The sequence below is a fragment of the Salvelinus fontinalis genome, chromosome 30 (assembly GCF_029448725.1).
Source record: "Salvelinus fontinalis isolate EN_2023a chromosome 30, ASM2944872v1, whole genome shotgun sequence".
NCBI lineage: Eukaryota > Metazoa > Chordata > Actinopteri > Salmoniformes > Salmonidae > Salvelinus > Salvelinus fontinalis.
Window position 1 is genome coordinate 6,644,468 of NC_074694.1, and position 60,948 is coordinate 6,705,415.

The 60,948-nt window shown below is 43.5% G+C and overlaps 2 protein-coding genes across 4 annotated transcripts; both read left to right on the forward strand.

Annotated features, from left to right (window-relative positions):
• Positions 1-12,335: 12,335 nt before the first annotated feature.
• LOC129828579 (probable vesicular acetylcholine transporter-B) lies at positions 12,336-15,404 on the forward strand. Its single transcript, XM_055889624.1, has one exon. It carries the CDS (start codon positions 12,977-12,979, stop codon positions 14,567-14,569), a length of 1,593 nt encoding a protein of 530 aa, XP_055745599.1. The 5' UTR covers positions 12,336-12,976; the 3' UTR covers positions 14,570-15,404.
• Positions 15,405-16,796: 1,392 nt separating this feature from the next.
• On the forward strand, positions 16,797-49,442 carry LOC129828580 (choline O-acetyltransferase-like). 3 transcript variants are annotated; one of them, XM_055889626.1, is made up of 15 exons: positions 16,797-17,407; positions 17,766-17,859; positions 19,773-19,964; positions 23,115-23,233; positions 27,963-28,016; positions 28,375-28,552; positions 32,146-32,323; positions 32,503-32,672; positions 32,878-32,978; positions 34,701-34,829; positions 35,007-35,129; positions 35,357-35,498; positions 44,278-44,340; positions 44,484-44,621; positions 45,067-49,442. In XM_055889626.1, the coding sequence occupies exons 2-15, from the start codon at positions 17,812-17,814 to the stop codon at positions 45,364-45,366; spliced, it is 1,935 nt and encodes a 644-aa protein (XP_055745601.1). In that variant the 5' UTR covers positions 16,797-17,407; positions 17,766-17,811; the 3' UTR covers positions 45,367-49,442. The 3 variants fall into 3 exon arrangements, with proteins under 3 accessions (XP_055745601.1, XP_055745604.1, XP_055745600.1); XM_055889629.1 differs by having other exon boundaries at positions 17,799-17,859; XM_055889625.1 differs by having other exon boundaries at positions 16,798-17,407; positions 17,742-17,859.
• The last annotated feature ends 11,506 nt before the right edge of the window (positions 49,443-60,948 follow it).

Below are 60,948 nucleotides of genomic sequence, written 5' to 3' on the forward strand. Positions count from 1 at the left end.
TAAGATGTCTCTAGGATGTGTCTCTAGGATGTGTCTCTAGGATGTGTCTCTCAGATGTCTCTAGGATGTGTCTCTAGGATGTGTCTCTAGGATGTGTCTCTAGGATGTGTCTCTCAGATGTGTCTCTCAGATGTCTCTAGGATGTGTCTCTAGGATGTTTCTAGGATGTGTCTCTAGGATGTGTCTCTAGGATGTGTCTAGGATGTGTCTCTAGGATGTGTCTCTAAGATGTGTCTAGGATGTGTCTCTAGGATGTGTCTCTAGGATGTGTCTCTAGGATGTCTCTAGGATGTGTCTCTAGGATGTGTCTCTAGTATGTGTCTCTAGTATGTGTCTAGGATGTGTCTCTAGGATGTGTCTCTAGGATGTGTTTAGAATGTGTGTTTAGAATGTGTCTCTAGGATGTGTCTCTAGGATGTGTCTCTAGGATGTGTCTCTAGGATGTGTCTATAGGATGTGTCTAGGATGTGTCTCTAGGATGTGTCTCTAGGATGTGTCTCTAGGATGTGTCTCTAGGATGTGTCTCTAGGATGTGTCTCTAGGATGTGTCTAGGATGTGTCTAGGATGTGTCTCTAGGATGTTTCTAGGATGTGTCTCTAGGATGTCTCTAGGATGTGTCTCTAGGATGTGTTTAGAATGTGTCTCTAGGATGTGTCTCTAGGATGTGTCTCTAGGATGTGTCTAGGATGTGTCTCTAGGATGTGTCTCTAGGATGTGTCTCTAGGATGTGTCTATAGGATGTCTCTAGGATGTGTCTCTAGGATGTGTCTCTAGGATGTGTCTCTAAGATGTGTCTATAGGATGTGTCTAGGATGTGTCTCTAGGATGTGTCTCTAGGATGTGTCTCTAGGATGTCTCTAGGATGTGTCTCTAGGATGTGTCTCTAGTATGTGTCTAGGATGTGTCTCTAGGATATGTCTCTAGGATGTGTTTAGAATGTGTCTCTAGGATGTGTCTCTAGGATGTGTCTCTAGGATGTGTCTCTAGGATGTGTCTATAGGATGTGTCTAGGATGTGTCTCTAGGATGTGTCTCTAGGGTGTCTCTAGGATGTGTCTCTAGGATATGTCTAGGATGTGTCTCTAGGATGTCTCTAGGATGTCTCTAGGATGTGTTTATGATGTGTCTCTAGGATGTGTCTCTAGGATGTGTCTCTAGGATGTGTTTAGGATGTGTCTCTAGGATGTGTCTAGGATGTGTCTCTAGGATGTGTCTCTAGGATGTGTCTCTATGATGTGTCTAGGATGTGTGTCTAGGATGTCTCTAGGATGTGTCTCTAGGATGTTTCTCTAGGATGTGTCTCTAGGATGTGTCTAGGATGTGTCTCTAGGATGTGTCTCTAGGATGTGTCTCTAGGATGTGGCTAGGGTGTGGCTAGGACGTGTCTCTAGGATGTGTCTCTAGGATGTGTCTCTAGGACGTGTCTCTAGGATGTGTCTCTAGGATGTGTCTCTAGGATGTGTCTAGGATGTGGCTAGGACGTGTCTCTAGGATGTGTCTCTAGGATGTGTCTCTAGGACGTGTCTCTAGGATGATGTGTCTAGGATGTGTCTCTAGGATGTGTCTCTAGGATGTGTCTCTAGGATGTGTCTCTGGATGTGTCTCTGGATGTGTCTCTAGGATGTGTCTCTAGGATGTGTCTAGGATGTGTTTAGGATGTGTCTAGGATGTGTCTCTGGATGTGTCTCTAGGATGTGTCTCTAGGATGTGTCTCTAGGATGTGTCTCTAGGACGTGTCTCTAGGATGTGTCTCTGGATGTGTCTCTAGGATGTGTCTAGGATGTGTCTCTAGGATGTGTCTCTAGGATGTGTCTCTTGGATGTGTCTAGGATGTGTCTCTAGGATGTGGCTAGGATGTGTCTAGGATGTCTCTAGGATGTGTCTCTAGGATGTGTCTCTAGGACGTGTCTCTAGGATGTGTCTCTGGATGTGTCTCTAGGATGTGTCTCTAGGATGTGTCTCTAGGATGTGTCTCTAGGATGTGGCTAGGATGTGTCTAGGATGTCTCTAGGATGTGTCTCTAGGATGTGTCTCTAGGATGTGTCTCTAAGATGTGTCTCTAGGATGTGTCTCTAGGATGTGTCTCTAAGATGTGTCTCTAGGATGTGTCTCTAGGATGTGTCTCTAAGATGTCTCTAGGACGTGTCTCTAGGATGTGTCTCTAGGATGTGTCTCTAAGATGTCTCTAGGACGTGTCTCTAGGATGTGTCTCTAGGATGTGTCTCTAGGATGTGTCTCTAGGATGTCTCTAAGATGTGTCTCTAGGACGTGTCTCTAGGATGTGTGTCTAAGATGTGTCTCTAGGATGTGTCTCTAGGATGTGTCTCTAAGATGTGTCTCTAGGATGTGTCTCTAGGATGTGTCTCTAAGATGTGTCTCTAGGATGTGTCTCTAGGATGTGTCTCTAAGATGTCTCTAGGACGTGTCTCTAGGATGTGTCTCTAGGATGTGTGTCTAAGATGTGTCTCTAGGATGTGTCTCTAGGATGTGTCTCTAAGATGTGTCTCTAGGATGTGTCTCTAGGATGTGTCTCTAGGATGTGTCTCTAGGATGTGTCTCTAGGATTTGTCTCTAGGATGTTTGTCTAGGATGTGTCTCTAGGATATGTCTCTAGGATGTGTCGAGGATTGGTTAAGGATGTCTCTAGGATTTGTCTCTAGGATGTGTTTAGGATGTGTCTCTAAGATGTGTCTCTAAGATGTGTCTCTAAGATGTGTCTCTAGGATGTTTCTCTAGGATGTGGCTAGGATCGGTTTAGGATGTCTCTAGGATGTTTGTCTAGGATGTGTCTCCCGCAGGACCAACGACGCTGCTTATCATCCAAGGACAAAGATCAACCTTAATCCACCTTTAAACATCCCGGTGCTGAGTTTCAACTGGGTTCAGAGTGACAGGAGACGGATTGCTGAATGACATCTAGTACAGTAGTGTTGTAGTAGGGGTGTGTCCCAAATGGCACCTTAGTGCACTGACTAGTGAATGGTGAGTCAGGAATAGGCCTACAGGAGATGTACCATTTGAATTACGGCCTGATCCACACAGAGAGAACGGCCGTGTCCCGTACTGATGTTCTGAATAATAATCATTTTTGGATATGCGAAATAATAAAGCTTTATAGTATGTGAAATTTTGAATGTTTAGTATTCTTTAAAATGCTAGGTTGTCATACTAATTTTTGGCTTTAAATCTAGTAGAACTCTCTGCACACTATTGAGAAAGACAATTATATTTGGAGATTCACGTGTATCTGAAAACAGCTGATTTTAATGGTTTGATTGAAGTCCACCCTGTGGTAGGCTACACTGCATTAACACAGTATTGTGCATCAGTTTATAATATAACTAACTTTAAACCTCTTAGGGCTAGGGGGCAGTGTTCGGAAGTTCGAACAAATGACGTGCACAAAGTAAACTGCCTGCTACTCAGGCCCAGAAGCTAAGATATGCATATACTTGATAGCATTGGATAGAAAACACTCTGAAGTTTCTAAAACTGTTAAAATATTGTTTGTGAGTTTAACAGAACTGATATTGCAGGTGAAAAACAGTATTGTACATGAGTTTATATTATAACTAACTTTAACATGGAATCATACAGCAGGATATACACAAACAAAACCTTTGTTGAAGAAGCGGCGACTACTCAATACCTTTTTAAGAAATATTTATTTTTTGCAGATTAACCTGTTATGGCTGCACGCTGAATATTGAAAAAACTGGAAAATGTGTGCACATTTTCAAACGGCCTCCTAAGAAACTTTTTATTTTCCAATATGCATATATTTACTACTGTTGGATAGATAACAGTCTGTAGTTTCTAAAAAGGTTTGAATTGTTTCTCTAAGTCGAACAGAAATATTTTTACAGCCATTTTCCCAGCCGAATTGAGTTTCCCAAAATGCGATGTGTCTCTTTAAGACCTTCTCTATAAAAGGCCATTTGACTTGGGACCATATAAACACGTCAGAGGCGTTCTTCAGACTGTAATGCGGAAGTGAGAATTGAAAGGGGTCGAATATCTCGTCCCTGGACTGAATAACAGAACTTCTTGTGAGACCTGCGCAGTTAAAATAAAAATCCGGGCGCGAAGGATAATTTGATCTCGGCTTCTGGAACAAGGTAGATAACGTTGAATATGATGCCTGACTACGATATTATTTGCTACATGTCACAAAATCATCCTAAAGTATGTTTTTTCAATATACTTTAATTATATTATTGCAATTTATTCTGGACTTTAGATGTGAAACGACGGAAGAATTTTTTGAAGAAACGCTTTCTGGCGCAGCAATGCTACCGTGCTAGCTAACCAAAGAGGGAAATCATTCGTTCTGGAACCCAACTAAAGACTCTACTGGACATTGGACCCCGTTACAACATTCTGATGGAGTACCAAGAAAGATAAGACCCAATTTGGGATGCTTTTTCATATATATGTCGAACTGTTGAATGCTAACTCTGCTAACTATGCTAGGCTAGCGCTTGACTAGAATCAATGCTGCCTTATGCTAGCTTATGATGTTAGCTAATATAACGATATATTGTGTTTTCGCTGTAAAACACTTCAAAAATCGGAAATGTTGTCTGTATTCACAAGATATCTGTCTTTCATTAGTTATCCACCATATGTTTTTCTGAAATGTTTTATGAGGTGTAATTAGTAGCCGACGTTGGTGTATGTATTTTCTCTGGCTACTCCCGGCTGGATTCAGACTGTAGCTATGTATTAGCATTTTTGGGTAGCATCAATGTAAAACTGATTTATAGCTAAAATATGCACTTTTTATGAACAAAACATAGATTTATTGTGTAACATGTTATATGACTGTCATCTGAGGTCATTTTTTCTGGGCTCTTTAGGTTGGTTTTAGTTTATTTCGGTTGGTTGTGCATGCTACTTCAATCATAATTCATACTTCATAATCATAATTCATACGTGTCTGTCCACTTTTGTATTTGGTGGTGAGCTAACATAAATATATGTGGTTTTCTCTGTAAAACATTTAAAAAATCGGACATGTTGGCTGGATTGACAAGATGTTTATCTTTCAAATGCTGTATTGGACTTGTTAATGTGTAAAAGTTAAATATTTTTAAAAAATAGATTTTGAATTTCGCGCTCTGCAGGGGTGTCATTTTCGGTCCGAGGTCGGGCTTGCACCCCAAACAGGTTTTAAGGCTGGAATATAATCTGGATTAGGTCATATTTGCGTCACTAGGATTTTAGAGAGTCTCCTGCTCTAATTCATTAAACCACTCTCTCTCTCTCTCTCTCTCTCTCTCTCTCTCTCTCAAACACACACACACACACACACAAACAAAGCACGCACACACACACACACACACACACACACAAACAAAGCACGCACACACACAAACAAAGCACGCACACACGCACACACATACACGCGCACACACACGCACACGCACACGCACACGCGCACACACACGCACGCGCACACACGCACGCGCGCACACACACACACACACACACACACACACATACACACACACACACACACACACACACACGCGCACACACACAATCTCTAATTCACTCACTCCCTCTTTTCTTTTCTTCAGATAGAGAGAGAAGATGACGGTGGGGTCAAGTACACAAGGATGTTGCATCAAAGGACAATAGGCCGGATTCCAACCTATGCCAACACAGTCTGCATGTGTGCCAAAGGCTGTGGCATTGCTACGGGGCGGTAGGTAACCTAGCGGTTAGAGAGAAGAGCCACCAACCTGAGTCTGACGGGAGAAATCTGTCAGGAAGTGAGCTGGTAACTGTTGAGTTGCTGGTATCAAATCGTAGATGTCATTGCCTGCCGTTGTGCCCTTGAGCAAGGCACTTAACCACCCACAACAACTCACCCAGTGTGGCAGTCCCCTCCTCCAACCTCTCCAGCTTTTTCCCCCTCAGGAGACTGAAAAGATTTGGCATGGGTCTCCAGATCCTCAAAAAGTTCTACAGCTGCACCATTGAGAGCATCCTGACTGGTTGCATCACCACCTGGTATGGCAACTGCTCGGCATCTGACCATAAGGCGCTACAGAGGGTAGTGCGTACGGCCCAGTACATCACTGGGGCCGAGCTTCCTGCCATCCAGGACCTCTATACCAGGTGGTGTCAGAGGAAGGCCCAAAAAATTATCAAAGACTCCAGTCACCCAAGTCATAGACTGTTCTCTCTGCACGGCAAGCGGTACCAAAGCGCCAAGTCTAGGTCCAAAAGGCTAATTAACAGCTTCTACCCCCAAGCCATAAGACTGCTGAACAATTAATCAAATGGCCACCTGGACTATTTGCAATGACACCGCCCCTCTCCTCGCCTTTGTTTTTACACTGCTGATACTCTCTGTTTATTATCTATGCATAAGGCATAGTCACTTTACCCCTACCTACATGTACAAATGACCTCGACTAACCTGTACCCCCGCACATTGACTCGGTACCCCCTGTATACAGCCCCGTTGTTGTAATTTTATAAACATTTTTTTGTATTTTTTGTTTTATTTTATTTTGTAAATAACTCTATTTTCTTAAAAATGTATTGTTGGTTAAGGGCTTGTAAGTAAGCATTTCCCGGTAAGTTCTACATCTGTTGTATTCAGCATTTCCCGGTAAGTTCTACACCTGTTGCATTCAGCATTTCCCGGTAAGTTCTACACCTGTTGTATTCGGCATTTCCCGGTAAGTTCTACACCTGTTGTATTCAGCATTTCCCGGTAAGTTCTATACCTGTTGTATTCGGCCTTTCCCGGTAAATTCTACACCTGTTGTATTCGGCATTTCCCGGTAAGTTCTACACCTGTTGTATTCGGCATTTCCCGGTAAGTTCTACACCTGTTGTATTCAGCATTTCCCGGTAAGTTCTACACCTTTTGTATTCAGCATTTCTCGGTAAATTCTACACCTGTTGTATTCAGCATTTCCCGGTAAGTTCTACACCTGTTGTATTCAGCATTTCCCGGTAAGTTCTACACCTGTTGTATTCGGCATTTCCCGGTAAGTTCTACACTTGTTGTATTCAGCATTTCCCGGTAAGTTCTACACCTGTTGTATTCGGCATTTCCCGGTAATTTCTACACTTGTTCTATTCGGCGCATTGTGTGATATGTATGTGTGTCGTTCGGAGGGATTGGGATGAAGCAGAAGTCAAAGTTTAGTGATCCTCATCTTAATCCTACACCAGCCAGGCCACTGTCACTCAGTCACCACATCTCAGCCCTGAGAACACATGTAACACTGAGGATTACCCTGACCGACTCAGTGTGTTCTCACTGGGGATTACCCTGACCGACTCAGTGTGTTCTCACTGGGGATTACCCTGACTGACTCAGTGTGTTCTCACTGAGGATTACCCTGACTGACTCAGTGTGTTCTCACTGAGGATTACCCTGACTGACTCAGTGTGTTCTCACTGAGGATTACCCTGACTGACTCAGTGTGTTCTCACTGAGGATTACCCTGACTGACTCAGTGTGTTCTCACTGGGGATTACCCTGACTGACTCAGTGTGTTCTCACTGAGGATTACCCTGACTGACTCAGTGTGTTCTCACTGAGGATTACCCTGACTGACTCAGTGTGTTCTCACTGAGGATTACCCTGACTGACTCAGTGTGTTCTCACTGGGGATTACCCTGACTGACTCAGTGTGTTCTCACTGGGGATTACCCTGACTGACTCAGTGTGTTCTCACTGAGGATTACCCTGACTGACTCAGTGTGTTCTCACTGGGGATTACCCTGACTGACTCTGTGTGTCCTGTCTAACACTGAGGATTACCCTGACTGACTCAGTGTGTTCTCACTGAGGATTACCCTGACTGACTCAGTGTGTTCTCACTGATGATTACCCTGACTGACTCAGTGTGTTCTCACTGATGATTACCCTGACTGACTCAGTGTGTTCTCACTGAGGATTACCCTGACTGACTCAGTGTGTCCTCGTCTAACACTGGGGATTACCCTGACTGACTCAGTGTGTCCTCGTCTAACACTGGGGATTACCCTGACTGACTCAGTGTGTTCTCATCTAACACTGGGGATTACCCTGACTGACTCAGTGTGTCCTCGTGTAACACTGAGGATTACCCTGACTGACTCAGTGTGTCCTCGTCTAACACTAGGGATTACCCAGACTGACTCAGTGTGTTCTCACTAAGGATTACCCTGACTGATTCAGTGTGTCCTCGTCTAACACTAGGGATTACCCAGACTGACTCAGTGTGTCCTCGTCTAACACTAGGGATTACCCAGACTGACTCAGTGTGTCCTCGTCTAACACTGGGGATTACCCTGACTGACTCAGTGTGTCCTCGCAGAATGCTCTCCCTCCAGGAGACGATAGTACAGCCTACAGTAGCACCCTTTTCACAAATAAGGGTATTAGTGGCACCCTAGAAAAACGTAATTTTTCCTTAACCGGAGTGGCTGGCTCGGGGTCAGGGGCCGTGCACTTGCTAAATGAATAAGGAGGACAGTTTTCGCATGTTCACTCTTGGCAACTTAACCATATGGGTCTGAGTCTCAAATAGCACTCTATCCCTATGTAGTAGACTCCTTTATTCCCTACATAGTGCACTACGTTGATCAGGGTCCATAGGGGTGCCCATAGGGCTCTGGTCAAAAGTAGTGCTTTGTATAGTGAATAGGGGGCCATTTGGGACTCAACCCTCAGAAAGGTGTGGCATGGTGTCTGTCATCCTGAGCCCTGTGGGTCCTGGTCATAAGTAGTGCACTATGTAGGGATAGTGTGCCATTTGAGACGCAGCCCAGATATTTGAGTGCAGTTAAGTTGCCAAGAGTGAACATGTGAAAACAATCCTCTTGATTAATTTAGCAAGTGCACGGCCCCTGACCCCTAGCCAGCTACTCCCGTTGATGAAAAATTCGTTTTTTCTAGGGTGCCAATAATACCCTTATTTGTTGACAGGTAATTTAGTCACAAGGATTACGCAGAATAAATCATATCTATCTATTCAGTTTTATTTTAGATCAGCCAACAGCGTAATATATTATTCTGTTTTCTTTACAGTATGTTGGGTTGCAAAACTCTGGAACTTTCACTAAAATTCCCAGGTTTTCTAGAAATTTTGGTTGAAAGATTCTTGGAATCAGAAGGGAAATCTAGAAACCTCTATCCAGGATTTTTGGAGATTTTGCAAATTTGACGAATTTTTGTTTTTGTTTTTATGATTCATGGCCCAAATATTTATGTTAACAAAAGTGAGAGGTTTTGAATTGATTAATAATAGTCATGTTAAAACGAATATTGATAGCATGGTAATATCCTTGATTTTGCATCCTATCAATCAGGCCTGGGTACTATCACCACGTGTGTAGCGCCATCTAGTGGACACGGATGATAGGACTACGCCACATGCAAACTAGGGACAGTTGAGACTGCTATAATACGGCTGCATGACTCCGTTGATTTTCAACAAAAACAAATCCCAGGTTTTCCAGAAATCGTTGGTTGTTCGATTCCTGGAATCAGGATGGAAAAAGCATGAAAATACCGAATTCTCCATCAAGGAATATTCTGGAAAGTTTGGGAAAGTTACTGAAAAAAAGACGACTGTCAATAACAAATGCATTTTTAAAGATCTCTAAATGATGTTTGATCAAAGGGGCTAACTGCGGAGCATCTAACCCGCCTGTCTGAAATATTACCGGGAGCTGTCCACTCCGTTCTGGTGCTGAAACCCGAGTCCATTTCCAATGGCTGAATCATGACACATCGTGTACGAGTGTCAAAGAGTGTGCTACAATCACATCAAGGCCTACATCCTGTACATTAGACATAATACAACTGCAGTCTTTTTAGTGACCACTAGACTGCACCATTGTCTTGTATATGTGTATAGTAACTAAGCACCTACTCATGAAGCCTGCTCTCTTTAGTTACTATGCAATCTCAATGCTCCATGGCAGAGAAAAATGCTCGCTTCGTGTGCACGAATGACGTAACACGCTGGGATTTCCTGACCTGTCGTGGGATCATAAATCGTTTAACCTGAGAATTCAAACACTTCCAGAAATGTTTGAAATAACTGTCTGTTGGTGTAGGTTAAGTCATTTAATTCGGGTGCGTTTTAAATTATACTTAATATTAAATCTGTCGAGAATTTGACGCTGTGTAGAGAAATATGCTACTGATTTGATCATGTTACAGGGCCAAATGCGTAGCCGGTCTGGCTGCTCACTGGAAGGACGCTGTTCACTCCGCCGTGGTGCTGAAACGTTTGGGACGCCGCTCATCCGGGCACCACAGCCACTATAATCCCAGAGCAAGCGCAAGATAAGTGGCGTGGAGGGTAACGATGAGACAGCGCTTAATTTTTATTAAATGACAATATACAAAGCCATTTCTCTGTAACTCAACCTGGTCTCAGAGCATTACATATTATTATGTACGTAAATCCGTGAACACTTCATATGTTATGTTCCTTATGGTATGTATACATTTGTGGATGTCCATCACCCATTCCGTATGATATGTTACCAATTACAATTTGTATTATATGTTACGAATTTGGCAAAACATACAATATGTTACGAATTTGCAAAATGTACAATGGTTAGGGGTTTGGGGTTAAGGTTATGTCACGATCGTCTTCGGGTGAAAGAGAGGACCAAGGCGCAGCGTGATATAAATACATTCTTCTCTTTATTAGAAGAAGACAAACGAAACGAACACTATACAAACTAAAACAAAAACAACAAACCGACGACCGTGACGCTATACAAAACAAATAAGTGCAGACACTGGCAACTAACACATAGACAAACAGTGAAAACGGTCAACCTTAATATGGTCCCCAATCAGAGACAATGACAAACACCTGCCCCTGATTGAGAACCATATTAGGCCAAACAATGAACCCGACATAGAAACACATAACATAGAATGCCCACCCAGCTCACGTCCTGACCAACTAAACAATACAGAACAAAGGAAATAAGGTCAGGAACGTGACAGGTTAGGGTTAAATTTATGAGTTAGGTTAAAGGGTTAAGGTTAGGGTTAAGGTCAGGGTTATGGGTAGGGTTAGCTAACATGCTAAGTAGTTTAGTTGCAAAGTAGCTAAAATGTAGTAAGTAGTTGAAAAGTTGCTAATTAGCTAAAGTTGTCCATGATGAGATTTGAACTCCCAACCTTCGGGTTGCTAGACATTCTTATTCTACGCCTACCCATACACCCCGAAAAAAACACCCTCCTTTCGTTTTTGCCTTATTAAGTAACCATCTGTCTTATGTAACCATACCAAACATAATCATGTTAAATGGAGTGTCTCGGCTTTACATACAGAATAATAGGAAATGCTCTGAGACCAGGTTGTGTAACTAGTAGGACCTACATCTGCAACTACGTAACAAACATTCCAAACACAAGAAAGAACCGGTGAAGCTGCGTGGTATTTTCCCTGCATTCGGAAAGTATTCAGACCCCTTCCCTTTTTCCACATTTTGTTACGTTACAGCCTTATTCTAAAAATGGATTACAAATATATGTTTTTTTCCTCATCAATCTACTACACACAATAACCCATAATGACAAAGTGAAAACAGTTTTTAGGATATTTTTTCACATTTATTAAAAATAAAAAAACAGAAATACCTTATTTACATAAGTATTCACACCTGTATTCTGGGAGCTTCTCCCATTGTTCTTTGCAGATCATTTCAAGCTCTGTCAGGTTGGATGGGGAGCGCCGCTGCACAGCTATTTTCAAGCCCCCCCCCCCGTATTATATTATTCATGTTTAATATATGGCAATATTATATATTATTATATTATGATAATATAAGCAGACAATAGGCTATGATTCCCTGTATGGGACATAAAGTATATACTCCGTCAGGCAGTAAATATTTTACATAAAAAAAAATGTCTGCAGGTATCGATATTTAATCAGGATGTTTTAGGTTATATTGGAAAGATTGCTGAGACTGGATAAATGCGTACTTTTTCAACAAAGCCAAATCCACAAACTAAGGATAGCCTTCTCGATTTGAAAAGAACGACACACATAGACCTAATTGGACGTATATTAGTTATTTTCTAGCTACTCTATATTGTCAGTATATTAATCTATGGTGATTAAGGAATTGTAAAGAAACAGTGACACAGTCAATCGTCCATATTAGGCTTTCGATATAGGCCTATACATCTGGAATGTTACAGAATATACGTTTATGCACTTCAGGAAAGTCAAGGGTTTAAGCAGTGTGCACTGCTGGGAGGGTTTTCCTGCGCTCGTGTATGGAGGAGTCGTGATGACGCTCACTAATGCAATTTTCTGAATTAGCATAAAGGACGGCAACTGGCAAAGGATCCACTTGGGGGCAAGTTGCTGATGCGTCATAGCCCTTGGTGAAATTGAGAGAGAGAGAGGAGAGAAAAAAATAAACAAAACAAATATCGACAGACCTGCGAGTCAATGCGTAAGTACCAATGGCAACGAAGCCCTTCGTGATCTCAGAACGGAACCCACACGTGCTACAGGTGATACAGTAGGAGATATGAGCATTGGAATCGGACATGTAGGGTCCCAAGTTCCATAAACAACTTCTAAAAACACGTTTCCATAGAAACTTGACATGGACTACTAGAGGTTGAAGTCTTTACACCGTGTAGAGAAGAGCAGAAATATATTTCACTACTCCGGACCATGAATCAGCGCCTAATGTGAGCGCGAGGGGGGTGAAACAAGACCAACCACGGATGAAGCCCGCAGCATCTCGCGCGCTGTCAGAAAAACACACGGGAGGAAAGTTCCAAGTCTGCTGCCCCTTTGTCTTTCGCACCGCGTAAGTGAACCAAGAAACAGCTGCGTAAATATTCAAGGATAGTATTAACTGTGGTGCTGAGATATCTGTGTAAGAGAGCAGAGACGAGAGAGGAGAAGACAACAACACTGCCGTTTTGTATTGACAACAACAACAACAACAATAGCAGATCATCATGGATACAGACGGGTCCTCCGGGCTGGCCAAATCAGCCGCTGTAAAACTGTCCGAGATGGGAGAAAAAACCAAACAGTTTGGCAACAAAATGAAAGCCCCCGACCACCAAAGACGGATTATTTTAGTCATTGTCTGCGTGGCTCTCCTTCTAGACAATATGCTCTATATGGTTATAGTCCCGATTATTCCCGATTACCTCGCTGATTTAGAGCTTGAGCAAGCAGAGCACGTCCACATAGATATACATCAGAATTATTCAATCAACACCACAATGAGCTCAGCCCAAGCTAAAATCAACAGGGACAATTTAGACGTTCAAATAGGAGTACTTTTTGCATCGAAGGCTATCCTGCAGCTTTTGGTGAACCCGTTGTCGGGAACTTTCATAGATCGTGTTGGATACGACATCCCCCTCCTAATCGGACTAACCGTCATGTTCTTCTCTACATGTATATTTGCTTTCGCTGAGAACTACGCGACGCTGTTTTTCGCCCGTAGTTTACAAGGTCTGGGCTCAGCTTTCGCCGACACCTCAGGAATTGCCATGATAGCAGATAAATACACCGAAGAATCGGAGAGAAGTAAAGCTCTCGGTATCGCCCTGGCGTTCATCTCTTTCGGGAGCCTGGTAGCGCCACCCTTTGGGGGTATCCTGTACGAGTTTGCCGGTAAAAGAGTACCGTTTATCGTTCTCGCCGTGGTTTGCCTTATAGACGGGATTCTGCTCTTGACCGTGATCAAGCCGTTCTCGAACAGGAATAGAGACAATATGCCGGTGGGCACCCCCATCTACAAACTCATGATTGATCCTTACATAGCTGTTGTAGCAGGTGCCCTGACAGTGTGTAACATCCCCTTGGCCTTTCTGGAGCCCACCATAGCCAACTGGATGGAGAGCACCATGCATTCAACGAAGTGGGAAATGGGATTATGTTGGCTGCCCGCTTTCTTCCCACATGTTCTGGGTGTCTACATGACCGTCAAACTGGCTGCTAAGTACCCCAACCTGCAGTGGTTCTATGGAGCTTTGGGCATGGTCATTATCGGGGCCAGCTCGTGCACCATTCCAGCATGCAAAACATTCGGCCAGTTAATCGCCCCGTTGTGCGGCATATGTTTCGGCATCGCTCTCGTGGACACCGCCCTGTTGCCAACTCTTGCCTTTCTCGTCGACGTGCGTCACGTGTCCGTGTACGGCAGCGTCTACGCTTTAGCTGATATCTCCTATTCTGTCGCGTATGCCATGGGTCCTATCGTGGCGGGGAATATAGTGCACAACTATGGGTTTGTCCAACTCAACCTGGGCATGGGCCTCGTCAATGTCCTGTACGCACCGGCCCTTCTGCTGCTCCGCAACGTGTGCCAAATGAAACCCTCCTACTCTGAGAGAGATAACCTGTTGGTGGACGATGATGAACCCGAGGGTCTGTATGATACCATGAAAATGGAGGAGCGGAGAGGCAAGAAGAAGGGCTATAGTTCAGCAGGGGACTGCTTGCCTGTGGTGGTGGATGAGAATGGAGGGTTCGACCCGTTTAGAGCACAAACACACGCCTCTGTAGATGAATTCTCTGGTCCAGAGTACAGTTAGAATATTCAGATTACATCTAGAATACTGTAGCAATACTTAGAACGTCCCCGAATCCATTACCGAGAGTTCGAGAATTTGGACACATACCGTTCGGATTTTAGTACCTGCCAAAAGAGTGGGGTATATAGTCACTTCACTCTGTAATGTAGGGCTACTGGTGGACAATATACACATACCAAATCATGATGGTGTGACCCGTTTCCAAAGGTGATTTTATTTTGACTGTAATGTCATGGTCTTTGAACACGTCTTCTATGTATGTAATATGTTCCTTCTGGCCGTCTAATTTGAGTACTATTCTGAAAGGTCTAATACAATTCGCTGTGTGCGCATAACTACTGCAGAGGATTGTACAAAGGTAAATAGATAAATGTATGTAAAATGTTATATTGATATGATAAATACACGACCAACTATCAACGCATCACAAAAATAACTCGCTTTTAGTTTTGTCAACCTATGATTGCGTTTATAATTTCGTTGACATATTGACAATCATTTTAATTTACATTTTTGTAATTGGGGTTTTTTCTTTTCCATATCTAATTTCGAAACGTAATTGTGACATCTGTATTTTTTTATTTAAGTTATGTTTTGTTTTCCTGAAAATGTAGTGTATTATATTGGAATGCGTTTTGTACATATGTGAATATTTACATAGTAAATTATTAAATTGTATGTGTGCCTGTGCATATTTGAGCGTATGCGTGATGTATGCGTGTATTGTCAAAGCATAAGTATCCGTAATAGCTCAAAAACAACTTCCTATATCCTGAGTAGATAGACATATATTAATTTATCGACTATAGTTATAATAAATTGTATTTAAATATAACCGTGTTTTGTGTGTGTCATAATTATTTATAGTGAGATGATTAAACTATATTTTTATCAAAATAATATTATTTTCATAATATTACCAAATAAACAAGTTGATATGAATCCTTATGTAAAACTTGTAATCCCCATGTTGAATAGAAGAGACATTACCCACTGGGTACAGACGTCAGTTCAACGTCTAGTTTTGATTTACATTTGGTTGAGTTGTCCACTAATGTGAATTCAACGTGAAATCAAAAGCAACGTTCACCGTGTCGTTGGATTGAAGGTTAAAAGTTGGGTAAAAAAAGAAAGAAGACGAAATTCCTTTGCATTCAAGAGCTTTTTCAAATCCAGTCAGTTTTCCAAGTTGATTCAACGTCATCACGTTGAATGTTTCTTGTTGAAATGACATGGATACAACGTTGATTCAACCCGTTTTTGACCCATTTGGGACGTTGAAGAGAATATACAATATTTTTTTATCACGACGGATCACGAAGTAATTTAATTAACAATTTTAGTTACAGACATTGGTTAATAATCTCTGCTACAAACATTATTGGCACAATATCTGTGAGTAATTTGGACTTTCGAGTAAACGCTTTGTAGTCAGAGATGTGTGAGAAAATTACAGTTACAAGGGTGGATTGTTATTCAACTCATACTGTAAAGATAATCAACGAATAGTTTTGAAGTACGGGTATTGAATATGATACTTCAACCAACTAATCGTTTCACTGTGGATTTTTATTGATTACATAATTTTTGTTCAGTGCAATTACGCACGAGAGCCAGAGAGCGAGAGTGCGTGTGTTGTGGGTGTGTGAGTGAGAGGGGAGAAAGAGAGCGAAAGAGAGAGAGAGAAACAGAGCGAGAGGGAGAGAGGGGATAAAGAGAGAGGGGAGAAAGAGCGAGAAAGAGAGAGGGGGAAAGAGCGAGAAAGAGAGAGGGGAGAAAGAGAGAGGAGAAAGAGAGAGGGAAGAAACAGAGAGAGGGGAGAAAGAGAGAGGAGAAAGAGAGAGGGGTGAAAGAGCGAGAAAGAGAGAGGAGAAAGAGAGAGGGGAGACAGAGAGAGAAGAAAGAGAGATGGGTGAAAGAGCGAGAAAGAGAGAGGGGAGAAAGAGAGAGAAAGAGAGAGGAGAGAAAGAGAGAGGAGTGAAAGAGAGAGGGGAGAAAGAGCGAGAAAGAGAGAGGGGTGAAAGAGAGAGGGGAGACAGAGAGAGTATGCGAATCATATTCTTATTATTTAGGAATGATGTAGCTCATATATCGTCATGTAAATGTTTACTTGGTTGTGCGTAAAGACATAGCGCAACAAGCTGGCGCTCCGCACTGTCCATTGTTCTGAAAGTTGACATTGTTGTTCTGTGAAAACTCCTCGCAGCAGACGCCCACATGGAGAACGGTTCTAACAATATTGTTCACTCAACAACCAAGTATAAGTAGTCAAGTTATTCTTTGATTTTCAGCTCTCAAACTCGGAAAGCCACCTTATTTCCTAGATCCGACACACTCGATAAAGTCCTACCGGCTAACCCGGCTAGTAGCAACTACTATTTCAAGATCATTTTCCTACTTTGTCAGAGGTGGTCAGGGGGGGATGCAAGGCAAGCTGTCAAATCATATGTTCCACAAATAGATTTCGATGGGAGGAGTTTGCTGCCTGCGGGCGTAAGTACCCACTGGGCATACACTGGTTGAATAAAACGTTGTTTCCACGTCATTTCAATGAAATCACGTTGAACCAACGTGGAATAGACGTTAAATTGACGTCTGTGCCCAGTGGGTAGAGACAAACCCCACCTAGAGCATCTTTACTAAGCAAGTGCTCTCTAAAAGTCAAAGCCTTGCAATGGCTCTGAAGTAGGCGTGGATATCGTGGAGACTGAGACAGAGTGGTGAACGAACATTCCTTCGCGTCAAAGGAGTTCTATGAAAACGGACCCGGAACACTGTCATCTCGTTGCAAACATTTTTGACCTCTTGAGGAGAAAAGGGAAAGCATCCATTGCTCAGGTAAGCGGAAATCGTTTTCCTTCTCCTCATTATTTACTAGTTCAGAAAGTTAGCTGATGTATGACGTGCTTTGTTTGAATGACTTGGAAGGAGACAGCGTCTATTAATACTTGTGGAAAGATTGTGTTGGTGGTTCCCCTGTGTTTATACAATAATGTATTAAGTTTAACAGAGATTCATATTGGTACTAAGGGTTTTAGTTTTTTAAATCTCACTGATAATTACAACTTCACAGTTACTGTTATAAAATCCTCCTATAGCCTAATCAATTTCAGCGTAATCCCCCTTTTTTATTTCTGATGAATGATTTGGATGCACTGGCTTCGTGCAAAAGGTTTAACTTCAACCAACTCTTGAGGGTTTTCAAATGACTTTCACCTGACTGATCCAGACTGGACAACAGCATGCCAATCCTGGAGAGAGAGCCGCCGAAAGGCCGCAGGGAAAGCTATGTAAGGAACGCTATTGTTACATTCCATTTTGTTTCATACTGAGTGTAATGAAGGATTGTCCTTGGTATTTTACCATCAGTTATTTCTTAATAGCCTTTATCTCTGCCGGTATATTAAAATGTAGGCATTATCTGCTTATAAGGTCAGAGAAAAATATGTTATTCAGGTAGTTGCAAAAGCAATAGCTTAATCGATATTAATTTATTGATTTAGAATCCAGCATGTAGAATCACGTTGCTTGCTTTACTTCATTATTTTCATACTGTTGCTGTTTTGTAACATTGTTGTGTGTGACTGGCAACATGCTGAAAGGCTATTTCGGGGAATTCGTTTTGTACAGTAATTATGTATTTATTGTTACACATTTGGCTTGCTCTTGTTTGTTTTTAAAATACATTTAGTGAGAAGGGTTTTTCACAAGTGGATTACAGAACTACTTGTCTAACTAACTGACTTTATCATTGGAAAAAGTATGGAGCAACAACCTTGTAAACCACTGCTAGTGTAACCGATACAGGCGCTATCCGTGGTGCTGAAAAGAGCATGGTTTTGAAACGCGAATATTTCTACTGTGTCCTTGTGCTGACCGCTAGGGGTAAAAAATAGAGAATTGACAGGCTGGAAGTACTACACTTGTATTATCCCAAACGGAAACTATCAAAAAAAGTGACGCAGAATAAAATTAGACTATTTCACACTACCTACCAAAAACAAAGAGTTGGAATCCGTGATAGGCCTACAATGCACTCAAATTATTTTTCAAATTCGAAACCTATTACATATAAAGGTCAATTTATCCAGGCTATTTAGTAGGAACATACCAACTAAATCACCAAAGAAAATGCAGTCCCCGTGCATAATTGCAGCAACAGAGATACGCATTCTGCGAATGTTGAGAAATCCGAGAAGTCAAAAGGTTCTCTTTAACTTTTCCGTTGCCCGAGCAGTTTAGTCTATGCTACCAGAAAGTACACAGCAACATTGGTTTAGGTTATGATGAATATGAACGAAGCACGTGCCCGTGGAGTGAATCTTCAGTTGCCCACTGGGGATCAATTAATAAGTAAGCCTAAAAATCAATTGAATTCAGAACGATACGATTCTAATGTATCTCCCCGAGAGTGGCCATTTTCTTGGAGCAAATTCCGAATTATAATATTACCAACGTATGCGTTCAATCATACCTGTTTCACATGTGATGTAGGTAACCCACTCTCACAAGTTACATTGACCACAATAACAGACCGATTCCAACATATCGGACCAAACGAACAAATAATTAGTCAACACACTACTAACTCGGTAAACATTTCATTTGCGTCTTAATTCAATGTAAAATAACCTTAGCTGTTTCGATCAAAGGCATTATTTTCGTTTCCCACAGGACGCTGTAAAATTAATTCTCGACGTGGCTTCAAGCGGTTTGAATGAATAATTTACTCAGGTTCTAAGAATGCTAAAGATAAACTTCAGGAAGCAAATAAGAGCTGTAATGCTCAGACTAATGAATAAATGCCTACAGACAGGACAACAGCTTCCTCAGAATGATGAATAAATGCCTACAGACAGGACAACAGCTTCCTCAGAATGATGAATAAATGCCTACAGACAGGACAACAGCTTCCTCAGAATGATGAATAAATGCCTACAGACAGGACAACAGCTTCCTCACACTGATGAACACATTTTGTCCTTTTCGGTGCAGCCTCAATGAGTCAATGTTTATCCCAACCATTACAATAACTGCCTACCCTTTGAAATATAGGCTTGGTTAATGTACAGTAACAACCATTTTTGACACTTACTGATGTAAAAAAGGGCTTTATGAATAAATTGGATAGATTGATTAATTGCTTGATAGATGAGAGGAGAGAGAGAGAGAGTGTGTGATTGATTGATCTCCACAACACTAGGTCCTGCCCAAGGTGCCTGTCCCACCCCTGAAGCAAACTCTGGACATGTACCTGACCAGTATTAAACACCTGGTGAAGGAGGAACAGTACCGGCAGACTAAATCCATTGTGGAGAAGTTCGGAGAACCAGGCGGCACTGGAGAGCTGCTGCAGAAGAAGCTACTGGAGAAGAGCGACAACACACACAACTGGGTAAACTCCCTCCCTAGCAACACACACAACTGGGTAAACTCCCTCCCTCACAACACACACAACTGGGTAAACTCCCTCCCTCGCAACACACACAACTGGGTAAACTCCCTCCCTAGCAACACACACAACTGGGTAAACTCCCTCCCTCGCAACACACACAACTGGGTAAACTCCCTCCCTAGCAACACAGACAACTGGGTAAACTCCCTCCCTAGCAACACACACAACTGGGTAAACTCCCTCCCTAGCAACACACACAACTGGGTAAACTCCCTCTCTAGCAACACACACAACTGGGTAAACTCCATTCCTCACAACACACACAACTGGGTAAACTCCCTCCCTAGCAACACACACAACTGGGTAAACTCCATTCCTCACAACACACACAACTGGGTAAACTCCCTCCCTCGCAACACACACAACTGGGTAAACTCCCTCCCTCGCAACACACACAACTGGGTAAACTCCCTCCCTAGCAACACACACAACTGGGTAAACTCCCTCCCTCACAACACACACAACTGGGTAAACTCCCTCCCTCACAACACACACAACTGGGTAAACTCCCTCCCTAGCAACACACACAACTGGGTAAACTCCATTCCTCACAACACACACACCTGGGTAAACTCCCTCCCTACCAACACACACAACTGGGTAAACTCCCTCCCTAGCAACACACACAACTGGGTAAACTCCATTCCTCACAACACACACAACTGGGTAAACTCCCTCCCTAGCAACACACACAACTGGGTAAACTCCCTCCATCGCAACACACACAACTGGGTAAACTCCCTCCCTAGCAACACACACAACTGGGTAAACTCCCTCCCTAGCAACACACACAACTGGGTAAACTCCCTCCATCGCAACACACACAACTGGGTAAACTCCCTCCCTAGCAACACACACAACTGGGTAAACTCCCTCCCTAGCAACACACACAACTGGGTAAACTCCCTCCCTCGCAACACACACAACTGGGTAAACTCCCTCCCTAGCAACACACACAACTGGGTAAACTCCCTCCCTAGCAACACACACAACTGGGTAAACTCCCTCCCTCACAACACACACAACTGGGTAAACTCCCTCCCTCACAACACACACAACTGGGTAAACTCCCTCCCTCACAACACACACAACTGGGTAAACTCCCTCCCTCGCAACACACACAACTGGGTAAACTCCCTCCCTAGCAACACACACAACTGGGTAAACTCCCTCCCTCGCAACACACACAGCTGGGTAAACTCCCTCCTTCGCAACACACACAACTGGGTAAACTCCCTCCCTCAGACAATGTGCATCCTAAAAGGCATCCTATTGCCTAGATAGTGCACTACATTCAACCAGAGTCCATAGGGGTCTGGTCAAAGCTAGTGTGCACTAACGGGAATAGGGTGGTGTTTGGGAGGCAGACAAGACCCTCTAGCAACTCTAAGCATTCAAATCCATGGATATTCTGTTAGCAGTATGGGAGTAATGAGCGATCTATTGTCTCTCCATGCTACGTTTGTACTGTATTGAAAATAGAAGTCAGATCTGGTGTGGGGTGGGAATAGTCAGATCTGGTGTGGAGTGAGATGCACTTTACCCTTTTGCTCCCAGATGCGTAAAGCACGCAAAGGCAGTCTGCAATCCTTCTAGTGTATACTTCAACTGTTACGTGGAGTGGAACAGGGGAACCCAAGAGCAGACTCAGACGAGGAGACTGGGATGAAGTAACTAAGGTATTTATTGAGACACAGGGAGAGATGGAGTGCAGGTCAGGAGAAGCTCGAGCGGGTTGCTGGAAACCAGGTGCGGAGGCTGGAGCGAGAGGGGTTGAGACAGGACAAGCAGGTCTGGAGGGGAATCCAAGGTAGTAGTAGAGTGGGGAATACAGGACAGAGTAGCAGGATGACGAGATGTGGGACTGGAGACAGGGACCAGAGTCAGAGCGGGCAGAACAGTAACGGAGAGGAAAACAGCGTCAGACAAGGAAAACAAGCACAACAGGATCTAAATAGTAACAATCGGCTAGGAACGTAGACTGACTGAGCAGAGATTACGATCTGGCTGTGTGGCAGGACTGAGTATTTGTAGAGGTCTTGATTATGGAACAGGTTGCAGCTGGTGAGGATCTGCTCTAACTCCAGCACACCTGTCCCCGCCCACACAATCACACACAGAGAGGGAGAGGGAGAGAGCACTGGGGGAGTGGCGGCAGGTCAAGGAGACACAGAATGAGCAGTAGAGGGTGTTGCAGGAGCAGATGTGACATCAGCATAACTTAAGGGTGATACATTGTAGACCACAAGTAGAAGTCAACATTAAAGTGATACATCAGGATAACGGAACAGTGTGTCGGTAACAGAAAGATAAACAATGTCCTTTTATAGCCCATAAGAGACCTGTCCATACAGACTGTCCTTTTATAGCCCATAAGAGACCTGTCCATACAGACTGTCCTTTAATAACCCGTTGGAGACCTGTCCATACAGACTGTCATTTAAAACTCATTAGAGACCTGTCCATACAGACTGTCCTTTAATAACCCGTTGGAGACCTGTCCATACAGACTGTCCTTTAATAACTCATTGGAGACCTGTCCATACAGACTGTCCTTTAATAACCCATAAGAGACCTGTCCATACAGACTGTAGAGTCTCCACACTGTGATCAAAAACACAATCAACACCATAAATGGCCCAATAGACTTGGACCATCAATAACAGCTGGCATTGGAAGGAGGAAAGAACTGAAGCTAACAAAAAGGTGGGGAAATAACTAAAACTGTGGCCATAGATCAATCAGACATGCCACTTGGTGTCTGCGAGACCCATCCATCACCAGCCACTCAGATGATCAGTCAGTCCTGAATTAAAGCAGTGAACTGATATCTATCAATCTCCCGCTCCACACTATGATAATCATTGTGAACACTGTATTCTCTCTCTCTCTCTCTCTCTCTCTCTCTCTCTCTCTCTCTCTCTCTCTCTCTCTCTCTCTCTCTCTCTCTCCTCTCTCTCTCTCTCTCTCTCTCTCTCTCTCTCTCTCTCTCTCTCTCTCTCTCTCTCTCTCTCTCTCTCTCTCTCTCTCTCTCTCTCTCTTTCTTTCTTTCTTTCTTTCTTTCTTTCTTTCTTTCTTTCTTTCTTTCAGGTGTATGACTACTGGCTTGACGATATGTATTTGAATCAGAGATTGGCCCTACCAGTCAACTCCAATCCTGCCATGGTCTTCCCAAAACAAGACTTTAGAGATCACAAAGACTCACTCCGGTATGTACAGTACACTTGGTGTCCAAAATACACTTCATAAAATACACTTCATAAAATACATTTCATAAAATCCACAACATAAAATACATTTCATATACTTCAGAAAATACATTTCACATAATACACTGAATAAAATACACTTCATAAACTTCATAAAATAAATTTCATAAATAAATTTCATAAAATAAATTTCATAAAAAACACTTAATAAAATAAATTTAATAAAAAACACTTCATAAAATACATTTCATAAAAAACACTTCATAAAATACACTTCATAAAATACACTTCATAAAATACACTTCATAAATTACGTTTCATAATCACAACAAAGTACTTCCTGAATGTGAAATACACAGTAATGAGGGTGCTTCCTTCAATGAGGGGGATGATGCAGTCATTTTCTCAATCAGATTAGTGCTGGTTGAATGACCACGCATTGAATTACACTTGACAAGAGGGAGTAATGGACATAGTAATCTCTGCACCCAAAAAGAAAACAGCTATTCAATGACTAGAGATGATGTACATGAACTAGGTACTCAGAGGAGAAGATGGATGATTTGAACTATGTACTCATGAGAAAAGGTGACTCTGTACCGGTAACACCCTGTATATAGTCTCCACATTGGCTCTGTACTGGTACCCCCCTGTATATAGCCTCCACATTGACTCTGTACCGGTACCCCCTGTATATAGCCTCCACATTGACTCTGTACTGGTACCCCCCTGTATATAGCCTCCACATTGACTCTGTACTGGTACCCCCCTGTATATAGCCTCCACATTGACTCTGTACTGGTACCCCCTGTATATAGCCTCCACATTGGCTCTGTACTGGTACCCCCCTGTATATAGCCTCCACATTGACTCTGTACTGGTACCCCCCTGTATATAGCCTCCACATTGACTCTGTACCGGTACCCCCTGTATATAGCCTCCACATTGACTCTGTACCGGTACCACCTGTATACAGCCTCCACATTGACTCTGTACCGATACCTCCTGTATATAGCCTCCACATTGTCTCTGTACTGGTACCCCCTGTATCTAGCCTCCACATTGACTCTGCACCGGTACCCCCTGTATATAGCCCCTGTATATAGTTTAATTATTTGTTACTTTTATTTCCTATTTTCAATTTTTTACTTATCTATTGTTTTTTTTACTTAACTTAACTTAACTTAACACTTATTTTAATTGTTGGTTAAGGGCTTGTAAGTAAGCATTTCACTGTAAGGTCTACACTTGTTGTATTCGGCGCATGTGACACATACAATTTGATTTGATCATTTGAACTAGGTACTCACGAGAGAAGGTTTCTTTCCTCCACAGATCAGATCAGTCACTTATTTCCTTCATTTTTTGTATTTTCTAATCTTGAATCCCCGCCACAACTACAAACTGTTCCACTGTATAATGGTAAATACAACATACGGTAATACAACATGGTATTATACTGCCACCTACAATGGTTGCTGGTGCAATGCAATACATGGCTGCTATGCTTTCTACCCCGTACTGTAAAAGTCACACTTGGTTGAGAGATTTACAACAGTGTTTTCAGCAGGCATAAACCAAACCAGATCTCCCTCAGATTTACAGGCTGCAGGACATGGAGGGGATCCTGACTCATCTCTTCTCTGTATCGCTGCCTCTCTTATTAAATGAGCTGCGGTCTGCCAGACAATGCAACACAACACACACACACGCACGCACGCACGCACACACGCGCACGCACGCACGCACGCACGCGCGCACGCACGCACACACACACGCACGCACGCACGCACGCACGCACGCAACGCACAACACGCACACACGCACGCACGCACGCACGCACGCACGCACGCACGCACGCACACACACACACACACACACACATGCGCACTCACACACACGCACGCACGCACACACACACACACACACACACGCACGCATGCGCACTCACACTCACTCACACACACGCATGCGCACGCACACACACACACACACACACACACACACACACACACACACACACACACACACACACACACACATGCCTATCCAGATCCAGACTGTAACTCACCGTCAGGTTTTGTCAGCTCATGGGTGAGGTAAGTGAATTCTTTCAGGACCTTCAGAACAGCCTCCTAATAGACTGACGGAGACTCTAATTAGATTGGTAGTGACAGATCCAAGCAGTCCGCTGAGACTGGTTGACTGTCTAGTTGGCTGCCCTCCTCCTCCCCATCCTCAGCCTCCATATACAGCGGTGTGAGACTGGTAGACTGTCTAGTTGGCTGCCCTCCTCCTCCCCATCCTCAGCCTCCATATAGGGGTGTGAGTCTGGTAGACTGTCTAGTTGGCTGCCCTCCTCCTCCCCATCCTCAGCCTCCATATACAGGGGTGTGAGTCTGGTAGACTGTCTAGTTGGCTGCCCTCCTCCTCCCCCTCCTCAGCCTCCATATAGGGGTGTGAGTCTGGTAGACTGTCTAGTTGGCTGCCCTCCTCCTCCCCATCCTCAGCCTCCATATACAGCGGTGTGAGACTGGTAGACTGTCTAGTTGGCTGCCCTCCTCCCCCTCCTCAGCCTCCATATAGGGGTGTGAGTCTGGTAGACTGTCTAGTTGGCTGCCCTCCTCCTCCTCATCCTCAGCCTCCATATACAGCGGTGTGAGACTGGTAGACTGTCTAGTTGGCTGCCCTCCTCCTCATCCTCAGCCTCCATATACAGGGGTGTGAGTCTGGTAGACTGTCTAGTTGGCTGCCCTCCTCCTCCCCATCCTCAGCCTCCATATAGGGGTGTGAGACTGGTAGACTGTCTAGTTGGCTGCCCTCCTCCTCATCCTCAGCCTCCATATACAGGGGTGTGAGTCTGGTAGACTGTCTAGTTGGCTGCCCTCCTCCTCCCCATCCTCAGCCTCCATATAGGGGTGTGAGTCTGGTAGACTGTCTAGTTGGCTGCTCTCCTCCCCATCCTCAGCCTCCATATACAGCGGTGTGAGACTGGTAGACTGTCTAGTTGGCTGCCCTCCTCCTCCCCCTCCTCAGCCTCCATATAGGGGTGTGAGTCTGGTAGACTGTCTAGTTGGCTGCCCTCCTCCTCCCCATCCTCAGCCTCCATATACAGCGGTGTGAGACTGGTAGACTGTCTAGTTGGCTGCCCTCCTCCTCCCCATCCTCAGCCTCCATATACAGGGGTGTGGTGGTGTACGTGTGTGTGTGGAGGGGGGGTACTAGTGTGTGTGTTGGGGGGGGGGGGTATTAGTGTGTGTGTGTGTGTGTTTGGGGTGGGTATTAGTGTGTTTGTGTGTGTGTTTGGGGGGGGTATTAGTGTGTGTGTATGTGTGTGTGTGTGTGTGTGTGTGTGTTTGGGGGGGGGGGAGTATTAGTGTGTGTGTATGTGTGTGTGTGTGTGTGTGTGTGTGTGTGTGTGTGTGTGTGTGTGTGTGTGTGTGTGTGTTTGGGGGGGGGGGGGAGTATTAGTGTGTATGTGTGTGTGTGTGTGTGTGTGTGTGTGTGTGTGTGTGTTTGGGGGGGGGGAGTATTAGTGTGTGTGTGTGTGTGTATCCCACTCTGTATATTGATCGGGGGTTTGAACACAAAAACACTGAGATAGAAAACACCAGGGCAGATTTACTCCCTTCTGGAGACACACACATACACACACCACCCACTATCCACACACACACACACACACACACACACACACACACACACACACACACACACACACACACACACACACACACACACACACACACACACACACACACACACACACACACACACACACACACACACACACACACAGCGCTGCTCTGTAATCTATCAGAAATGTGATTATAGCTCTCCATTCAGAGATGGGGGAGGGAGTTGTGGTGTGTTTGGTGTATCATGAGTAGATACAGATGGACCAATATACTTTTTACAGTAACAGCCTGTAAATGCTTGTAACTGCCTGTAACAGCCTGTAACATCCTGTAATAGCCTGTAACAGCCTGTAATAGCCTGTAACAGCCTGTAACAGCCTGTGACAGCCTGTAACTGCCTGTAACAGCCTGTAACAGCCTGTAACTGCCTGTAACTGCTTGTAACAGCCTGTAACTGCCTGTAACAGCCTGTAACAGCCTGTCACAGCCTGTAACAGTCTGTAACTGTCTGTAATAGCCTGTAACCGCCTGTAACAGCCTGTAACAGCCTGTAACTGCCTGTAACAGCCTGTAACTGCCTTTAACTGCCTGTAACAGCCTGCAACTGCTTGTAACAGCCGGTAACAGCCTGCAACTGCCTGTAACAGCCTTTAACTGCTTGTAACAGCCTGTAACAGCCTTTAACTGCCTGTAACAGCCTGTAACTGTCTGTAATAGCCTGTAACAGCCTGTAACTGCCTGTAACAGCCTGTAACAGCCTGTAACTGCCTGTAACAGCCCGTAACAGCCTGTAACTGCCTGTAATAGCCTGTAACAGCCTGTAACAGCCTGTAACTGCTTGTAACAGCCTGTAACAGCCTGTAACAGCCTGTAAATAAAATATCCATATAAAGAACAATTATATAGTTACAATTCAGTAACACACACGAGGCAAAGTGTCTGAAGAAGACTATCATTGTATAATACTCTCCGTTGAATAATGGATACCAGTAATGAAATGACTGGACTGTTGCATATCCAGTGTGTCTAGGTCCCTTCTAAATGATGTTCTCTCTGTGTTGACTCAGTTTCTCTATTCTCCATCTTCTCAGATTCGCTGCTCACCTCATCACAGGAGTTCTGGAGTATAAGGAACGTATTGACACGTGAGTTCTCTGAGTCCAGCTTATAATGCTCCTCTCCTCTCCTCTCCTCTCCTCTCCTCTCCTCTCCTCTCCTCTCCTCTCCTCTTCTCTTCTCTTCTCTTCTCTTCTCCTCTCCTCTCCCCTCCTCTCCTCTCCTTTCCTCTCCTCTCCTCTCCTCTCCTCTCCTCTCCTCTTCTCTTCTCCTCTCCTCCATCAGAGTATTGTAGAAGAAAAGTATAAAGATTGTAAAATAATAAAGGGAAAATTAACAGAATATATAATATAAGACTGGATAAAGTGCCCCCTGTAGAGCAGCTGAGGTTGTCCTAGGTGATCTGAGTCTGTGTCTGTGTGTCTCTGGGGCCCTGCCTCTTGACAGGAGGGCGTTGCCCGTGGATTTTTCTCGGGGCCGGCTGGCTGGGACCCCTCTGTGTATGAAGCAGTACTACCGTCTCTTCAACACATACCGTCTGCCCGGCCTCAAGAGGGACACCCTCGTCATCCACGAGGCTGGGTCCACCGAGCAGGAGCACATCATCGTTGCATGCAAGAACCAGGTCAGGAAGAGACTGAGGTTCCGTATCCAGCTGCACCCTACTCCCTATGGGCCCTGGTCTAAAGTAGTGCACCCTACTCCCTATGGGCCCTGGTCTAAAGTAGTGCACCCTATTCCCTATGGGCCCTGGTCTAAAGTAGTGCACCCTATTCCCTATGGGCCCTGGTCAAATGTAGTGCACCCTATTCCCTATGGGCCCTGGTCTAAAGTAGTGCACCCTACTCCCTATGGGCCCTGGTCAAAGTAGTGCACCCTACTCCCTATGGGCCCTGGTCAAAAGTAGTGCACCCTACTCCCTATGGGCCCTGGTCTAAAGTAGTGCACCCTACTCCCTATGGGCCCTGGTCAAAAGTAGTGCACCCTATTCCCTATGGGCCCTGGTCAAAAGTAGTGCACCCTACTCCCTATGGGCCCTGGTCTAAAGCAGTGCACCCTACTCCCTATGGGCCCTGGTCTAAAGTAGTGCACCCTACTCTCTATGGGCCCTGGTCTAAAGTAGTGCACCCTACTCCCTATGGGCCCTGGTCTAAAGTAGTGCACCCTACTCCCTATGGGCCCTGGTCTAAAGTAGTGCACCCTACTCCCTATGGGCCCTGGTCTAAAGTAGTGCACCCTACTCCCTATGGGCCCTGGTCTAAAGTAGTGCACCCTATTCCCTATGGGCCCTGGTCTAAAGTAGTGCACCCTACTCCCTATGGGCCCTGGTCTAAAGTAGTGCACCCTACTCCCTATGGGCACTGGTCTAAAGTAGTGCACCCTACTCCCTATGGGCCCTGGTCTAAAGTAGTGCACCCTACTCCCTATGGGCCCTTGTCTAAAGTAGTGCACCCTACTCCCTATGGGCCCTGGTCTAAAGTAGTGCACCCTACTCCCTATGGGCCCTTGTCTAAAGTAGTGCACCCTACTCCCTATGGGCCCTGGTTAAAAGTAGTGCAGCCTACTCCCTATGGGCCCTGGTCAAAAGTAGTGCACCCTACTCCCTATGGGCCCTGGTCTAAAGTAGTGCACCCTACTCCCTATGGGCCCTGGTCTAAAGTAGTGCACCCTACTCCCTATGGGCCCTGGTCTAAAGTAGTGCACCCTACTCCCTATGGGCCCTTGTCTAAAGTAGTGTACCCTACTCCCTATGGGCCCTGGTTAAAAGTAGTGCAGCCTACTCCCTATGGGCCCTGGTCAAAAGTAGTGCACCCTACTCCCTATGGGCCCTGGTCAAAAGTAGTGCACCCTACTCCCTATGGGCCCTGGTCAAAAGTAGTGTACCCTATTCCCTATGGGCCCTGGTCAAAAGTAGTGTACCCTATTCCCTATGGGCCCTGGTCAAAAGTAGTGTACCCTATTCCCTATGGGCCCTGGTCAAAAGTAGTGCACCCTACTCCCTATGGACCCTGGTCAAATGTTGTGCACCCTACTCCCTATGGGCCCTGGTCAAAAGTAGTGCACCCTACTCCCTATGGGCCCTGGTCAAAAGTAGTGCACCCTATTCCCTATGGGCCCTGGTCAAAAGTAGTGCACCCTACTCCCTATGGGCCCTGGTCAAAAGTAGTGCACCCTACTCCCTATGGGCCCTGGTCAAAAGTAGTGTACCCTATTCCCTATGGGCCCTGGTCAAAGTAGTGTACCCTACTCCCTATGGGCCCTGGTCAAATGTTGTGCACCCTATTCCCCATGGGCCCTGGTCAAAAGTAGTGTACCCTACTCCCTATGGGCCCTGATCAAAAGTAGTGCACCCTACTCCCTATGGGCCCTGGTCAAAAGTAGTGCACCCTATTCCCTATGGGCCCTGGTCTAAAGTAGTGCACCCTACTCCCTATGGGCCCTGGTCTAAAGTAGTGCACCCTACTCCCTATGGGCCCTGGTCAAAAGTAGTGCACCCTACTCCCTATGGGCCCTGGTCAAAAGTAGTGTACCCTATTCCCTATGGGCCCTGGTCAAAAGTAGTGCACCCTATTCCCTATGGGCCCTGGTCAAAAGTAGTGCACCCTACTCCCTATGGGCCCTGGTCTAAAGTAGTGCACCCTACTCCCTATGGGCCCTGGTCAAAAGTAGTGCACCCTACTCCCTATGGGCCCTGGTCAAAAGTAGTGCACCCTACTCCCTATGGGCCCTGGTCAAAAGTAGTGCACCCTACTCCCTATGGGCCCTGGTCAAAAGTAGTGCACCCTATTATTCCTATTCCCTATGGCCCCTGGTCAAAAGTAGTGCACCCTATTCCCTATGGGTCCTGGTCAAAAGTAGTGCACCCTATTCCCTATGGGCCCTGGTCAAAAGTAGTGCACTATATAGGGAATAGGGTGCCATTTAAAAAATAAATCACAGTAATAAATATAATACATTGTATCTCTATGGACGCAATTACACTTACAGTGATCTCAGTTATCACTACTGTACAGCTACAAACATTGTCCACATTTACAAGGCATGTGGTCACCTCAAATATAACAGCTAACGACATTCCAAAACATTGTGTGTCCACATTGATAAGACAAGAGATATTAGTGTAGAAGTATAACTTTATTCGTTGGTTGTGTTTAGTCTCTGTTGGAGGTTTAGGATTCCCAGGAGTCAGTGTTGTAAATAACTTCTACTTCCTGTCGATCCTCTCCAAGGCCGTGTCGTATTTGGTAAAGTTCAAAGGTCATAGGCAGAAAACGGGGGAAACGTTCGACATAAACAACAGACAATGTATAGGTCCCAGACGGAATCGTAAACAAACAACCAGTTGACGGTTAACACCGTGTCCCAGTCTGGAGTTATCTTTTACGATGAATCTCACTTCCCGTCACACGAACGCGTCACCAAATAACCTCACAAAGGCTAAAAGGGAGGACGGGAGGAGGAGGAGGGGAGAGGCCTTCGTACCTGGAGATGATTCCAGGCACTATCAATCAGGCACACATATTAAGGAGCCATCCATGTGGAGAAACAGACTACTAACTAAATTACTGCTGATTGAATTTGTCTGAGAGCCTCCTTGAGTCACAAGGACAATTGATCGCGGCGTAGGGATTCATGTTTTCAAACATGTGTGCCAAATGACACCCTAGTCCCTATGTAGTGCACTAGTTTTGACATAGGGGCTCTTGTTAAAAGTAGTGCACTACATAGGGAATAGGGTGGCATTTTTGGACACGCAGGTTCAAACAGGCGGTGGCGGTACGTCGTTAACCTCTGCCTCTCTTACTTTGCCTTCATTAGTCAGCAGCCTATTGGGGTCTAATGACTGATGTGTTTGCATTGGTAGGTTTTAGTTTTTTAACAGCCTATTGACCCAACGTGTCTGATTGAGTGATACATTGAATTGCTCCTTGGAGAAAAGGCTTTTATAGATTTTGTAATGCCAGTAATCTATTTTGAGGTCTTATGATAAAGCATCTTATCGTCTTTTTTTTTGTTGTTGTTGTTGTTGCTTCCTTAGAAATACATTTTTAATCAGATGTATGTTTTAATCTGTGATATTCTACGTGGAAATACCATCACCTTTTTTCAATGTCCACGACAAAATTTCCCTTTGGGAGCAATAAACCCTCCCCCCAAAAAATCCAATCCTATTTAAAAAAAAATAATAATAATAATTCTTATTTGTCTTCTTCTCAGTTCTTTGTGTTGGACCTAGTGGTAAAGGAGAAAAAACTGAAAGAAATTCACATCTTGACCCAGCTGGAGAAGATAGTAAAGATGGCAGGGAACACAGAGGAGAGACAGCCTTCGTTTGGTCTGCTGACGTCTGATGGAAGAACAGAATGGGCCCAGGCTAGAGACGTACTCATTAAAGGTATCACTTCAACCATCTTATTGTCTACATTAAATATCATAAATATAATACTAACACTAATATCAAATAACAATTTAAATCATAGTAATAATTTGAAATAAACCATGGGAAGACTATGAAAACAAATATATTTGCATAAACTGACCTAGTCTGTCTGTACGCCTCCCTCCCTCCCCTAGATTCAGTTAACAGAGAGTCGTTGGCTGTGATCGAGAAGTGTCTGTGTGTGGTGTGTCTAGACGACCCCAGTGGGGTGGAGGTTGGGGATACCAGCCGAGCCCTGCTGATGCTCCATGGAGGAGGCCATGAGAAGATGGGGGCAAACCGCTGGTATGACAAGCCAATGCAGGTAGGGCGATGCCGACCCTGGACCTTTATTCATATAGTGTCTCGGTGTAGGAGCGCTGATCTAGGATCAGTTTAGCATTTTAGATAATAAAGAATAAGATGATATGGACAAAGTGTGTGTGTGTGGGGGGGGGGGGGGGGCTGATCCTAGATCAGCACAATACAGGTCCTGAGACCATGGAATGGAATATAAATGTTTGTTTCAGTTTGTTGTAGGGGAGGACGGAGTCTGCGGAACGGTGTGCGAGCACTCACCCTTCGAGGGAATAGTTCTGGTGGCGTGTACTGAATACTTGATGAAATTCATGTAAGCGAACTAGCCAAACTAATTGACATGTATGTGTCCATATGGACAGTGTTAAATCTGATTAGGTGGAGTTATATTCTAGGTCCTGGTGTCCCCCAAGGTTCTGTTCCAGGTCCTGGTGTCCCCCAGGGTTCTATTCTAGGTCCTGGTGTCCCCCAGGGTTCTATTCAAGGTCCTGGTGTCCCCCAGGGTTCTATTCTATGTCCTGGTATCCCCCAGGGTTCTATTCTAGGTCCTGGTGTCCCCCAGGGTTCTATTCTAGGTCCTGGTGTCCCCCAGGGTTCTATTCTAGGTCCTGGTGTCCCCCAGGGTTCTGTTCCAGGTCCTGGTGTCCCCCAGGGTTCCATTCTAGGTCCTGGTGTCCCCCAGGGTTCTATTCTAGGTCCCGGTGTCCCCCATGGTTCTATTCTAGGCCCTGGTGTCCCCCAGGGTTCTATTCTAGGTCCTGGTGTCCCCCGGGGTTCTATTCTAGGTCCTGGTGTCCCCCAGGCTTCTATTCTATGTCCTGGTGTCCCCCAGGGTTCTATTCTAGGTCCTGGTGTCCCCCAGGGTTCTGTTCTAGGTCCTGGTGTCCCCCAGGGTTCTATTCTAGGTCCTGGTGTCCCCCAAGGTTCTATTTTAGGTCCTGGTGTCCCCCAGGGTTCTATTCTAGGTCCTGGTGGCCCCCAGGGTTCTATTCTAGGTCCTGGTGTCCCCCAGGGTTCTGTTCCAGGTCCTGGTGTCCCCCAGGGTTCTATTCTAGGTCCTGGTGTCCCCCAGGGTTCTATTATAGGTCCTGGTGTCCCCCAGGGTTCTATTCTAGGTCCTGGTGTCCCCCAGGGTTCTATTCTATGTCCTGGTGTCCCCCAGGGTTCTATTCTAGGTCCTGGTGTCCCCCAGGGTTTTATTCTAGGTCCTGGTGTCCCCCAGGGTTCTATTCTAGGTCCTGGTGTCCCCCAAGGTTCTATTCTAGGTCCTGGTGTCCCCCAGGGTTCTATTCTAGGTCCTGGTGTCCCCCAGGGTTCTATTCTAGGTCCTGGTGTCCCCCAAGGTTCTATTCTAGGTCCTGGTGTCCCCCAAGGTTCTGTTCCAGGTCCTGTGCTTTTACATGTGAGAGTTCATATTTACTCACCAAACACACAAAGTACTTCATTACAATATAGTTAACGGCCAGTTCATTGCATTAAATCTTAAATCAGATATTTTACATTTTACTCATGAGACACATGAAGAGGTTAATGTTTTGCAGTGTAGTTCACATTTACAGCTACTATATTATTAGAGGTCATTGATAAAACAGCTACTATATTATTAGAGGTCATTGATAAAACAGGTAATATATTATTAGAGGTCGGTGATAAAACAGGTAATATATTATTAGAGGTCAGTGATAAAACAGGTATTATATTATTAGAGGTCATTTATAAAACAGGTAATATATTATTAGAGGTCAGTGATGAAACAGGTAATATATTATTAGAGGTCATTGATAAAACAGGTAATATATTATTAGAGGTCAGTAATAAAACAGGTAATATATTATTAGAGGTCAGTGATGAAACAGGTAATATATTATTAGAGGTCGGTGATGAAACAGGTAATATATTATTAGAGGTCAATAATAAAACAGGTAATATATTATTAGAGGTCAGTGATAAAGCAATATGATGTTAATGAATAATAAATTATAATAATAGTAAAACACTAATCTGAGGAAGTCAAGTGATCATGCTCTCTCAACAGGACAGGAAGTCCCTCACAGATGGGGAGGGCCACCAACGTGTCGGAGCTTCCTACTCCTCGCAGACTGCTCTGGAAGACCACACCTCACATCCATGACCTCCTGAAAGCCTCTGCTGAGAGACTGCAGAGGCAAGACATACACATACACACATGGACACACATATAAGCTGTTTTTTAAAAATTGCTTTAATTAAAGACAATCACAGTAGGTTACTTAAATTGTTACCCGGAAATGATTTGGCACGGATATAAAAAAAACAGAGGCATTAGGAACTTTAACATATATTGATATTTCCTTCTCCGTAGGTTGGTTAGAGATCTTGACATGGATGTACACAAGTTTGAGGTCTATGGAAAAGAATTCATCAAGAAACAGAAGATGAGTCCAGATGCGTACATACAGGTGGCTCTACAACTGGCCTTTTACAGGTGTTGTACATCTTTAAGAACCTCATCTAAAACGACATGATGTTGGTTGTTTTAGTCCTGTTTCAACACATTTTTCATTTGATTACATTCTTTACTACTTATTGACAGTCATTTTAATATAACTAAAAACATAAGAAAGAAACTATTTTCCTTTGTTCACACATGAAGTGAATTATGCCTCCATTGATATACAGTAGCGATATTTATTTTGCTTTGTGATTTCTCAGGTGCAATGGACGGCTGGTGTCCACTTATGAGAGTGCTTCTATCCGTCGTTTCCACGAGGGCCGGGTGGACAACATCCGCTCAGCGACCCCCGAGGCTTTGGCCTTCGTGAAGGCCATGACGGACGAGAAGACATCTCTCTCTGTGAGTCATTTTTCTTACTTAGCTCCCCATTATGGTCTTCTCCCATAATGCTGTTCATCGTGTCCTCTTCTCCCATAATGCTGTTCATCGTGTCCTCTTCTCCCATAATGCTGTTCATCGTGTCCTCTTTCTCCCATAATGCTGTTCATCGTGTCCTCTTCTCCCAAAATGCTGTTTATCGTGTCCTCTTCTCCCATAATGCTGTTCATCGTGTCCTCTTCTCCCATAATGCTGTTCATCGTGTCCTCTTCTCCCATAATGCTGTTCATCGTGTCCTCTTCTCCCATAATGCTGTTCATCGTGTCCTCTTCTCCCATAATGCTGTTCATCGTGTCCTCTTCTCCCATAATGCTGTTCATCGTGTCCTCTTCTCCCATAATGCTGTTCATCGTGTCCTCTTCTCCCATAATGCTGTTCATCGTGTCCTCTTCTCCCATAATGCTGTTCATCGTGTCCTCTTCTCCCATAATGCTGTTCATCGTGTCCTCTTCTCCCATAATGCTGTTCATCGTGTCCTCTTCTCCCATAATGCTGTTCATCGTGTCCTCTTCTCCCATAATGCTGTTCATCGTGTCCTCTTCTCCCATAATGCTGTTCATCGTGTCCTCTTCTCCCATAATGCTGTTCATCGTGTCCTCTTCTCCCATAATGCTGTTCATCGTGTCCTCTTCTCCCATAATGCTGTTCATCGTGTCCTCTTCTCCCATAATGCTGTTCATCGTGTCCTCTTCTGCCATAATGCTGTTCATCGTGTCCTCTTCTCCCATAATGCTGTTCATCGTGTCCTCTTCTCCCATAATGCTGTTCATCGTGTCCTCTTCTCCCATAATGCTGTTCATCGTGTCCTCTTCTCCCATAATGCTGTTCATCGTGTCCTCTTCTCCCATAATGCTGTTCATCGTGTCCTCTTCTCCCATAATGCTGTTCATCGTGTCCTCTTCTCCCATAATGCTGTTCATCGTGTCCTCTTCTGCCATAATGCTGTTCATCGTGTCCTCTTCTCCCATAATGCTGTTCATCGTGTCCTCTTCTCCCATAATGCTGTTCATCGTGTCCTCTTCTCCCATAATGCTGTTCATCGTGTCCTCTTCTCCCATAATGTGTGTGTGTGTGATTGATTCATCGATTGATGATCACTTAACCGGTTGGTAAAACCTACATATGTAACATGTAAAGTGGTTTGTCTACCCCAGATTTTGAGGAATAGATGAACATGTAAAGTGGTTTGTCTACCCCAGATAGAGGAATAGATGAAAATGTAAAGTCTGTAAAGTAGAAACATACAGAGTATGATATACTCAAATGTACTACTATAATGATAACTATTAAATCAAATCAAGTTTATTTTATATAGCCCTTCGTACATCAGCTAATATCTCGAAGTGCTGTACAGAAACCCAGCCTAAAACCCCAAACAGCAAGCAATGCAGGTGTAGAAGCACGGTGGCTAGGAAAAACTCCCTAGAAAGGCCAAAACCTAGGAAGAAACCTAGAGAGGAACCAGGCTATGAGGGGTGGCCAGTACTCTTCTGGCTGTGCCGGGTGGAGATTATAACAGAACATGGCCAAGATATTCAAAATGTTCATAAGTGACAAGCATGGTCAAAATAATAATCAGGAATAAATGTCAGTTGGCTTTTCATAGCTGATCATTAAGAGTTGAAAAAAGCAGGTCTGGGACAGGTAGGGGTTCCATAACCGCAGGCAGAAGAGTTGAAACTGGAATAGCAGCAAGGCCAGGTGGACTGGGGACAGCAAGGAGTCATCATGCCCTGTAGTCCTGACGTATGGTCCTAGGGCTCAGGTTCTCCGAGAGAGAAAGAAAGAAAGAAGGAGAGAATTAGAGAGAGCATACTTAAATTCACACAGGACACTGGATAAGACAGGAGAAGTACTCCAGATATAACCAACTGACCCTAGCCCCCTGACACATAAACTACTGCAGCATAAATACTGGAGGCTGAGACAGGAGGGGTCAGGAGACACTGTGGCCCCATCCGATGATACCCCCGGACAGGGCCAAACAGGAAGGATATAACCCCACCCACTTTGCCAAAGCACAGCCCCCGCACCACTAGAGGGATATCTTCAACCACCAACTTACAATCCTGAGACAAGGCCGAGTATAGCCCACAAAGATCTCCACCACAGCACAAACCAAGGGGGGGCGCCAACCCAGACAGGAAGATCACGTCAGTAACTCAACCCACTCAAGTGACGCACCCCTCCTAGGGACGGCATGAAAGAGCACCAGTAAGCCAGTGACTCAGCCCCTGTAATAGGGTTAGAGGCAGAGAATCCCAGTGGAGAGAGGGGAACCGGCCAGGCAGAGACAGCAAGGGCGGTTCGTTGCTCCAGAGCCTTTCCGTTCACCTTCACACTCCTGGGCCAGACTACACTCAATCATATGACCCACTGAAGAGTTGAGTCTTCAGTAAAGACTTAAAGGTTGAGACCGAGTCTGCGTCTCTCACATGGGTAGGCAGACCGTTCCATAAAAATGGAGATCTATAGGAGAAAGCCCTGCCTCCAGCTGTTTGCTTAGAAATTCTAGGGAGAATTAGGAGGCCTGCGTCTTGTGACCGCAGCGTACGTGTAGGTATGTACGGCAGGACCAACTCGGAAAGATAGGTAGGAGCAAGCCCATGTAACGCTTTATAGGTTAACAGTAAAACCTTGAAATCAGCCCTTGTCTTAACAGGAAGCCAGTATAGGGAAGCTAGCACTGGAGTAATATGATCAAATTTCTTGGTTCTAGTCAGGATTCTAGCAGCCGTATTTAGCACTAACTGAAGTTTATTTAGTGCTTTATCCGGGTAGCTGGAAAGTAGAGCATTGCAGTAGTCTAACCTAGAAGTAACAAATGCATGGATCAATTTTTCTGCATAATTTTTGGACAGAAAATTTCAGATTTTTGCAATGTTACGTAGATGGAAAAAAGCTGTCCTTGAAACAGTCTTGATATGTTCGTCAAAAGAGAGATCAGGGTCAAGAGTAATGTCGAGGTCCTTCACAGTTTTATTTGAGACGACTTTACAACCATCAAGATTAATTGTCAGATTTAAGAGATCTCTTTGTTTCTTGGGACCTAGAACAAGCATCTCTGTTTTGTCCGAGTTTAAAAGTAGAAAGTTTTCAGCCATCCACTTCCTTATGTCTGAAACACAGGCTTCTAGCGAGGGCAATTTTGAGGCTTCACCATGTTTCATTGAAATGTACAGCTGTGTGTCATCCGCATAGCAGTGAAAGTTAACATTATGTTTTCGAATAACATCTCCAAGAGGTAAAATATATAGTGAAAACAATAGTGGTCCTAAAACGGAACCTTGAGGAACACCGAAATGTACAGTTGATTTGTCAGAGGACAAACCATTCACAGAGACAAACTGATATCTTTCCGACAGATAAGATCTAAACCAGGCCAGAACTTGTCCGTGTAGACCAATTTGGGTTTCCAGTCTCTCCAAAAGAATGTGGTGATCGATGGTGTCAAAGGCAGCACTAAGGTCTAGTAGCACGAGGACAGATGCAGAGCCTCGGTCTGACGCCATTAAAAGGTCATTTACCACCTTCACAAGTGCAGTCTCAGTGCTATGATGGGGTCTAAAACCAGACTGAAGCATTTCGTATACATTGTTTGTCTTCAGGAAGGCAGTGAGTTGCTGCGCAACAGCTTTTTCAATTTTTTTTGAGAGGAATGGAAGATTCGATATAGGCCGATAGTTTTTTATATTTTCCGGGTCAAGGTTTGGCTTTTTCAAGAGAGGCTTTATTACTGCCACTTTTAGTGAGTTTGGTACACATCCGGTGGATAGAGAGCCGTTTATTATGTTCAACATAGGAGGGACAAGCACATGAAGCAGCTCTTTCAGTAGTTTAGTTGGACTAGGATCCAGTATGCAGCTTGAAGGTTTAGAGGCCATGATTATTTTCATCATTGTGTCAAGAGATATAGTACTAAAAGACTTAAGTGTCTCTCCCGATCCCAGGCCCTGTCAGAGCTGTGCTAAGCTAAGCCCTGGAGGAATACGCAGATTTAAAGAGGAGTCCGTAATTTGCTTTCTAATGATCATGATCTTTTCCTCAAAGAAGTTCATAAAATGTATTAATGCTGAAGTGAAAGCCATCCTCTCTTGGGGAATGCTGCTTTTTAGTTAGCTTTGCGACAGTATCAAAAATACATTTAGGATTGTTCTTATTTTCCTCAATTAAGTTGGAAAAATAGGATGATCGAGCAGCAGTGAGGGCTCTTCGGTACTGCACGGTACTGTCTTTCCAAGCTAGTCGGAAGACTTCCAGTTTGGTGTGGCGCCATTTCCGTTCCAATTTCCTGGAAGCTTGCTTCAAAGCTCGGGTATTTTCTGTATACCAGGGAGCTAGTTTGTTATGACAATTGATTTTAGTTTTTAGGGGTGCAACTGCATCTAGGGTATTGCGCAAGGTTAAATTGAGTTCCTCAGTTATGTGGTTAACTGATTTTTGTCCTCTGACGTCCTTGGGTAGGCAGAAGGAGTCTGGAAGGGCATCAAGGAATTTTTGTGTTGTCTGAGAATTTATAGCACGACTTTTGATGCTCCTTGGTTGGGGTCTGAGCAGATTATTTGTTGCGATTGCAAACATAATAAAATGGTGGTCCGATAGTCCAGGATTATGAGGAAAAACATTAAGATCTACAACATTTATTCCATGGGACAAAACTAGGTCCAGAGTATGACTGTGGCAGTGAGTAGGTCCAGAGACATGTTGGACAAAACCCACTGAGTCGATGATGGCTCCGAAAGACTTTTGGAGTGGGTCTGTGGACTTCTCCATATGAATATTAAAATCACCAAAAATTAGAATATGATCTGCTATGACTACAAGGTCTGATAGGAATTCAGGAAACTCAGAGAGGAACGCTGTATATGGCCCAGGAGGCCTGTAAACAGTAGCTATAAAAAGTGATTGAATAGGCTGCATAGATTTCATGACTAGAAGCTCAAAAGACGAAAACGTCATTTTTTTTTTGTAAATTGAAATTTGCTATCGTAAATGTTAGCAACACCTCCGCCTTTGCGGGATGCACGGGGGATATGGTCACTAGTGTAACCAGGAGGTGAGGCCTCATTTAACACAGTAAATTCATCAGGCTTAAGCCATGTTTCAGTCAGGCCAATCACATCAAGATTATAATCAGTGATTAGTTCATTGACTATAACTGCCTTTGAAGTGAGGGATCTAACATTAAGTAACCCTATTTTGAGATGTGAGGTATCACGATCTCTTTCAATAATGGCAGGAATGGAGGAGGTCTTTATCCTAATGAGATTGCTAAGGCGAACACCGCCATGTTTAGTTTTGCCCAACCTCGGTCGAGGCACAGACACAGTCTCAATGGGGATGGCTGAGCAGACTACACTGACTATGCTAGTGGCAGACTCCACTAAGCTGGCAGGTTGGCTAACAGCCTGCTGCCTGGCCTGCACCCTATTTCATTGTGGAGCTAGAGGAGTTAGAGCCCTGTCTATGTTGGTAGATAAGATTAGGATTTGATTGCACATTAAACATTACAATACTGTAAAATACAATACACGATTACAATACAATACTGTAAAATACAATACACGATTACAATACAATACTGAAAATACAATACACGATTACAATACAATACTGTAAAATAGAATACACGATTACAATACAATACTGTAAAATACAATACACAATTACAATACAAAACTGTAAAATACAATACACGATTACAATACAATACTGTAAAATACAATACACGATTACAATACAATACTGTAAAATACAATACACGATTACAATACAATACTGTAAAATACAATACACAATTACAATACTATACTGTAAAATACAATACACAATTACAATACAATACTGTAAAATACAATACACAATTACAATACTACACTGTAAAATAGAATACACGATTACAATACTGTAAAATACAATACACGATTACAATACTGTAAAATACAATACACGAATACAATACTGTAAAATACGATACACGATTACAATACTATACTGTAAAATACAATACACGATTACAGTACAATACTGTAAAGTACAATACACGATTACAATACAATACTGAAAATACAATACACGATTACAATACAATACTGTAAAATAGAATACACGATTACAATACAATACTGTAAAGTACAATACACAATTACAATACAAAACTGTAAAATACAATACACGATTAGAATACAATACTGTAAAATAGAATACACGATTACAATACAATACTGTAAAATACAATACACAATTACAATACAAAACTGTAAAATACAATACACGATTACAATACGATTCCAATGGGTAGTTCCAAGTGTATAGACTGATGTGCAAACAGTGTAATGTACTCTAATTGACAGTACATACTACATTCAAAAGATCCCTTTTTGAAACATGTATCTTACATTTCTATTGGATTGAACTGGTTGATAAATGAGATACATAGAGAAGATATGTATCATTGGGTATTAAACCAATGTACTCATTATAGTTCACAGTACGTATCATTGGGTATTAAACCAACGTACTCATTATAGTTCACAGTATGTATCATTGGGTATTAAACCAACGTACTCATTATAGTTCACAGTAAACTTACATTTTTCGATCAATGTTTGTGTGGTGAAAAAATGTCTACAAACAAAATTAATGAACAATGAAAAGGGTTTGAATGTAAGACTGGCTGATTTCAGAAAATTCACCACACCCCCTTCAAATTAGTGGATTTGACTATTTCAGCCACACCCGTTCCTGACAGGTGTATAGAAATCGAGCACACAGCCATGCAATCTCCATAGACAAACATTGACAGTTGAGTGGTCCGAACTGAAGAGCTCAGTGACTTTCAATGCAGCAACGCCATAGGATGCCACCTTTCCAACAAGCCAGTTTGTCTAGTTTCTGCCCTGTTAGAGCTGCCCCCGGTCAACTGTAAGTGCTGTTATTGTGATGTGAAAAACTTCTAGGAGCAACAACGGCTCAGCCTTGAAGTGGTAGGCCACACAAGCTCACCAACGTCTATCCATCGGTTGCATCACTCACTACCGAGTTCCAAACTGCGTCTGGAAGCAACGTCAGCAGAAGAACTGTTCGTCGGGAGCTTCATGAAATGGGTTTCCATGGCTGAGCAGCTGCACACAAGCATAAAATCACCATCAGCAAAGCCAAGCCTCGGCTGGGATGGTGTAAAGCTCTCCGTCATTGGACTCTGGAACAGTGGAAATGCGTTGTCTGGAGTGATGAATTACACTTCACCATCTGGCAGTCCAACTGACAAATCTGGGTTTGGTGGATGACAGGAGAATGATACCTGCCCGAATTCAAAGTGCCAACTGTAAAGTTTGGTAGAGGAGGAATAATGGTCTGAGGCTGTTTTTCATGGGTTAGGCACCTTAGTTCCAGTGAAGGAAAATCTCAATGCTACAGCATACAATGACATTCTAGATGATTCTGTGCTGCCAACTGTGTGGCAACATTTTGGGGAAGGCCCTTTCCTGTTTCATCATGACAATGCCCCCTGCACAAAGTGAGGTCCATACAGAAATGGTTTGTCGAGGTCAGTGTGGAAGAACTTCACTGGCCTGCACAGAGCCCTGACCTTAACCCCATCTAACACCTTTGGGATTAATTGGAACGCCGACTGCGAGCCAGGCCTAATCGCCCAAGATCAGTGCCCAACCTCAGTAATGCTCTTGTGGCTGAATGGAAGCAAGTCCCTGCAGCAATGTTCCAACATCTAGTGGAAAGCCTTCCCAGAAGAGAGGAGGCTGTTATAGCAGCAATGTTCCAACATCTAGTGGAAAGCCTTCCCAGGAGAGAGGAGGCTGTTATAGCAGCAAGGTTCCAACATCTAGTGGAAAGCCTTCCCAGAAGAGAGGAGGCTGTTATAGCAGCAATGTTCCAACATCTAGTGGAATGACTTCCCAGAAGAGAGGAGGCTGTTATAGCAGCAATGTTCCAACATCTAGTGGAAAGCCTTCCCAGAAGAGAGGAGGCTGTTATAGCAGCAATGTTCCAACATCTAGTGGAAAGCCTTCCCAGAAGAGAGGAGGCTGTTATAGCAGCAATGTTCCAACATCTAGTGGAAAGCCTTCCCAGAAGAGTGGAGGCTGTTATAGCAGCAATGTTCCAACATCTAGTGGAAAGCCTTCCCAGAAGAGTGGAGGCTGTTATAGCAGCAATGTTCCAACATCTAGTGGAAAGCCTTCCCAGAAGAGTGGAGGCTGTTATAGCAGCAAAGGGGGGGACCAACTCCATGTTAATAATGTCCCTGATTTTAGAGATGTTTGATTTAGCAGGTGTCCACATACTTTTGGTCATGCGGTGTACTTGTGAAAACAGTACCAAAGCAATAAAATAATAAACTGTAAGAATTGAGTATACTTCATTCCAGCCATAAACACACAAACACACACACACACACACACACACACACAAACACACACACACACACACACACACACACACACACACACACACACACACACACACACACACACACACACACACACACACACACACACACACACACACACACACACACACACACACACACACACACACACACACCAAAGCAGCTGATCTCTCTACAGATTTGCAGCACTTGCAATCTATCATATGACTCATAACAGGTGAAATATGTTACTTTGTCTCTCTTTAGACAATGTTCAATGTGGGAGTATTATATTTAGCTTTTGAGACTAAATGCAATTATTAATTATGCTTTTGTTTTTATTCAATTTTACAGGATTCAGAAAAGATTAAACGATTGTGGGATGCGATTAATGCCCAGACAAATTCCACAATTGCAGTAAGTACGCGTGTTTGACTAAAACTATTCATTGTATTACGTTTATTTGATAAATGTTCTATTCATGAGGAACCTCTAACTTAAGTAGATTTAATACTTTAAGCTCTAAGGGTTCGTGATGTTTTTTTATTTTTATTTTGCAGGCTATTACAGGGATGGGAATAGACAATCACCTTCTAGGACTCAGAGAGATCTCCCAGGAGATCCATATGGAGGTGCCAGAGATCTTCACAGATGAAACCTATGTGGCCAGTAACCAGTTCATTCTCTCCACCAGTCAGGTATACCATCTAGTCGTCTCTTTGCTACGTGTCTATTGCTATTTTTATATTTTTATATATTTTTTAATTTCACCTTTTATTTAACCAGGTAGGCCAGTTGAGAACAAGTTCTCCTTTACAACTGCGACCTCCGGTCAAGATAAAGCATAGCAGTGTGAACAGACAACAACACAGAGTTACACATGGAGTAAACAATAAACAAGTCAATAACACAGTCTATTGCTATTACAGCCATGATAATAATAATAATAATAATAATAATAATAATAATAGTAATTACAAGAACATAATATTCTACCAATTGTGTTATAACTGTTTATTACATATATACAGTATCTATGAAGTAATCATTAACGGTTTATAAACTCCGTATAAATCCCTTGTTAAAGTACACCTGTGTATATCTTAAGTATATGTTGTATTATAACTGGTATACCTTCCTCAGGTCCCCACCACAGTGGAGATGTTCTGTTGCTATGGCCCGGTGGTTCCTAACGGTTACGGGTGCTGCTACAACCCGCAGGCAGACCACCTCCTCTTCAGCGTGACCAGTTTCCACGGCAGCACCGAGACCAGCTCGGCCGTTTTTATCAAGGCTCTGGACGAGGGCCTCGTAGAGATGAGGGATCTGTGCGAGAAGAGCAATAAGCCTCAGAGCGACACTGCCGCTGCCTCGAAGGCGGTTGAGAAAAGCCAAGGAGCTGGCAGCAAGCCTCTGAGCACACCTCAGAAAACAGGGAAATAAGTCATACTGAGGTATTATTACGGTGTCCATATTAGGACAGCCTCAGTAGTTACGCTCAACTCCCCACAGATTACGGTGTCCATATTAGGACAGCCTCAGTAGTTACGCTCAACTCCCCACAGATTACGGTGTCCATATTAGGACAGCCTCAGTAGTTACGCTCAACTCCCCACAGATTACGGTGTCCATATTAGGACAGCCTCAGTAGTTACGCTCAACTTCCCACAGATTACGGTGTCCATATTAGGACAGCCTCAGTAGTTACGCTCAACTCCCCACAGATTACGGTGTCCATATTAGGACAGCCTCAGTAGTTACGCTCAACTCCCCACAGATTACGGTGTCCATATTAGGACAGCCTCAGTAGTTACGCTCAACTTCCCACAGATTACGGTGTCCATATTAGGACAGCCTCAGTAGTTACGCTCAACTTCCCACAGATTACGGTGTCCATATTAGGACAGCCTCAGTAGTTACGCTCAACTCCCCACAGATTACGGTGTCCATATTAGGACAGCCTCAGTAGTTACGCTCAACTCCCCACAGATTACGGTGTCCATATTAGGACAGCCTCAGTAGTTACGCTCAACTTCCCACAGATTACGGTGTCCATATTAGGACAGCCTCAGTAGTTACGCTCAACTTCCCACAGATTACGGTGTCCATATTAGGACAGCCTCAGTAGTTACGCTCAACTTCCCACAGATTACGGTGTCCATATTAGGACAGCCTCAGTAGTTACGCTCAACTTCCCACAGATTACGGTGTCCATATTAGGACAGCCTCAGTAGTTACGCTCAACTTCCCACAGATTACGGTGTCCATATTAGGACAGCCTCAGTAGTTACGCTCAACTCCCCACAGATTACGGTGTCCATATTAGGACAGCCTCAGTAGTTACGCTCAACTCCCCACAGATTACGGTGTCCATATTAGGACAGCCTCAGTAGTTACGCTCAACTTCCCACAGATTACGGTGTCCATATTAGAACAGCCTCAGTAGTTACGCTCAACTCCCCACAGATTACGGTGTCCATATTAGGACAGCCTCAGTAGTTACGCTCAACTCCCCACAGATTACGGTGTCCATATTAGGACAGCCTCAGTAGTTACGCTCAACTTCCCACAGATTACGGTGTCCATATTAGGACAGCCTCAGTAGTTACGCTCAACTTCTGACACGCGTCCAGGTATGTCGTGAAAGTAGTGTTAGCGCTCGTTGTCCTCTGTGTATATTTTGGTGTTTGTGCGATGAAGTCGATGTTTTTCCGACTTTATCTCTCGAGTCAATTTGAATTATTAACTATGTAACAATGTACATACAACTAATATGGAAGGAAACATATAGATGTAGAAAATACGATGTAGATGTTCTCATTCACCATTGCTACCCGGGTGGGAGTCTAGACAGAGCATAGCTCACCGGTCTGGTAATAGGGAACTAAAGACATGCCTGATATTTCAGTAATGTAGTGACGAACAGCTCCTCTTCACCCAGAGAATGAATGAACTTACTCCTAAATGATCTCAGCGTACTGTTTATTCAGCTTTGTCGAAACAACAACTCCTAAATATATACCGGAATATATTGTTATCAATATATTCACATTTATAGTGCAAACATTGATCATATTGTAACTAATGGGGTTCAAGTCCGGACAGCAACCTAACCCATAGGGAAAGAGCAGACGTAGGAACTAGGTTTAAAGATCATCACTATAATGATGCTGCCAAAGAGGGATATCTATCTAGTAAAGCCTACAGCAGGGCTCTCCAACCCTGTTCCTGGAGAGATACCGTCCTGTAGATTTTAACTCCAACCCTGTTCCTAGAGAGATACCCTCCTGTGGGTTTTAACTCCAACCCTGTTCCTAGAGAGAGACCCTCCTGTAGGTTTTAACTCCAACCCTGTTCCTAGAGCGATACCCTCCTGTGGGTTTTAACTCCAACCCTGTTCCTAGAGAGATACCCTCCTGTAGGTTTTAACTCCAACCCTGTTCCTGGAGAGATACCATCCTGTAGGTTTAAACTCCAACCCTGTTCCTGGAGAGAGACCCTCCTGTAGGTTTAAACTCCAACCCTGTTCCTGGAGAGAGACCCTCCTGTAGGTTTAAACTCCAACCCTGTTCCTGGAGAGATACCCTCCTGTAGGTTTTAACTCCAACCCTGTTCCTGGAGAGATACCCTCCTGTAGGTTTTAACTGCAACCCTGTTCCTGGAGAGATACCCTCCTGTAGGTTTTAACACCAACCCTGTTCCTGGAGAGATACCATCCTGTAGGTTTTAACTCCAACCCTGTTCCTAGAGCGATACCCTCCTGTAGGTTTTAACTCCAACCCTGTTCCTGGAGAGATACCCTCCTGTAGGTTTTAACTCCAACCCTGTTCCTGGAGAGATACCCTCCTGTAGGTTTTAACTCCAACCCTGTTCCTGGAGAGATACCATCCTGTAGGTTTTATCTCCAACCCTGTTCCTGGAGAGATACCCTCCTGTAGGTTTTATCTCCAACCCTGTTCCTGGAGAGATACCATACTGTAGGTTTTATCTCCAACCCTGTTCCTGGAGAGATACCATCCTGTAGGTTTTATCTCCAACCCTGTTCCTGGAGAGATACCGACCTGTAGGTTTTAACTCCAACCCTGTTGGAGTGTAAATCTGTTCAGAGGTGCTAAGTACTCTCGGCCGGCAAACACTACCGGTTTGTCCGTGCCTTTAAACTTGAGACGGATATGTTTACCGTACAGTATTTCTGAGGTATTTCCACAGGTATAGCTAGTATAGATTCTGCGCAATATTCAGTACTATCTCATACTGTCTCAAACTGCTTTAGACTGTCTCATACTGTTTCATACTGCTTCATACGGTCTCATACTGCTTCATACTGTCTCATACTGTCTCATATTGCTTCATACTGTCTCATACTGTCTCATACTGCTTCATACGGTCTCATACTGCTTCATACTGTCTCATACTGTCTCATACTGCTTCATACTGTCTCATACTGTCTCATACTGCTTCATATAGTCTCATACTGCTTCATACTGTCTCATACTGTCTCATACTGCTTCATACTGTCTCATACTGCTTCATACTGTCTCATACTGCTTCATACTGTCTCATACTGTCTCATACTGCTTCATACTGTCTCATACTGTCTCATACTGCTTCATACGGTCTCATACTGCTTCATACTGTCTAACTACTGTCTCATACTGCTTCATACTGTCTCATACTGTCTCATACTGTCTCATACTGCTTCATACTGTCTCATACTGTCTCATACGGTCTCATACGGTTTCATACTGTCTCATACTGTCTCATACTGCTTCATACTGTCTCATACTGCTTCATACTGTCTCATACTGTCTCATACTGTCTCATACTGCTTCATACTGTCTCATACTGCTTCATACTGCTTCATACTGTCTCATACTGTCTCATACTGCTTCATACTGCTTCATACTGTCTCATACTGCTTCATACTGTCTCATACTGCTTCATACTGTTTAATCTCTGAAGGTAAATTGTCAATTGGATGTGGTGATTCTGTGGAAGAAGTTGTTCTTAACGGGTTGTGTGAATTATGCAGATGAATAGGAATGTATTATTGGTGTTGATGTGCTGCTTGTTGAGGATTTCCAAATGGCACCCTATTCCCTTTATAGTGCACTTCTTTTGACATGGGTCCATAGGGCTCTGGTCTGAAGTAGTGCACTATATAGGGAATAGGGTGCCATTTGGCATTCAGTCTTTCTTTCCTCTCAGCCTAATGTGTGGTTCCACTCATTTAATAGAAACTACAGGAAGTCTGTAGCTATTCATGTTAATAATTTACGAAAAAAAATTAAAAGCCTATTTATTTTTGTAGCTAAATACATACATTTATTTTCATCAGAAAATCTACATGATGTCTACACTTTAATTGTATTGTATGAGATATATTTGTGAGAATATATTGTAACCTTAAATTGTATTGTATGAGATATATTTATGAGAATATATTGTAACCTTGTGCTGTGTAGAGAATACTGCTATAAAGATTATTTATGTCCTGAAATAAAATGGAGTCCAAAATATCACGTGTGGCTATCTTCTCCAAGGGAATAACACACTTAAATTCCTAGGTCTATCCTCAGCTGTGAATGGGGGTGCAAGAGAGCGTGGGGCCAGTAACCCAAAAGTTGCTGGGTCGAATCCCACAGCCGACTAGGTCAAAGTGCCATTGAGCAAGGCAGTTAACCCTAATTGCGCCTGTAAGACGTGCTGAATAAGAATTTTCTGCTAAATGACTAAAATGTAAACAATGATATATGAACATAAAAGTACTGCACTATATAGGGTGCTACTTGGAATACAATCAGTTAAATGTACAGTATCTGAAGGTCTGGGTACACTATACTGTAATAAGTCTCTCTAATGAACGTCTACGTGTCAAGTACCACACTAATTGGACCTAAAACAACCAGCCTGTTTTGCCTGAGTCAATCTGTGTGTATTAAACAGCCACATATCCAACCCCATAGAAAAAAAACAATAACTAGAATAGACATCCATTCATGGGTACACTCAAAATGGCCGCCGGTTTCACCCATCACAGAACATTGACATTCCTTTCTACTAATTCTAATTCTATGTCTAACTCACTCTATACAGCAGATGGCTTGGTTCCGCTGGCATCTGATTGGGTCTTTAGGGAGACAGCTGAATTGTATTCTCCATTGGTTAAACCACTGAACCAAGGCAGCCAAGTCCCCCACATAACCACCCAGTGTTTAGTCAGGCTTCAACGACCTAGCTGGGCCAATTAGGTTTCTCATTATTTTATGTGAGCGAGATACACACACTGTGAAACTTTACTTCACATTAGTAAAACAGACAAGTTGACTAGGACTCATAGTATCTAATCTGGCATGCTCTAGTACTGGAGACTAGAACTCATAGTATCTAATCTGGTATGCTCTAGTACTGGAGACTAGGACTCATAGTATCTAATCTGGTATGCTCTGGTACTGGAGACTATGACTCATAGTATCTAATCTGGTATGCTCTGGTCTGGTACTGGAGACTAGGACTCATAGTATCTAATCTGGCATGCTCTAGTACTGGAGACTATGACTCATAGTATCTAATCTGGTATGCTCTAGTACTGGAGACTAGGACTTATAGTATCTAATCTGGTATGCTCTAGTACTGGAGACTAGGACTCATAGTATCTAATCTGGTATGCTGCAGTACTGGAGACTAGGACTCATAGTATCTAATCTGGTATGTTCTAGTACTGGAGACTAGGACTCATAGTATCTAATCTGGTATGCTGCAGTACTGGAGACTAGGACTCATAGTATCTAATCTGGTATGCTGCAGTACTGGAGACTAGGACTCATAGTATCTAATCTGGTATGCTGCAGTACTGGAGACTAGGACTCATAGTATCTAATCTGGTATGCTCTGGCTTTGCAATTGTCATCCTCTACCAAATGATCTGTTGACTAGGCAGCCGTTGACCAGACCAGACCAGACTAGTCCAGACCAGTCCAGACCCAGTCCAGACCAGACCAGACCAGACTAGTCCAGACCAGTCCAGACCCAGTCCAGACCAGACCCAGTCCAGACCCAGTCCAGACCAATCCAGACCAGACCCAGTCCAGACCAGACCCAGTCCAGACCAGACCCAGTCCAGACTCAGTCCAGACCAATCCAGACCAGACCCAGTCCAGTCCAGTCCAGTCCAGTCCAGTCCAGACGAACTTGGACAGGTTGGGATCGATGGTTGTAGGAAGCCCACCTGTGTGTGTGTGATGGGAACATCAGTGCTGATCGGTGTCTGACACGCAGCAGACTGAGAGACAGGCTCACCTGCTGACTGCTATTGACTGACTGGAGCCCTATTGGTTATGTGTCCCCCCTGTTAGGAGACAGGGTGCTGTTGTGGTTCAGTTAAGACACCGTCCTATAGAGGACTGGAGAGGAGAGGAGAGGAGAGGAGAGAGGGGAGAGGAGAAGAGAGGAGAAGAGAGGAGAGGAGAGGAGAAGAGAGGAGAGGAGAGGAGAGGAGAGGAAAGGAGAGGAGAGGAGAGGAGAGGAGAAGAGAGGAGAGGAGAGGAGAGAGGAGAGGAGAGGAGAGGAGAGGAGAGGAGAGGAGAGGAGAGGAGAGGAGAGGAAAGGAGAGGAGGGGAAAGGAGAGGAGAGGAGAGGAGAGGAGAGGAGAGGAGAGGAGAGGAGAGGAGGACATTTTTTAAATGTATATTTTTTAATTGCATTTAGCAGACACAGTTATCCAAAGAGACGAACACAGAACTACAGGAATAGAACCTAAAACCCTGCTGCTCTGACAGCAAACCCTGCTAACCCTGCTGCTCTGACCGCACATTTCTATGTCTATCTCTGAGAGACAGACACTGCAAACACAGCACTGTTCTATTCTATTTTATTTTACGGTCTCAGACAGGATAAGAAACTAGACTAGATCAACCGCCAAGCCCCACACACGCTTTGCAAAGTAGGTCCATAGTGCCTATTTATTCAGTAGGCTAATAATCCCTGGTCATCCTTAGTACGGTATTCAGAGATGGCATGTTGTAATAGCTAATTCCCTCTATCAGTGTCACCTTCTTTTAATTGAGCATTCGCTCACGGATCAAAAAATAATATCCACAAGTAAAGCCCATGAATCCATTCAACGGGCAATTATCACGTTTCATACCAACCATAACTATAACTGTCAATTAAATACGTTGTTCAAGACGTCGCTGAAAAGGAAACTGGGCATTACATTTTTATTTCCTTCCGGAAATGAATCTAGAATTGAATCCCAAATGGCACCCTATTCCCTATTTAGTGCACTACTTTTGACCAGAGCTGTATGGGCCCTAGTCAAAAGTAGTGCACTACATAGGGAATAGTGTGCCATTTAGAATGCATACCGTAGATAGAAAACAATCTCACACAGAAGCCTTGTGTTTCAGGTATTGAGACAATTCAGTCTGTGACATTTAAAAGTCAATTCAAAGAAAAATAACACCGTCTAGTAACACTACACTGTCATTCTTAAAAATGTTTAAATTAAGCCAGACTATGGCTGTCTGTTTTCCTCACTAAAAGATCGTGATAATAACCTGCCTGGCATTTCTGAAGAGGAAAGAGGTTCAAATCGGACTCAGTTTTCACACAACGTCTCAAAGCCTAATTGGGTAAGAAGTGAAGGCCTATTAACTAATAGCTCTCTGTTACAGTTTCATGCCAGGAAAGAGCTGAGACAAGGCTTTGCGTCCCAAATGCCATCCTATTCCCTATATAGTGCACTACTTTTGACCAGAGCCTTATGGGTAATGTAGTGAACTAAATAAGGAGTAGGATGTTGCTTGGGAAGCAGACAGAAATCCTGGTTGGAGGATCTGCAAACCTTTGTTATGGAAGGAGACATACACAGTTTGAGATGATATTTCACAATGTTGCATTCTACGGTTATAGAAACACTTCTGCTCAGTGTGATAGTATTATACTGTTTCGTTATGGTATGACAAGGCAAGATGAGGTACAGTATATTTTATTTAATCAGTGGAGGCTCCTCAGAGGAGGACGAGGAGGACCATCCCCCCTCGGTGAATTTCATTAAAAATAAAAATTGTGAAATCATTTTTAGATAAAACTCTACTAAATATATTCACGTCACCAAATAATTGATAAAAACTCACTGTTTTGCAATGAAGGTCTACAGTAGCCTCAACAGCCCTCTGTAGGATAGCACCATGGTGTACCCGGAGGACAGCTAGGTTCCGTCTTCCTCTACATTGACATCAATACAAAACCTAGGAAGCTCATAGTTCTCACCCCCTTCCATAGACTTACACAGTAATAATGACAACTTTAGGAGGACGTCCTCCAAACTATCAGAGCTCTTGCAACCTGAACTGACATGTTGTCCACCCAATCAAAGGATCAGAGAATGATTCTCGTACTGAAAGCATATGCTACAGCTAGCTAGCACCGCAGTGCATAAAATATGGCGAGTAGTTGACTCAAAGAGAGAGAAAGACAATAGTTTAACAGGAGAAGCAAGATAGAGAGGGAGAGCGAGAGAGTGCTAGCTATATTTCGTAGTATTTCTTTCACTTTAACTTACGTAGCTAGCTAGCTAGTTTAGCCTACTCAAACACCCGGCTCAAACAGATATGCTATGGTTATCTAACACTAGAACTCTTCCAAGTCAAGTTAAGCTTTTGGTTGTATTCCTTTATTGCCACTGGGGCCAGCTGGTGTAACTGCTAAACTGTATGCTGACTGTACACTGTACTGCGTGATTGTAGTGGGTTTGCTAATGCATTAGTTCTATTAGCTATGTTGACTATGACTTCAGATAATATGGTGACAACCATGTAGGGTGTAGCGGTTAGCGGTTATGATATGAAGGTTTGACTTGTAAAAGGTTTTTTTCGCCTTGTCACAGACAGCTGATGTTTTGTGCACTGATGTCCAAAACTGAAAGGAACAGGTAAGAGAGGAGGAGAGCACGTGGATGTGAGAAGGCAGTACAACGAGCAAAGTGATCATGCTGTTTGTATGTGGCTGCGATGAAAGGGATCTGTGTTTGCGTGTGATCAGGGGTGTATTCATTCTGCCGATTCTGTTGAAAAACATGTTTCTTAAACGGAAGCAAATGTAACGAAACGGGAGATAAACATATCTCAATTTGTCCAATAGAAACTCTCGGTTACAACTGTTGTGCTAATGATTAAACCCTAGATCAGCTAGCTGCAGGCAAGAGTGTGCAAGGCGCTATTAAATTGATTCCAAAAGATCTCTCAACCTGTGCAGCTACGTTGTAATCTATGATTCATAGGCTAGGTTGTAGCGACCTCGTGATGGGTACAGGGAACATTTTAGTATCATGTAGTAGCGTAAACCTATCGATGCTACGTTGAGCTGGGTTTAATATAAATATGGCCATGCTCCTAAGAAAACATATCGTTCTCCATCATCTTAAACAACACCGACCGCCACTGTATTTCATATTATAATTAATACCAAAAAAAAGCAACATGCAACAATTTTAAAGGTTTAATCAGTGAATTGAAATAAATGAATCCGGTCCTAATCTATGGATTTCACATGACTGGGAACGCAGATATGCATTTTCTGCCTCCACTCTAGTGTAAAATGTATCGTTTTCTCTCCATAGATGGCTTCCTTCCTGTTTTTATCAAATACATGCCCTTTACCATCCATCTGGTCCTTTGTACACTGAACAAAAATCTAAAACAAAACATGCAACAACTTCAACGATTTCACTGAGTTACAGTTCATATCAGGTTATAAATTCATTAGGTCCTAATCTATGGACTTCACATGACTGGGAACGCAGATATGCATCTGTTGGTCACAGAGGGGCGTGGATCAGAAAACCAGTCAGTCTCTGGTGTGACCCCCATTTGCCTCATGCAGCGTGACACATCTCCTTCGCATAGAGTTGATCAGGCTGTTGATTGTGGCCTGCAGAACGCTGTCCCACTCCTCTTCAATGGCTGTGAGAAGTTGCTGGATATTGGCGGGAACTGGAACACGCTGTCCTACACGTCGATCCAGAGCATCCCAAACATGCTCAATGGACATTTTCTGCTTCCAAGAATTGTGCACAGATTCTTGCGACATGTGGACGTCATGTGGATGAAATATGAGGTGATGGTGGTGGATAAATGGCACAAAAGTGGGCCTCAGCATCTCGTCACAGTATCTCTGTGCATTTAAATTGCAATCAATAAAATGCAATTGTGTTTGTTGTCCGTAGTTTATGCCTGCCCATACCATAATCCCACCGCCATCATCGGTCACTATGTTCACAAAATTGACATCAGCAAATTGCTCGCCCACACGACGCCATACGACGTCTGCGGTTGTGAGGCCGGTTGGATGTACTGCCAAATTCTCTAAAACTACTTTGAAGGCGGCTTATGGTAGAGAAATTAACATTAAATTCTCTGGCAATATCTCTGGTAGACATTCCTGCATTCAGCATACCAATTGTACGCTACCTCAACACTTGAGGCATCTGCGTCATTGTGTTGTGTGACAAAACTGCACATTTTAGAGTGGCCTTTTTTTGTCACCCAGCTCAAGGTCCACCTTTGTAATGATCATGCTGTTTAATCAGCTTCTTGATATGCCACACCTGTCATGTGGATGGGATTATCTTGGCAAAGGAGAAATGCTCACTAACAGGGATATAAACAAATTTGTGAACAACATTTGAGAGAAAGCATTTCTGGGATCTTTTATTTCAGCTCATGAAACATGAAAATACAAAAAAATAAGAAAAATGTATAAATATGTACAAACATTCCTAAAGACTTTAACGCAACATGTGGCAAGTGTAATTATATCAACTGTAATCCAAACTAAATATCTTTTGCTGCATATCAACTGTAATCCAAACCAAATATTTTCTGCTGCATATCAACTGTAATCCAAACCAAATATTTTCTGCTGCATATCAACTGTAATCCAAACCAAATATCTTCTGCTGCATATCAACTGTAATCCAAACCAAATATCTTCTGCTGCATATCAACTGTAATCCAAACCAAATATCTTCTGCTGCATATCAACTGTAATCCAAACCAAATATTTTCTGCTCTATATCAACTGTAATCCAAACCAAATATCTTCTGCTGCATATCAACTGTAATCCTAACCAAATATCTTCTGCTGCATATCAACTGTAATCCAAACCAAATATCTTCTGCTGCATATCAACTGTAATCCAAACCAAATATCTTCTGCTGCATATCAACTGTAATCCAAACCAAATATTTTCTGCTCTATATCAACTGTAATCCAAACCAAATATTTTATGCTGCCTATCAACTGTAATCCAAACCAAATATCTTCTGCTGCATATCAACTGTAATCCAAACCAAATATTTTCTGCTGCATATCAACTGTAATCCAAACCAAATATTTTCTGCTGCATATCAACTGTAATCCAAACCAAATATCTTCTACTGCATATCAACTGTAATCCAAACCAAATATCTTCTGCTGCATATCACCTGTAATCCAAACCAAATATCTTCTGCTGCATATCAACTGTAATCCAAACCAAATATCTTCTGCTGCATATCAACTGTAATCCAAACCAAATATCTTCTGCTGCATATCAACTGTAATCCAAACCAAATATATTCTGCTGCATATCAACTGTAATCCAAACCAAATATTTTCTGCTGCATATCAACGTGAATCCAAACCAAATATATTCTGCTGCATATCAACTGTAATTCAAACCAAATATCTTCTGCTGCATATCAACTGTAATCCAAACCAAATATCTTCTGCTGCATATCAACTGTAATCCAAACCAAATATCTTCTGCTGCATATCAACTGTAATCCAAACCAAATATCTTCTGCTGCATATCAACTGTAATCCAAACCAAATATCTTCTGCTGCATATCAACTGTAATCCAAACCAAATATCTTCTGCTGCATATCAACTGTAATCCTAACCAAATATTTTCCGCTCTATATCAACTGTAATCCAAACCAAATATCTTCTGCTGCATATCAACTGTAATCCAAACCAAATATCTTCTGCTGCATATCAACTGTAATCCAAACCAAATATCTTCTGCTGCATATCAACTGTAATCCAAACCAAATATCTTCTGCTGCATATCAACTGTAATCCAAACCAAATATTTTCTGCTGCATATCAACTGTAATCCAAACCAAATATTTTCTGCTGCATATCAACTGTAATCCAAACCAAATATCTTCTACTGCATATCAACTGTAATCCAAACCAAATATCTTCTGCTGCATATCACCTGTAATCCAAACCAAATATCTTCTGCTGCATATCAACTGTAATCCAAACCAAATATCTTCTGCTGCATATCAACTGTAATCCAAACCAAATATCTTCTGCTGCATATCAACTGTAATCCAAACCAAATATATTCTGCTGCATATCAACTGTAATCCAAACCAAATATTTTCTGCTGCATATCAACGTGAATCCAAACCAAATATATTCTGCTGCATATCAACTGTAATTCAAACCAAATATCTTCTGCTGCATATCAACTGTAATCCAAACCAAATATCTTCTGCTGCATATCAACTGTAATCCAAACCAAATATCTTCTGCTGCATATCAACTGTAATCCAAACCAAATATCTTCTGCTGCATATCAACTGTAATCCAAACCAAATATCTTCTGCTGCATATCAACTGTAATCCAAACCAAATATCTTCTGCTGCATATCAACTGTAATGCAAACCAAATATATTCTGCTGCATATCAACTGTAATCCAAACCAAATATCTTCTGCTGCATATCAACTGTAATGCAAACCAAATATATTCTGCTGCATATCAACTGTAATCCAAACCAAATATTTTCTGCTGCATATCAACTGTAATCCAAACGGTAATACTGTAAAATGTATCTAAACAGTGCTGGCGACTCGTGATTCATATCCTGATTGTTAGATCAATAACCAATTTGAGGGTTGACATGGTGGACTGGCTCCAAATTGCAGGCCATGCTTAGACATGGGGTGTAAATCTTACCCTGTTGGACGAGTTGCAGGACAGGGCTGTCACCGGAGTGATTTATACTTGTGTGTTTATATACACTACCGTTTAAAAGTTTGGGGTCACTCAGGAATGTCCTTGTTTTGGGAGGAAAAGCAATTTTTTTTGTCCATTAAAATAACATTAAATTGATCATTAATACAGTGTAGACATTGTTAATGCTGTAAATGACTATTGTAGCTGGAAACGGCAGATTTTTTACGGAATATCTACATAGGCGTACAGAGGCCCATTATCAGCAACCATCACTCCTGTGTTTCAATGGCACGTTGTGTTAGCTAATCCAAGTTTATAATTTTAAAAGGATAATTGATCTTTAGAAAACCCTTTTGCAATTATGTTAGCACAGCTGAAAACTTTTGTACTGATTAAATAAGCAATAAAACTGTCCTTCTTTAGACTAGTTGAGTATCTGGAGAATCAGCATTTGTGGGTTCGATTACAGGCTCAAAATGGCCAGAAACAATGAACTTCTGAAACTCGTCAATCTATTCTTGTTCTGAGAAATGAAGGCTATTCCATGCAAGAAATTGCCAATAAACTGAAGATCTCGTACAACGCTGTGTACTACTCCCTTCACAGAACAGCGCAAACTGGCTCGAACCAGAATAGAAAGAGTGGGAGGCCCCGGTGCACAACTGAGCAAGAGGACAAGTACATTAGAGTGTCTAGTTTGAGAAACAGACGCCTCACAAGTACTCATCTGGCAGCTTCATTAAATAGTACCCGCAAAACACCAGTCTCAACGTCAACAGTGAAGAGGCGACTCCGGGATGCTGACATTCAGTTTTTCAGCTCTGTTAACATAATTGCAAAAGGGCTTTCTAATGATCAATTAGCCTTTTAAAATGACAAACTTGGATTAGCTAACACAATGTGCCATTGGAACACAGAAGTGATGGTTGCTGATAATGGGCCTCTGTACGCCTACGTAGATATTCCATTAAAAAAAATCTGCCGTTTCCAGCTACAATAGTCATTTACAACATTAACAATGTCGACACTGTATTTCTGATCAATTTGATGTTATTTGAACGGGGAAAAAAAGGTGCTTTTCTTTCAAAAACAAGGACATTTCTATGTGAGCCCAACATTTTGAACGGTGTGTACGTGGCGTGAGGCAGAGCTCTGTGTCATCAGCAGGAAGGGCCCCAGCAGAGCTCTGATTAGGAAGGAGATAAGAACCCCTAATGAGGGACACACTAGCATCTTCATCCTCATCATCGTCATAATTATCATCATCATATCATTTCAAAGTTTAACGGTTGTGGACACAGATATGCAGATGTTTCAGTCCAGTAGTAATATCTACAAAACAATACATCATCCAAAAAGTTAAAAGAAATTAAGAAATATCAGAAAGAGCAATGAAAAGGTGTGTACAGCGAATACAGTATGTACATATGAAGCGGACAGCAGCAGTTATATAGGATCAACCATGACTAGAATACAGTATTATACATATGAAGTGGACAGCAGCAGGTATATAGAAAGAACCAGGACTAGAATACAGTATTATACATATGAAGTGGACAGCAGTAGTTATATAGGATGAACCAGGACTAGAATACAGCATGCAGTGGACAGCAGTAGTTATATAAGATGAACCAGGACTAGAATACAGTATATACATATGAAGTTGGTAAAACAGTATGTAAACATTATTAAAGTGTTATTCCATGTCTATGTATAGAGGGCAGCAGTCTCGCAGGGTAGAGTTCCGGGTGATAGCCAGCATGTAACAGTCACTAGGTTCAGGGCAGGGTACTGGGGCGGAGGCTAGTAACAGTCACTAGGTTCAGGGCAGGGTACTGGGGCGGAGGCTAGTAACAGTCACTAGGTTCAGGGCAGGGTACTGGGGCGGAGGCTAGTAACAGTCACTAGGTTCAGGGCAGGGTACTGGGGCGGAGGCTAGTAACAGTCACTAAGGTTCAGGGCAGGGTACTGGGGCGGAGGCTAGTAACAGTCACTAAGGTTCAGGCTAGGGTACTGGGGCGGAGGCTAGTAACAGTCACTAGGTTCAGGGCAGGGTACTGGGCGGAGGCTAGTAACAGTCACTAAGGTTCAGGGCAGGGTACTGGGGCGGAGGCTAGTAACATTCACTAGGTTCAGGGCAGGGTACTGGGGCGGAGGCTAGTAACAGTCACTAAGGTTCAGGGCAGGGTACTGGGGCGGAGGCTAGTAACAGTCACTAAGGTTCAGGGCAGGGTACTGGGGCGGAGGCTAGTAACAGTCACTAGGTTCAGGGCAGGGTACTGGGGCGGAGGCTAGTAACAGTCACTAGGTTCAGGGCAGGGTACTGGGGCGGAGGCTAGTAACAGTCACTAGGTTCAGGGCAGGGTACTGGGGCGGAGGCTAGTAACAGTCACTAGGTTCAGGGCAGGGTACTGGGGCGGACGCTAGTAACAGTCACTAGGTTCAGGGCAGGGTACTGGGGCGGAGGCTAGTAACAGTCACTAAGGTTCAGGGCAGGGTACTGGGGCGGAGGCTAGTAACAGTCACTAGGTACTGGGGCGGAGTACTGGGGCGGAGGCTAGTAACAGTCACTAGGTTCAGGGCAGGGTACTGGGGCGGAGGCTAGTAACAGTCACTAGGTTCAGGGCAGGGTACTGGGGCGGAGGCTAGTAACAGTCACTAGGTTCAGGGCAGGGTACTGGGGCGGACGCTAGTAACAGTCACTAGGTTCAGGGCAGGGTACTGGGGCGGAGGCTAGTAACAGTCACTAAGGTTCAGGGCAGGGTACTGGGGCGGAGGCTAGTAACAGTCACTAGGTACTGGGGCGGAGTACTGGGGCGGAGGCTAGTAACAGTCACTAAGGTTCAGGGCAGGGTACTGGGGCGGAGGCTAGTAACAGTCACTAGGTTCAGGGCAGGGTACTGGGGCGGAGGCTAGTAACAGTCACTAGGTTCAGGGCAGGGTACTGGGGCGGAGGCTAGTAACAGTCACTAAGGTTCAGGGCAGGGTACTGGGGCGGAGGCTAGTAACAG

What these genes read in the sequence shown, in the direction of transcription:
- LOC129828579 (XM_055889624.1), top strand. Translation starts at nt 12,977, where the DNA reads ATGGATACAGACGGGTCCTCCGGGCTGGCCAAATCAGCCGCTGTAAAA.
- LOC129828580 (XM_055889626.1), top strand. Translation starts at nt 17,812, where the DNA reads ATGCCAATCCTGGAGAGAGAGCCGCCGAAAGGCCGCAGGGAAAGCTAT. An exon ending in AAGGCCGCAGGGAAAGCTAT is followed by an intron (nt 17,860 to 19,772) that starts GTAAGGAACGCT and finishes CCACAACACTAG; the next exon opens with GTCCTGCCCAAGGTGCCTGT. An exon ending in GCGACAACACACACAACTGG is followed by an intron (nt 19,965 to 23,114) that starts GTAAACTCCCTC and finishes TCTTTCTTTCAG; the next exon opens with GTGTATGACTACTGGCTTGA.